At 41.4% G+C, this 72,089-nt stretch overlaps 1 non-coding gene across 1 annotated transcript; it reads left to right on the top strand.

The window, feature by feature from the left end:
* Positions 1–44,003: 44,003 nt before the first annotated feature.
* LOC145390803 (5S ribosomal RNA) lies at positions 44,004–44,122 on the top strand. The gene has a single exon (XR_013895717.1). It is a non-coding gene; the product is annotated as a 5S ribosomal RNA (ribosomal RNA).
* Positions 44,123–72,089: the final 27,967 nt, after the last annotated feature.

The raw sequence follows: 72,089 nt of genomic DNA, 5'->3' as shown, positions 1-72,089 counted from the left end.
TGACCTTCCCCTACCTGCCACCAGGCGGGGACACTCGGCGACCCCGCGCAACCCGCGCTAACCCGCCACTCATCCACTCACCTGGTAGCAACGGTCCTGCTCAGACATGGCTAAGAGAGGTCTCTCAGAGGGCGAAATTAAAGCCGCCCTGGATGCCTTTACAGGCGACAGTGATTCCCCACTGGACGACGAGGTTGTGGATAAAGATTATGTGCAGCCAGAGGTGGAAGAAACCACCAGCAGTGACGAGGAAGTTCTGTCTCCCAGGAAGCGGCAGTACGTGACTTACCGTGTTGCTAGAGAGGGGCAGCAGGGCAAGAAGCCACGTGCAACATCCTATGCCTATCCCCAACGTGATTTGGAACCAGAATTCGATGACGATGACGATGACGATGACAGAGTCGTGGGACGTGCTGCCATGTGGTATGGATGTGAGGTAATCACTCATCGTGGCCCAGAGCGCACAACACGTTGGACGAGCAGGTATGGGCCTAGCATTCTGTTTGGGGAGTTAGGAAGTGCCGTGGAGGGAGTGGGGAGTGAAAGGGAAAGTACAGGAAGGATTAGGGAAAGTGAGAGTGACGTGAGTGAGTCATTGCTCTCCCTAGGTAGTGTGAGGTGGTGTAGTGTATCACGTGGGCGGGTGTGGGTGCGTTCAGTATCACGTGGGGTTGTGAGGGAGGGGGAAGGTGGGGAGGAACCACTCCCAAGCACGTCTTATGCTCCCCAATATCCCCTAACACGTGGTCGAGCTAGGGTGCGTGAGAAAGCACGTGGTGTTGTCATGGAGGGGGAAGGTAGGGAGGAACCACTCCCCAGCACGTCTTCTGCTCCCCAATATTCCACTACTTCATCCCCACAGCCCCCTAATGTTCCTCAAGGCCGTAAGGGTAGGGGAAAGGGAAATGGTAAAGGCAGAGGGAAGAGGGGTGACAGTGGGGAAGCCCTCCGCACTCCTTCTCCCCCACCTCCCCAACCAGGATCTCCTCCCCATCCAGATGAAGGCAGTGATGGGGATGATGGGGACGAGGGATTTGTGGGGTGGAATTGGGAGGATGGGAGTGATTTTTCTCCCCTCATTCACCCCTGCACTGAGCAGGGGTGCTCTGGCTGCATTGCTCCAGGAATTCACCGTAATTCCACCAGGTTGGATTTTTTCCACCTGTTTTTTAGTGAGGCATTCGTGGAGCAGATTGTATATCAAACCAACCTGTTTGCAAGCACCCAGCGCCTTGAGAGTGAAAGATTGGGAACAAGGAGTAGGCATTCTATCATATATGATTACCCTGTCTCCCTTTCAGAAATGTTCCTATTTTTTGCCCTGGTCCTTTTGATGGGTATTATACGAAAGAACAGAATTCCTGCTTACTGGACTAGGGACCCTGTTATGTTTACCCAAATATTTAGGCAAGTGATGAGCCGTAATCGGTTTCAACAAATTCTAAGTCGCCTCCATTTCTATGATGCTCATGATCCTGCAAATGGGAATGACACTGATAAAATGAGGCGAATTAGGTTGGTCTTTGATCACCTGAGGCAAACCTTTCGTTCCTCATTCTATCCCTATAGAGACCTCGTCATAGACGAGAGTCTCGTGTTGTGGAGAGGCAATATTTCTTTTAGGCAGTATATACCCAGCAAAAGGCACCGTTTTGGGTTCAAGATCTTTGTTATGTGCGACTGTAGGACTGGATACGTGCAAGACATAGTCTTGTACACCGGTGCACAGACAGACATAATAGAAGATCGAAGTATTGGACTGTCGGGAGCAGTGGTAAAGACGATGATAGAAGACTACCTTCATCGTGGTCACGTCCTCTACCTGGACAACTGGTACACTAGCCCTCTTCTCGCTCGTTATCTTCATGAAATTGGAGTCTGTGGAACCGTGAAGGTGAACCGGCGTCACATGGCCAAGGTAGGGCGGAAACTTGCAAGGAATGAGGTTGTCTTCTTCAAAGCCAACAACATCCTTGCAACTGTGTGGAATCACAATAGAGAGGTAAGCCTATTGTCAATGGTTCACCACACCTTGATGCACCGTACTGATTCAGTTGATTACCGTAGCGAGAACAGGCGTCATATTTGGAAACCTGAGTGTGTCATGGACTATAACATAAACATGCGCCTCGTGGACCAGTCAGACTCCATGATATCGACGGTAGAGTGTGCCAGGACCACAATGAAGTGGTATAAGAAACTGTTCTTTCACTTGCTAGACATCACTGCTCTGAATTGCCACCACCTTCACGCCATGACAACAGGAGTTCAGGAAACCTTTGAAGGGTTTGTGAGGGAGCTCACAAGAGAGATGTTTGCACGGTATGCTGTAGAAAGGCCCCAACATCGCACCCGCACTGCCCCTATTGCACAAACTCCCCTGAGAATATCCGGCCGCCATTTCCCCACTCCTATCCCTCCCCAGCCAAACAGACCTAGGTCCCAACGCAGGTGTCACGTGTGTAGCAATTCCCGGGTGAGACTCACGACACAGAGAAGGACACCCGCTATGAGTGCGTGGGGTGTGACGTGGGTCTCTGTATTCACCCATGTTTCAGCGAATATCACACCTTGATGCAATTCTGATATGGTGTGAATGCGACAGGACGCTGAAACTATGAAGTAAATGAGACAGACAGACGCTCAGTGAAATTATCAGTCATGTTGATCTCCAAATATTAGTATAAAGTGCATACGGGTATAACATAAGTGCAAAAATTGTATGTAAATGTATAAATATGCTGTAAGTGGAAACATACATAGCGAGGGTTTTATGATGCGATATTCTGTCGCTCAGTGCAATAAATACGGCCCGTAATTATATAATTATTATTATTGGAAATGCTTACGGGTATAAGTTCAAATTATTGTAAGTGCTGAAATATATTCTAGGTCAAATATTCATAGCGTGTGTATAGAGATGCGATATCCTGACGCTCAGTTGAATGAATAAGGCACGTAATAGTGAAAATAGAAGTCAACAAGTGGTAAAGTGTGTAATATATGTGAAGAATTAGTATATAAGTGTGTGAGTATTATGTTGGTCGAAACATTCATTGCGAGGGTATTTTCATGCGATATTCTCACGCTCACTTGAATAAATAATGCCAGTAAGTATATACAGTGCAATATAGGGGTGTAAACGTGTGTAATGTAAGTGGGGAAATTATAATTGGAGTGAATAAATAAAGTAGAAGATGAAACACGAGTGTTTGAGATCGTGGTTGCTACGTGAATATGCGCTAGCATATCGCTAAATGCCCTCGTAATGAATGAAAATAATTGAAAACATTTACAGTGGTGGAGGAAAGGTTCTATGTAAAGGGAAAAATAATAGGAAAGTGATAAAACAATTGGGTATGTTGAAATACGAGTCATAGCGAGTGCGCTTACTAAGCTGATGTGAGCTAGACTTATGCTGCATGTCATCATAATGAATGAAAACATCTGAAAACACTTACAAACAGTTGTAATTGGTAAAATGTCATTGAAACAGAAGTATACAAGTAGAAAAAATGATATGTTGACTGATACAAGAAACTTAGCATATAGCATGTTACGACTCGGACCTAACTCGCTATGCTCGCGCGATGGTACAATGCTTATTTTTCATATATATGTGTCTGAAATCCGTTATATTGTTACTGTTATTGTTTATTAGTTCAAATTCAATAAATATAGATGTGTTGTGTGTTGTTTCTCCCAGTATTCCTTACCATAGAAAACGTGAGCGCCTGGCACGTCCATTACAGAATACGATACCTGGCTCGGGGGACCTCACCTGTTCTGACCACTTATAGACCACGGTAAGCCCTTTCTTGGTGATTTTCCTTCGTTTCTCAACCTAAGCGGAAGTTTGAGCCAAAAAAAAATTTTTCCAAAAAGGCTCGGGACTGGGGGATGTCGGAGCGGCGGAAAACCTCGGGACGTGACTGGTTAATCACGCTTATTCTAATGCTGTCCACAAGGAGAGGGCTTATAAAAGGTACAGGAGCAAACCCACCCCTGAATCACATCTTTTATATGTTTCTGCCTGGAATCGTGCTAAGTCTGTTCTTTGCTCTGCTAAAAATAATTTCATCCGTACAAAATGCTCTCAACTCTCTAACCCGAATTCTTCTCGCTCCATCTGGCACCTTGCCAAAAACCTTTCTAACAACTTTACCTCATCATCCTTCCCTCCTCTTTTGTACTCTGATGGTCGTGTAGCTATTTCTTCTACTGATAAAGCAGATCTCTTTGCTCAGACTTTCTCCTCCAATTCCACCTTAGACGATTCCGGTGCTGTTCCTCCATCACTTCCTCCCTCTGACTTCCTCATGCCTGACATTAAAATTTCTTCATGTATTTTCTGCCGTCACAGGCCTCAATACTAACAAGGCATATGGGCCTGATGGAGTCCCTCCTGTTGTTCTCAAGAACTGTGCTTCTGTACTTACACCCTGGCTAGGCAAACTCCTTCACCTTTGTCTTTCAACTTGTACCTTTCCTTCTTGCTGGAAGTTTGCTCTCATTCAGCTAGTTGCAAAGAAGGGTGACCATTCCCAACCCTCTAATTATCGCCCAATTGCTTTAACATCCTGTATCTCAAAAGTTTTCAAGTCTATTCTTAATAGAAAAATTTTAAAGCATCTTTCCTATTACAACCTTCTTTCTGATTGTCAGTATGGGTTCCGTCAGGGACACTTCACAGGCAATCTTCTCACCTACCTTTCAGCGTCCTGGTCATCCTCCTTTCGGGACTTTGGCGAAAGCTTTGCCATTGCACTTGACATCTCAAAGGCTTTTGATTGAGTCTGGCATAAATCTTTAATTTCCAAATTGCCCTCTTACGGTTTCTATCCTTCTATCTGTGCCTTCATCTCTAGCTTCCTTTCTGGTCGTTCTATAGTCGCTGTTGTAGACAGCCATCGTTCTTCTCCTAGATCTATTAACAGTGGTGTTCCACAGGGGTCTGTCCTATCACCAACTCTCTTCCTTTTATTCATCAATGACCTTCTAAGCTGTACATCTAACCCTATCCACTCATATGCTGATGACACCACCCTTCACCTTTCCATTCGATTTCCGCAACGTCCATCTCAGCAGTTACTTCAATAAACAAGGGATGAGGCTATGGCACACCTAATCTCTGACTTGGCTCGTATCTCTGACTGGGGTAAAAATAATCTGGTTGTTTTCAGTGCATCATAGTACTCAGTTTTTTGCACCTATCAACCCGACAAAATCTTGAACAGGTATACCCATTAATGTTTAATAATATTCAGCTTAATCCTGCATCATCCTTGAACATGCTTGGGGTTTCATTTACTCGGGCCTTATCTTGGAAAGATCATAATACATCTCTTGTACAATCTGCTTCCAAGAGATTGGGTGTGCTAAGCCGACTCCATTCCATCTTTACCCCTGCACAATTGTTGACTCTATACAGAGGTTTTATTCGCCCCTGTGTGGAGTACAACTCTCATGTGTGGGAAGGCTCCCCACATACAGCTCTTCTCAATAGGGTGGAGTCAAAGGTTTTTCGTCTCATTAACTCTCCTCCTCTTACTGACTCCCTTCAACCTCTGTCTCTTCGCTGCACTGTTGTATCTTTCTCTTTTTTATCGCTACTTCAATGGTCACTGCTCCTCTGAACTGTCTGCATGCATTCCTCTACCTATACAACGGGTGAGTAGCACCCATCTAGCAGCAAACTCTCATCCCTTTTCTGTCCAACTCTCTAATGCAAGAGTTAACCGTTACTCCCATCCCTTCATTTATGCAATAGGTCAACTCTGGAACTGTCTCCCTCTGTCTGTATTTCCTGCTTTCTATGATCTCCAATCTTTCAAACACAGTGTGTCCAGGCATCTCGAAATGATTGGATCTTGAATTTGGCTCTCTTGTATTTTCATTTTCTCTTGGAAGGAACAGTATGCTGGCTCGTTGCCTTTGGTTCCTTCCTCCTCACATAAAGAAAAAAAAAAGCCACGAGATCCACACCACGGGACCCCCCACCCGACAACCCTCACGGCGGAAAAACCCCAAGCAGCGGGCAGAGGAAGACCAACAGGTCTAGGACATGCTAGATGCCGGTGTTATCTCCCCCTCCACTTGCCCATGGTCTTCGCCTGTCGTGCTTGTTAAAGTGAGCATACAGGATAGAACTAGAAGTAATGTTTTCAAACTAGAAAAATTCCGTTTCGATAAGGAAATAGGCAGAAATTGGTCAGGTAATAGAGTAGTAGACGAATGGGAGAAGGTACCTAGTAAAGTAGTTGTTGCCTCTTCCATTGAGAGTTTCAAGCATAGGCTAGATAAGCATGCAACAAATTGGGGTGGGTATAGAAAAAACTATAAAATAAAATCGAATAACGAATACTAATTCATTTTTTTTTTTCCTTTTCAGGTTACACTATGATCGTCTCTTTTTCTCCCTTCACACTTTCCTATAAAATGTCCACACCAGTTTTCCTATACTGCGTGGTGTTCTTTCTGACCTTTTCCTGCCGGCTTTGGCTGGAGGGTTTGGAGGGCGAGGGACAGCCTTCTTCTTTGCTATCCTTATCTCATTCTAATAGTTCAGTTACTCTTCCAGGAGTTGCCTAGCATGGGCCAACCGGCTTGCTGCAGTGGTCCTCTCTTCTTATTTTCTTATGTTCACAGTAGGTCTGTGGCCCATGTTAGGTAGTTTGTTAAAGAGAGTGACTTAAACAACGGTAGCAAAGAAAGAAAAAATACTCCTCGCCCACCAATTCTAAGCAGACAGTCGCACAGTTCTCCCGGTTAAATATAAACCCTGATATACTGCCACAATAATTATAAGGGAGTTTGCTGCTAGTTTTGGTCATACGGAGGTTAACCGAGTTTTATGTCGTTTGGACTCGACTGTTTAATTCGGTGCTGAAAACGAGTCACACTTAAAACATAAGATCATAAGAAGAAATGATAACTGCAATAGGCCAGTTGATTCACGCTAGGCAGCTGTTTCAAGATTGTGACTAACCTACTAAAATATGACAAGGATAGGAAAAATGAAGCCTTTCCCTCGCCCAATAAACCCTACAGCCGAAATCAACGGGAAAAGTGAGAAGAACCATGAGATGCAGTTCAGAGAAACTGACGTAGAGAATTTTTAGGAAATCAAAAAATCAGAAAGGAGAATATTGTTGTGAATTCATTACATTTTTCAATGTCAAATTCTATACACCATTTGGGCAATATATAGAGGTCTCTTGAAAGATAACACGGTCGTCAGTTGAGTTAATCAGGAGCACTGTTTCCACGTCATCGGAAAATTTGTTAATATTGCTAGTGATTCCTAAGTCTAGGTCACTTATATTTATAAAAACTGAAAAGGGACCGGATACTGATTCCTGAGGTGCACCGCTAGTTACTAATTCCCAGTCCGACTTTATGCTATTTATTAAAACTCTGCTTTCGTCCTATCAGCCAGAATTCTAACCATTTTAAGAATTCGTTGTCCATACCGTGTGCTCGAACCTTCCTAACTATCCCTTCGTGTGGAACTCTATCGAAAGCTTTATTTATGTCCGGATATATTATATCAAATATTTTATCCTTATCGATCACCTCATAGACCTCCGAGAATAATGATAAGCTTGTAAAGCAGGATAGTCCTTGCATGAATCCGTGCTGACTTTCATTTGTAGGATTAAGTCTTCGCATGTGCTTGCCAAAGTTATTTGTTAAAATTTACATTAGGAGTTTTTGTACTTTGATGCTAGACTTGTCAGACGATAATTAGATGCAACTGTTTATTACTTTTTAACAAGAGGAATACTAAGTTTATTTTCTTCCACGCATTTGGAACTACTCCCGAACATCCACATTGTTAGAAAACATGAATGGCTGATATCATTTTTCGTTGCTCTCCTTTGTGCTTCTGCAAGTATATCGTCCCATCCTGAAGATTTTTGAGATTATAGCTAATTTATTTATTTATTTATTTGTAAGCATTGGCGTTGGTCTCATCCTCTGAAAAAAAAAAAAAAAAAAAAAAAAACAGTATGTGAAGGAAAAACAGCGACCCTGATGAAAATGTTGATCGATTTTGAGAACAACCAGCCACAGGTCAGTGTCAGAGGGAAGGGCCAATCTTCAAAGTCAGAAGCAGAATTAGTTCAGGCAGTTTTGATGTGATTTGAACCAATGTTGATGGAAGGGTTAAGGAATAAACAAGAATGAAGCAATCTGTCAAAGGTCAAGGTCACAGGGCAGAGTCAAATATTCGGCCCTTACCCCAGTAGGTGGGCGCTGGTGTTGCACTCTCTGTGTGCTCCATTTTGGTCTGATTTGCATTTACCACTATTCTACGCTCTCTCGAGATCACGTTGTCTTTCTGCCCCTCGGTGTCGTAGATGTTAGCCTGCTTTGTGCAACGAAGTTAAGACGTTAGATAAGACATGAGAGAGAGAGAGAGAGAGAGAGAGAGAGAGTGAGAGATAAACTGCTGATAAGTCCTTATCCTTATCATCGTCACTCAGCCTCTGATTCCCAAACACTCACGTTTACTTCTCTCTCTCTCCCTCTCGTTTTATAGTCCAGCTAACGCCAGACGACTGTACTGAGCTTTGACTGGGTCACAGAAGCCTGAGAGTTGCCAAAATGTTTCAGTTTCCATTCGAGAAGGGTAATACACTCAAAGCTTACGTGTTAGTGCGAGGAACACCGTTTCAAGCTGGGGTGGATGTTGAAGGCCTTAACCAAACTAATGTGCAGTTTTATTTCTTGGAAGACAAACTGATTATGAGGCACAAAAGCGTTCCCTCCAGTCTCAGAAAGACAGTTGACAGTCATCAGTTACATCTGCCCTCCATGTACCCAGCTGAAGTGCTAAATGTACTCAAGTCTTACAATTTCCAAGTCATCTTTGCCAACAGTTTAGGCTCAGAGCAGGTACAGTACTCCATTCATAGTAATATTGACCTACCCTTTGTATAAAGCTTTACACCTGTGCTTGCTGTGCGAGAGTACGTGTTATTTTTTTTTTTTATAAGCGTGTGTCGGTGCTCTCTCTCTCTCTCTCGGTGCTCTCTCTCTCTCTCTCTCTCTCTCTCTCTCTCTCTCTCTCTCTCTCTCTCATTCTGTGTGTGTGTGTTCTTACCTAATTGCTCTTACCTAATTGTATCTTCACAGGAATGAGTCAAGCTCGTACTGTCCCGTGTCTTAAACCATATTTATCGAACATATCCTTAAAATTGTGAATTGTTTTGGCACACACTATTTCATTCGGTAGTGCATTCCACTGATCAATTGCTCTGTTTGGGAAACTGTATTTCCTTACGTCTTTATCACCTCTCTTCTTACGCAGTTTTTTGCAGTGTCCTCTTGCTGATGCTTCTCCATATGTTAAGTAATCATTTATGTCTATTTTCTCCTTCCCTGATATGCACTTATATAGCATTATCATGTCACCTCTTTTCCTTCTCTCCTGTAGTGTTGGTAGATTCAGTTTATTTAGTCTTTCTTCGTAGCTTAGGTCCCTTAAGCTTGGTATCCATCTTGTAGCGGCCCTTTGAACTTTTTCAGTCTTGTCTATGTGCTTTTTGAGATGAGGACTCCAGACTACTGATGTATATTCCAGGGTTGGTCTAATGAATGATGTTATTATCCTTCTTAGCATGTCTTCATTTATGTATGTGAATGCTATTCTCATATTTGCAAGCAGTGTATACATGTTCCATACCTTCTCGCTGATGTGGTCAGCCGGAGATAGTCTGTTATTGATAATCACACCTAGGTCTTTCTCTCTTTCTGATGTGTATAGGGTTTTATTTCCTAACTTATAATCCCAATCAGGTCTTTTTCCACTTTTACCAAACTTGATTAGATGACACTTGTCCACATTGAATTCCATTTGCCATGTACTACTCCATTCATGAAGTCTATTTAATTCTTCTTGTAGCTCTTTACAAGAGTCTGTGTTAGTAATTCTCCTTTGAATTTTTCATCATCTCCAAACACATTCAGATAGCTCTCATTTCCAGTATTACTGTTTATATCATATATATACACTAAAAACATGATTGGTGCCAGCACTGAACCCTGTGGTATTCCACTAGTCACTTCTTTCCATGATGAGTAATTTCCTCTTAGTACTGTTCTCATTTCTCTTTTTATGAGAAAGTCTTCCATCCAACAAAACAGTTTGCCTCGAATTCCTCCTTGATGGTACAGTTTCCATTAAAGTCTTTGGTGTGGTACTGTGTCAAAAGCTTTCTTGAAATCTAAATAGATACTGTCCACCCATCCTTCCCTTTCCTGTAATGTGTTTGTTACTCTGTCATAGTAGCTCAACAGATTAGTAACACATGATTTTCCTTTTCTGAAACCAAACTGTCTTTCAGTTATCATACTGTGTTCTTCTAGATGATTTACCCAAGCTTTTCTTATAAGCTTTTCTAATACCTTGCTTACAACACTGGTCAGTGATACTGGTCGGTAGTTGAGTGGATATTGTCTATTTCCTTTCTTGAATAAGGGGACAATATTTGCTTTTTTCCAAATATCAGGTAGTTTACCTTGATTCAAGGATTTCTTGAAAATTAAAAATAATGGTTTACTTAACTCCTTTGCACATTCTCGAAATACCCAACAAGAAATTTCATCAGGACCACTTGCTTTTCCTCTGTCTAATCTACTTAACTCCTCCTGTATTACTTTTTCTGCTATTTGTATATCTGGTAGTATGTGTGGACATGCATGTTCCACATAGTCCCTCTCAAAATTTTTTTCTTCTGTAAAAACTAATTGGAAATTCTTATTTAGTGCTTCACAAATATCTTTCTCTTGTGTATAAGTGATTCCCTCGTCCGTAATGGATTGTATTATATCTTTTACTTTGGTTTTGCCTCTGATATAGCTGTAAAACAGCTTTGTTTGATCACTACTTTTATTTATTATATCCTCCTCAAACTGTTTTTGGGCTTCCCTCCTTATTCTTGTATAATCGTTTCTTGCCTGTTTGTAATTATTATACGCCCTTTCACTATTATGTCTTCTGTATCTATTCCACAACAAATCTCTTCTTTCTTTTGTTTTTTTACATTCTGTTTTGAACCATTTGTGTATTTTCTTATCTGCTTCTTTGTGCTGTGGGATGTACTTCTGGACTCCCATTTCATAAAATTCACAGAATTTTTTATATACAGCATTTAAATCTTGTCCTCTAAGCTCATTTTCCCAATCAACTTCTAAGATATACTTCTTTAGGTCTTGATAATTTCCCTTGTTATAGTTTAGGCTCTTTTTGTAACTGTCATTGCTGTTTACTATGTCATATGCTATCCTGAAGTTATAATTTAGTACTGCATGATCGCTTTTGCCGAGTGGAGGGTGATATGTTAAACTGTCAATATCATTTTCTTGCCTAGTAAATATTAGATCTAGCACCGAAGGTACATCAAATCCTCTTTTTCTGGTGGTTTCCCTCACATGTTGCGTTAGGAAAAACTCTTGCGCGAGATCCAGGAGCTTTTGGTCCCAGCAACTTTCTTGGCTAATTATATCTAGAGTATTCCAATTTATATTTGTATTGAAATCCCCAGTTAGTATAATTCTTTCCGATTTCTCTTCCATTTTATGTAGTAATGATCTTAAACTCTGAATTGTACTCTCTGCCAGGTCCTCATATTCGTCTCTTTCCCATGTGTTTGATCTGGGTGGCATGTACAAATTGGCTACAATTACTTTACCTTCAGATGTGTTGATCTCTACTGCAATCAGTTCTTCTTGTGATGGTATATCTAGTTTTATTTCATTGACTTTTAGATTTTTCTTAGTTAATATTATAATTCCTCCTCCTTTTTTTAAATTTCTGTCTCTTCTCCATATATTGTATTCCTCTAAGTTTAGTTTGTCATTGGATATCCTTGGTGTTAATTTTGTTTCAGTTAGGCATATTATTTGTGGTTCATTTTCTCTGACATAATCATTCATCTCTAGTAATTTAGATACCATTCCATCCACATTTGAGAACATCAACTTTATCATCTTGTTTATATACTTGTCATGACATGGTTCGACTACCTTCCTCCTTTTTCTCCCGTCCTGTTTGTGTACCACTTTCGTACCTGCAATCCTATTACTTTGTAAAAAAAAATTTCTTCTTCTCCTCTTCTGATCTTCCCTCATTTTTTGTATTTGCTTCCTCCCTTTTCTCTTTCAGTAATTCCAGTTCCTTTTGTGTTAGGCATCTTTTTATCCATACATTTTTGAACTCCTCTTTTTCCATAAGATTCTTTGCATTTTTTAGTATCTTCCACAGTGTTTACACTCTGGAAAGTCACCTTTAGAGGTCTTGTCTTGCTTTTCTCGTATTTCCCTAACCTTTTGTGTTCCTCTATGTCTTTACTACAGATTTCCTCTGATACTTCTTTCAGTAAGGTCATTACATTTGCCATCTCCTTTTTGTCTCTTGTGATCTTGTTTTTTACTTCTTCCTCTTCTATACCAGTGATTACTATAGATTTGTTGATATCTACTGAATCTCTGACTAACTTTGGATTGTTTTGGGTTATTCTTTTCACCTCCTTTTTAATGCTTTTTTCCTCCACCCTTGTTTCTAAGTCTTTCTTTGCTTTCACTATTTCAGCATACGTGGTTTCCACATCATTTTTGTAGCGTTGCACAGCTTCATTCACCTGTGTTATCTTCTCCTCAATATCATTACTCTGGTCTATAAGACTGCTTACTTGCCTAATTGTCTCTGTGTCATTTATGAACTCTTCCATAACACTCTCATGATTGACTACTGTACTTGCCATTTCTCTCATTTTCTTCCTAAGTGTACTCAATTCCACTGTTAGGTCACTGATGGTTGTGTCTTTCTTATTGGCGTCCCTTCCTAGTTTTTCTATTTCTTCCTTTTGCAAGTGCATCTGCTTCTTTATTTCATCAATTTCATTTTGGAAAGCCATTTCTAGTTTGTGTACATGTTCAACCAGTCTATTGTGAGTCTCCACTTCAACCAGTTCTTGGTAGAAATCATCATTTTGCTTTTTACCTTTATCCCTTTTCTTTTCCAAATTTGCTTTACTAAAGTATGTATCCATTTTGCAATACTAAAAGAACAGAGTATGTACTTACAGAGTATGTACACTTTCCCCGAGTTGGTGTAGTCTAAACAAACCTCAGCTGACTCAGCGCATTTTTTCCTCTTGGTTCTCTTTTCTGTTTGAACAAGTCTTGTTTAAACTTATTATTTTTTTCCTTTTAATAATGATAAATCATTTAGTCTAACCTGGTACAGAGCTTGACTCATACAAAGATACTAATTTAGGTAATGCCACTGGCCGTGTTGGTTCGGTACGGAGCGCCGATGTCAGACGTCTGCCTCGATTGACTCCCTGTGTGTGTGTGTGTGTGTGTGTGTGTGTGTGTGTGTAAACAAAATAACACAGTTACAACCGTTTTTTTTTTTTTTTTTACCAGATTTTAACCAAATTTGGTGGAACCGTTGAGAGACAGCCGATGATTAAACCTGTTGTTTTTTTTATCAGAGGTCAAGTTCACAGGTTTACGTCAGACGTTGAGATAGTAAAATCAACTTAAACAGTTTGTATTCGGTTTTGACCAAAATGCAGGGAACGACGATTGACGATAAGGCAAGAATGAATGAAGTCATCAAAGACCAGGGTCCCGGGACAAGGTCAAGTTCGACCCACGTGTGGGGGTGTTAACAAGATAAACTGTTTTGATACGGTTTAAAACTTGGTGAAGGTGTTAATAATCAGGCAAGAGTGATGGGATCCAACTTTGAGACGAATCAGTCAGGTGTCAAGGTTGCTGTGTAGGGTCAAAGTTTGACCAGTGTGTCTGTGTGTCAACAGAATAACCAACAGTTTTGACCTGATTTGGATGAAATTTAATGGACGAGTTGAAGATCACCCAAGAGCTTGATCTGCTATTTTTTAAAACAATTCTTCAAGATCACATGGCAAGGTCAAATTAGATCGTTTTTATTAGATGGAAGCTAAACTTTGTGAAAGAGTTCAGGTCAAAAGGATAAAGAGATTCGAGTTTGAGATTAGCCAGTCAAAGGTCAAGATCTGAAGGAAGGAACATAATAAGAGAGCATAACTGCAGTAGGTCAGTTGACCAGTGCTAGGCAGCTCCAACAAAAGTGATTAAACTACTAGAAAATGACAAAGGTAGCAAAAGAATGCTCTCCCCCACCCACCTAACCCTCCAAGCAAACCCGGCAGGAAAAGGTAAAAGGAATACTACAAAGTATAGAAAAACTAGCATGAACATTTTCATAGGAAAGTGTGAAAAAGGAAAAGAAATTATCATCGTGAAACCGTAAAAAAAAAAAAAAAAAATACTGCTGGTTATTAAGAGATTTTTTATACCCACCCGAGTCGCCGCCAGCCAGAGGGGTGACTGTACCAAACCATTGCTTTGAAATAGTGAAGGTTAAACTTAACACAGTTATAGCACCGTTTAATACTAATCAAATTTATACCGGTGCGACGATACCAAATCGGCTGCCATTTACCGAATCGGCACAGAATCAAAACTTTTAATTGGAAAATATAATAATTCTTATGACCGTATAGATTCATACACACCTAATTATCGGAAAGCCGGTCAAAATTTTGTGTTTCATTTAACTGTTGATAGAAAAATCAGGATTTAGAGCATACGCATGCAAAAGTTAGCAGAAGTGTTTCAATTTCAGCCTGCTAACTCGCCTTGACAGACTTCTATTTTGCGTAAAAATTGATTTGAAATGAAAATGAATGTATTTGCAGGCATATTTTAACACATTTATCAATATGTTGGTAATTACCCGTACTTATTATCCGGTATATATAAAATATTTAGAATTTTCGGGGAGAGGTTTGGGCTACATTTAGAGCAGTAGTGCAGTCTCTGGGTTATCCTTGTGTGTGTGTGTGTGTGTGTGTGTAAAATAATATCTGATATTAAAGTAGATGATAATCTCTGTACTATTTACAGAGTTCATATTACTAAAACTGTGCTTAGAGCAGGTAAATAGAGCACATTTAGTGAAGGCTTTTAGACTGGTAGACAAGAAACTCAAATTTTGTCCTTTGGAGTAGACTTGTCTCACGACAACTCACGTCCTCTCTTCTCTCTCTCTCTCTCTCTCTCTCTCTCTCTCTTTATATATATATATATATTTATATATATATATATATATATATATATATATATATATATATATATATATATATATATACCCATGGGTACTAACCCTTGAGTGATGAGCTCCAAAGTGAGTAATGTGCTTACTAAACCACATAAGGGTGATGCTGACCGGTAAGGAATGGGTTTCACACCGCGGGTGAGCGCGCGGATGCACACACACACACACACACACACACACACACACACACACACACACAGGTGAATGAAGCTGTGCAACTTTACAAAAATGATGTAGAAACCACGTATGCTGAAATGGTGAAAGTAAAGAAAAACTTAGAAACAAGGATGGAGGAAAAAAGCATTAAAAAGGAAGTGAAAAGAATAATCCAAAACAATCCAAAATTAGCCAGAGATTCAGTAGAGATAAACAAATCAATAGTAATCACTGGAATAGAAGAGGAAGAAGTTAAAAACAAGATCACAAGAGACAAAAAGGAGATGGCAAATGTAATGAGCTTACTGAAAGAAGTATCAGAGGAAATCTGTAGTAAAGACATAGAGGAACACAAAAGGTTAGGGAAATACGAGAAAAGCAAGACAAGACCTCTAAAGGTGACTTTCCAGAGTGTAAACACTGTGGAAGAGATACTAAAAAATGCAAAGAATCTTATGGAAAAAGAGGAGTTCAAAAATGTATGGATAAAAAGATGCCTAACACAAAAGGAACTGGAATTACTGAAAGAGAAAAGGGAGGAAGCAAAAACAAAAAATGAGGGAAGATCAGAAGAGAAGAAGAATTTTTTTTTACAAAGTAATAGGATTGCAGGTACGAAAGTGGTACACAAACAGGATGGAATAAACAGGAGGAAGGTAGTAGAACCATGTCATGACAAGTATATAAACAAGATGATAAAGTTGACGTACTCAAATGTGGATGGAATGGTATCTAAATTACTAGAGATGAATGATTATGTCAGAGAAAATGAACCACAAATAATATGCCTAACTGAAACAAAATTAACACCAAGGATTTCCAATGACATACTAAACTTAGAGTAATACAATATATGGAGAAGAGATAGAAATTTTAAAAAAGGAGGAGGAATTATAATATTAACTAAGAAAAATCTAAAAGTCAACGAAATAAAACTAGATATACCATCACAAGTAGAACTGATTGCAGTAGAGATCAACACATCTGAAGGTAAAGTAATTGTAGCCAATTTGTACATGCCACCCAGATCAAACACATGGGAAAGAGACGAATATGAGGACCTGGCAGAGAGTACAATTCAGAGTTTAAGATCATTACTACATAAAATGGAAGAGAAATCGGAAAGAATTATACTAACTGGGGATTTCAATACAAATATAAATTGGAATACTCTAGATATAATTAGCCAAGAAAGCTGCTGGGACCAAAAGCTCCTGGATCTCGTGCAAGAGTTTTTCCTAACGCAACATGTGAGGGAAACCACCAGAAAAAGAGGACTTGATGTACCTTCAGTGCTAGATCTAATATTTACTAGGCAAGAAAATGATACTGACAGTTTAACATATCACCCTCCACTTGGCAAAAGCGATCATGCAGTACTAAATTATAACTTCAGGATAGCATATGACATAGTAAACAGCAATGACAGTTACAAAAAGAGCCTAAACTATAAAAAGGGAAATTATCAAGACCTAAAGAAGTATATCTTAGAAGTTGATTGGGAAAATGAGCTTAGAGGACAAGATTTAAATGCTGTATATAGAAAATTCTGTTAATTTTATGAAATAGGTGTCCAGAAGTACATCCCACAGCACAAAGAAGCAGATAAGAAAATACACAAATGGTTCAATACAGAATGTAAAAAATCAAAAGAAACAAGAGATTTGTTGTGGAATAGATACAGAAGACACAATAGTGAAAGGGCGTATAATAATTACAAACAGGCAAGAAACGATTATACAAGAATAAAGAGGGAAACCCAAAAACAGTTTGAGGAGGATATAATAAACAAAAGTAGTGATCAACCAAAGCTGTTTTACAGCTATATCAGAGGCAAAACCAAAGCAAAAGATATAATATAATCCATTACGGACGAGGGAATCACTTATACACAAGAGAAAGATATTTGTGAAGCACTAAATAAGAATTTCCAATTAGTTTTTACAGAAGAAAAAAATTTTGAGAGAGACTATGTGGAACATGCATGTCCACACATACTACCAGATATACAAATAGCAGAAAAAGTAATACAGGAGGAGTTAAGTAGATTAGACAGAGGAAAAGCAAGTGGTCCTGATGAAATTTCATGTTGGGTATTACGAGAATGTGCAAAGGAGTTAAGTAAACCATTATTTCTAATTTTCAAGAAATCCTTGAGTCAAGGTAAACTACCTGATATTTGGAAAAAAAGCAAATATTGTCCCCTTATTCAAGAAAGGAAATAGACAAAATCCACTCAACTACCGACCAGTATCACTGACCAGTGTTGTAAGCAAGCTATTAGAAAAGCTTATAAGAAAAGCTTGGGTAAATCATCTAGAAGAACACAGTATGATAAGAGAAAGACAGTTTGGTTTTAGAAAAGGAAAATCATGTGTTACTAATCTGTTGAGCTACTATGAGAGAGTAACAAACACAATACAGGAAAGGGAAAGATGGGTGGACAGTATCTATTTAGATTTCAAGAAAGCTTTTGACACAGCACCACACCAAAGACTTTTATGGAAACTGTACCATCAAGGAGGAATTCGAGGCAAACTGTTTTGTTGGATGCAAGACTTTCTCATAGAAAGAGAAATGAGAACAGTACTAAGAGGAAACTACTCATCATGGAAAGAAGTGACTAGTGGAGTACCACAGGGTTCAGTGCTGGCACCAATCATGTTTTTAGTGTATATAAATGATATAAACAGTAACACTGGAAATGAGAGCTATCTGAATACGTTTGCAGATGATGCAAAAATACAAAGGAGAATTACTAATACAGACTCTTGTAAAGAGCTACAAGAAGAATTAAATAAACCTTATGAATGGAGTAGTACATGGCAAATGGAATTCAATGTGGACAAGTGTCATGTAATCAAGTTTGGTAAAAGTGGAGAAAGACCTGATTGGGATTATAAGTTAGGAAATAAAACCCTATACACATCAGAAAGAGAGAAGGACCTAGGTGTGATTATCAATAACAGACTATCTCTGGCTGACCACATCAGCGAGAAGGTACGGAACATGTATACACTGCTTGCAAATATGAGAATAGCATTCACATACATAAATGAAGACATGCTAAGAAGGATAATAACATCATTCATTAGACCAACCCTGGAATATGCATCAATAGTCTGGAGTCCTCATCTCAAAAAGCATATAGACAAGATTGAAAAAGTTCAAAGGGCCGCTACAAGATGGATACCAAACTTAAGGGACCTAAGCTACGAAGAAAGACTAAATAAACTGAATCTACCAACACTACCGGAGAGAAGGAAAAGAGGTGACATGATAATGCTATATAAGTGCATATCAGGAAAGGAGAAAATAGACATAAATGATTACTTAACATATGGAGAAGCATCAGCAAGAGGACACTGCAAAAAACTGCGTAAGAAGAGAGGTGATAAAGACGTAAGGAAATACAGTTTCCCAAACAGAGCAATTGATCAATGGAATACAGTACCGAATGAAATAGTGTGTGCCAAAACAATTCACAAATTTAAGGATATGTACGATAAATATGGTTAAAGACACGGGATGGTACGAGCTTGACTCATTCCTGTAAAGATACAATTAGGTAAGAACAATTAGGTAAGGTAAGAACACACAGCAATAGATAGATAGATAGAGAGAGAGAGAGAGAGAGAGAGAGAGAATGATATTGGCAATATCTTTATGACGTTTCAACTGCCTGGTATGGATACACTTATCTCCTCCAAGTGTTCGAGGGTGAACTGAAGTGTTTGCATACATCTGTCCAAATACTGCTGCAAACATATTCCTGAACATGTTGCCAGCTGTGTTCCTAACATATGTTCAAGAGCACGTGTCGATTTGCCCTAAGAGAAACAAAACACGCATAAACACACACACACACACACACACACACACACACACACACACACATACACACACACACACACACGGGGAGTCAACTGAGGCAGACGTCCGACATCGGCGCTCCGTACCGAACCAACACGGCCAGTGGCATTACCTAAATTAGTATCTTTGTATGAGTCAAACTCTGTACCAGGTTAGACTAAATGAGTTTTTATTAACCCGCCCCGTCCCGACGACGTATGGGTACGTCACCACGATTTGCATTTGCCAGTCCCGGCGACGTACCAGTACGTCGTGCAATTGCAAGGTACCTAATTTGCACAATTTTCAATTTTCGCACGTGATTTTTCGTATGTATACACGGGACACCTTCCTCTATTCCTGTACAAGATACCAAGCAGGGACAATGCCTTACACTGCATAACCTCCCCCCTCCCCCCTTCACACCATTGTCTTGGCAAAGGACCTGTTACCAGTGACCTGGCTAGTAAAGTTATTCAGGGCCAGAGTGATTCCCCAATCGATGACAATGTGGAGGACAATGTTTACATAGCATTAGAAGAAGAAACAGCCAGAAATAATGATCAGGTAGTGTGGCAAAAATAGGTCAGGTATGGTGATTAGTTAGTGAGTGAAACAATGCTTATAATGCCTTTATTACTGCTTGAAAACCAATATACTGTCATACTACATATACATTCGTACCAAGTAAATAAATAAATACCGTTTATGAGTGGATAAAATAGTTACCCTCCCATAGAACTCGTTTTCTTTGGTGCCAGCATGTTAGAAAACCCACTCAGGTAAGGAGGAACTCCTACCTGGATTGTGCACTTTAAACCTCAGGTGAGCGATTTCTCTATGAATTTTCGATGTTTCTCACCAAAAGCGAAGGTTTTAGCCAAAAAAAAAAAATTCGAAAATACCTCGGGACTGGGGGATGTCGGAGGTGCGGAAAACCTCGGGACGTGACGGGTTAAAAGGAAAAAAAATAATAAGTTTAAACAACACTTGTTCAAACAGAAAAAAGAATCAAGAGGAAAAAATGCGCTGAGTCAGCTGAGGTTTGTTTAGGCTACAGCAATACGGGGAAAGTGTACATACTCTGTAAGTACATACTCTGTTCTTTTAGTATTGCAAAATGGATACATACTTTGGTAAAGCAAATTTGGAAAAGAAAAGGGATAAAAGTAAAAAGCAGAATGATGATTTCTACCAAGAACTGGTTGAAGTGGAGACTCACAATAGACTGGTTGAACGTGTACACAAACTAGAAATGGCTTTCAAAAATGAAATTGATGAAATAAAGAAGCAAATGCACTTGCAAAAGGAAGAAATAGAAAAACTAGGAAGGGACGCCAATAAGAAAGATACAACCATCAGTGAACTAACAGTGGAATTGAGTATGCTTAGGAAGAAAGTGAGTGAAATAGCAAGTACAGTAGTCAATCACGAGAGTGTTATGGAAGAGTTCAAAAACGACACAGAGACAATTAGGCAAGCAAGCAGTCTTATGGACCAGAGCAGTGATATTGAGGAGAAGATAACACAGGTGAATGAAGCTGTGCAAAGCTACAAAAATGATGTAGAAACCACGTATGCTGAAATGGTGAAAGTAAAGAAAGACTTAGAAACAAGGGTGGAGGAAAAAAGCATTAAAAGGAAGTGAAAAGAATAATCCAAAACAATCCAAAGTTAGTCAGAGATTCAGTAGATATCAACAAATCTATAGTAATCACTGGTATAGAAGAGGAAGAAGTAAAAACAAGATCACAAGAGACAAAAAGGAGATGGCAAATGTAATGAGCTTACTGAAAGAAGTATCAGAGGAAATCTGTAGTAAAGACATAGAGGAACACAAAAGGTTAGGGAAATACGAGAAAAGCAAGACAAGACCTCTAAAGGTGACTTTCCAGAGTGTAAACACTGTGGAAGAGATACTAAAAAATGCAAAGAATCTTATGGAAAAAGAGGAGTTCAAAAATGTATGGATAAAAAGATGCCTAACACAAGAGGAACTGGAATTACTGAAAGAGAAAAGGGAGGAAGCAAAAACAAAAAATGAGGGAAGATCAGAAGAGAAGAAATTTTTTTACAAAGTAATAGGATTGCAGGTACGAAAGTGGTACACAAACAGGATGGAAGAAAAAGGAGGAAAGTAGTAGAACCATGTCATGACAAGTATATAAACAAGATGATAAAGTTGATGTTCTCAAATGTGGATGGAATGGTATCTAAATTACTAGAGATGAATGATTATGTCAGAGAAAATGAACGACAAATAATATGCCTAACTGAAACAAAATTAACACCAAGGATATCCAATGACATACTAAACTTAGAGGAATTCAATATATGGAGAAGAGATAGAAATTTTTAAAAAGGAGGAGGAATTATAATATTAACTAAGAAAAATCTAAAAGTCAATGAAATAAAACTAGATATACCATCACAAGTAGAACTGATTGCAGTAGAGATCAACACATCTGAAGGTAAAGTAATTGTAGCCAATTTGTACATGCCACCCAGATCAAACACATGGGAAAGAGACGAATATGAGGACCTGGCAGAGAGTACAATTCAGAGTATAAGATCATTACTACATAAAATGGAAGAGAAATCGGAAAGAATTGTACTAACTGGGGATTTCATTACAAATATAAATTGGAATACTCTAAATATAATTAGCCAAGAAAGCTGTTGGGACCAAAAGCTCCTGGATTTCGTGAAAGAGTTTTTCCTAACGCAACATGTGAGGGAAACCACCAGAAAAAGAGGATTTGATGTACAGTCAGTGCTAGATCTAATATTTACTAGGCAAGAAAATGATATTGACAGTTTAATATATCACCCTCCACTTGGCAAAAGCGATCATGCAGTACTAAATTATAACTTCAGGATAGCATATGACATAGTAAACAGCAATGACAGTTACAAAAAGAGCCTAAACTATAAAAAGGGAAATTATGAAGACCTAAAGAAGTATTTCTTAGAAGTTGATTGGGAAAATGAGCTTAAAGGACGAGATTTAAATGCTGTATATAAAAAATTTTGTGAATTTTATGAAATAGGAGTCCAGATGTACATCCCACAGCACAAAGAAGCAGATAAGAAAATACAGAAATGGTTCAATACAGAATGTAAAAAATCAAAAGAAAGAAGAGATTTGTTGTGGAATAGATACAGAAGACATAATAGTGAAAGGGCGTATAATAATTACAAACAGGCAAGAAACGACTATACAAGAATAGGGAGGGAAGCCCAAAAACAGTTTGAGGAGGATATAATAAATAAAAGTAGTGATCAACCAAAGCTGTTTTACAGCTATATCAGAAGCAAAACCAAAGTAAAAGATATAATACAATCCATTACGGACGAGGGAATCACTTATACACAAGAGAAAGATATTTGTGAAGCACTAAATAAGAATTTCCAATTAGTTTTTAAAGAAGAAAAAAATTTTGAGAGGGACTATGTGGAACATGCATGTCGAAACATACTACCAGATATACAAATAGCAGAAAAAGTAATACAGGAGGAGTTAAGTAGATTAGACAGAGGAAAAGCAAGTGGTCCTGATGAAATTTCATGTTGGGTATTACGAGAATGTGCAAAGGGGTTAAGTAGACCATTATTTTTAATTTTTAAGAAATCCTTGAGTCAAGGTAAACTACCTGATATTTGGAAAAAAGCAAATATTGTCCCCTTATTCAAGAAAGGAAATAGACAAAATCCACTCAACTACCGACCAGTATCATTGACTAGTGTTGTAAGCAAGGAATTAGAAAAGCTTATAAGAAAAGCTTGGGTAAATCATCTAGAAGAAAACAGTATGATAACTGAAAGACAGTTTGGTTTCAGAAAAGGAAAATCATGTGTTACTAATCTGTTGAGCTACTATGACAGAGTAACAAACATAATACAGGAAAGGGAAGGATGGGTGGACAGTATCTATTTAGATTTCAAGAAAGCTTTTGACACAGTACCACACCAAAGACTTTTATGGAAACTGTACCATCAAGGAGGAATTCGAGGCAAACTGTTTTGTTGGATGCAAGACTTTCTCATAAAAAGAGAAATGAGAACAGTACTAAGAGGAAACTACTCATCATGGAAAGAAGTGACTAGTGGAGTACCACAGGGTTCAGTGCTGGCACCAATCATGTTTTTAGTGTATATAAATGATATAAACAGTAACACTGGAAATGAGAGCTATCTGAATATGTTTGCAGATGATGCAAAAATACAAAGGAGAATTACTAACACAGACTCTTGTAAAGAGCTACAAGAAGAATTAAATAAACTTCATGAATGGAGTAATACATGGCAAATGGAATTCAATGTGGACAAGTGTCATGTAATCAAGTTTGGTAAAAGTGAAAAAAGACCTGATTGGGATTATAAGTTAGGAAATAAAACTCTATACACATCAGAAAGAGAGAAAGACCTAGGTGTGATTATCAATAACAGACTATCTCCGGCTGACCACATCAGTGAGAAGGTACGGAACATGTATACACTGCTTGCAAATATGAGAATAGCATTCACATACATAAATGAAGACATGCTAAGAAGGATAATAACATCATTCATTAGACCAACACTGGAATATGTATCAGTAGTCTGGAGTCCTCATCTCAAAAATCATATATATAGACAAGATTGAAAGAGTTCAAAGGGCCGCTACAAGATGGATACCAAGCTTAAGGGACCTAAGCTACGAAGAAAGACTAAATAAACTGAATCTACCAACACTACAGGAGAGAAGGAAAAGAGGTGACATGATAATGCTATATAAGTGCATATCAGGGAAGGAGAAAATAGACATAAATGATTACTTAATATATGGAGAAGCATCAGCAAGAGGACACAGCAAAAAACTGCATAAGAAGAGAGGTGATAAAGACTTAAGGAAATTCAGTTTCTCAAACAGAGCAATTGGTCAATGGAATGCACTACCGAATGAAATAGTGTGTGCCAAAACAATTCACAAATTTAAGGATATGTACGATAAATATGGTTTAAGACACGGGACAGTACTAGCTTGACTCATTCCTGTAAAGATACAGTTAGGTAAGAACAATTAGGTAAGAACACACGGGGACAGAGTAGTTCACAACAACTTCACCCACTAATCATCCTCAGTGGTTGTTTATCCCCAAGGAAGATTGGCCCCACGTCTTACGAATTAGTGTTTGATGGCTGACTGTATAAGCATTGAATAGTATGAACAGCATGGAATACTGAAACTAGCATAGTTATGATCTTTAATATTTTGCCAAAGTAATCGCTCATTAAAACTATTGCCAATTGGATAGCATATCATGGAATCCTAATGGAAATACATCAATAATGTAGCCGAATTAAGGGTTTATGTCGGAGATACGAGTCAATGTACTGTGTAAGCTGCTATTACAACAGTACTAGACACTTCCACATCTCATCCGTCCCCTTCACCGTCCCCAAATCCTCCCTCCCTCCTTTCCCACCCTTCCGCATGTGTGTGTGTGTGTGTGTGTATGCGTGCATATATCCGTTCTTATCTAATTCTTCTTACCAAATTGTATCTTTACATGAATGAGTCAAGCTCGTACTGTCCCGTGTATTAAACCATTTTTATCATATATATCCTTAAGTTTTTTAATAGTTTTGGCACGCATTATTTCATTGGATAGCGCATTCCACTGGTCAGTTGCCCTATTTGGGAAACTGAATTTTCTTAGGTCTTTCTCACCTCTCTTGTTATGTAGTTTTTTTTTTTTTTTTTTTTTTTTGCAGTGTCTTCTTGCTGATGCATTCCCATAGGATATATACTCATTGAAGTCTATTCTTTCTTTCCCTGAGATATATTTATAGAGTGTCATCATGTTTCCTTTTTCTTCTCTCTTGTAGTGTTGGTAGGTTCAGTTTTTCTAGTCTTTCTTCATAGCTTAGATCCTTTAAGCTTGGTGCCCATCTTGTGGCAGCCCATTGTACTTTTTCAATCGTATCTATGTGTGTTGAAATGAGGATTCCAAACCACTGATGCAAATTCGACGGTTGGTCTGATGAATGAGGTACCCGGTAATTATCTTTCTCGGCGTACCTTCATTTATATATGTGAATGCTATTCCCATATTAGCAAGCGGTGTATGCATGTTTCTTACCTTCCCATTTATGTGGTCTGCCGGAGAAAAATTTTATTATTGATTATCACTCTTAGGTCCTTCTTCTTTTCTGATATGTGTAGGGTTGAACTTCCTAGCTTATAATCCCAATCTGGTCCTTTTCCACTTTTACCAAACTTAATTACATGGCATCTGTCCACACTGACTTCCATTTGCCATCTATTGCTCCATTTATGAAACTTGTTTAATTCTTCTTGTAGCTCTCTGCAAGAGTCTGTAATTCTCCTTCGTATTTTTGTATCGTCAGCAAACATATTTAGATAGCATCCCATTCAAATGTTCCTGTCTAGCCTATATCATTAGTATATACTAAAAACATACTTGGTGCCATCACTGAGCCCTGTGGAACTCTGCTAGTCACTTTCCTCCATGATGAGTAATTACTCCTTAGTACTGTTCTCATTTCCCTTTTCTGAGAAATAAAAATATTTTATGAATGGAGGATGCCTTTAGGAACATGGACTTATTTTTTTTCCTTTGTTTTTCCTTCCTCCATTCATTATCTATAAAAAAAAAAAAAAATCCAGCAGAACAGATTACCTTAGATTCCTCCTTGATGGTACAGCACCCATAGAAATCTTTGGTGCGGCATTCTGTCAAATGCTTCCTTAATATCAAAATAGATACCGTCCACCCGTCCTTCTCTTCTCTGTAGTCTTTCTGCAACTCTACCATAGTAGCTTAACAAGTGCTCGTGGGCCCTTCGGGCACCTCTCACTTGCTCCTGCGGAGGGCTCTCGCGTTTATGTGCTGTTCTAGTGTAACGTTGTCACTTGGATTTTTTGCAGCTAACCAACTGATCGTGTTATTTGCAGCTTCGGTAATGGAACCCAGTTTATTTTAGTTCTACGTCTGGGCAAAAAAATTCTACGGAGATCCTATGCCGGGCTTCGGGAGCAGAGTTTTTGGTCATGTGATCGCTTAGTAAATATGGTAACATTTTTTCAATCGTGATGGGACCAAGTTTTTTCACATCAGCGAATTTTCTGTGATTTTTGTGCCAATTTTGGTGTGATTTCAGTGCGTAGTATCGGCTGCCCAAAACAAACACACACACACACACACACACACACACTGACACGGCTACTGCTATACAGTAGTATATTAGATAGATTTGTAACACATGTTTTTCCTTTTCTAAAACCGAACTGTCTTTCTGTTATCATATTGTATTATTGCAGTTGGTTTACCTAAATTTTTCTCAGTTTGTCTAGTACCTTGCATACAACACTAGTCAGGGATACTGGTCTATAGTTGAGTGGATCCTGTTTATTTCCTTTCTTGAATAGGGGAACAATGTGTGTGTGTGTGAGTGTGTGTGTGTGTGTTACTGAGTCTCTCTCTCTCTCTCTCTCACTCTGTATGCGCCAGTGTGTATGTGTGTGTGTGTGTGTGTGTGTGTGTGTGTGTGTGTTTTGTTTGTGTCTTACTGAGTCAGTTTCTGTGTGTGTGTGTGTGTGTGTGTGTGTGTGTGTGTGTGTGTGTGTGTGTGTGTGTCTATGCGCCAGAGAGAGAGAGAGAGAGAGAGAGAGAGAGAGAGAGAGAGAGTGTGTGTGTGTGTGTGTGTTTCTGTCTGTCTGTTTATGCGTGTTTTGTTTCTGTGTGTGTGTGTGTGTGTGTGTGTGTGTGTGTGTGTGTCTGGTTATGCGTGTTTCTCTCTCTCTCTCTCTCTCTCTCTCTCTCTCTCTCTGTATACAGTATATATGTGTGCGTGTGTGTGTTTGTCTGTCTGTCTGTTTATGCGTGTTTTCTGTGTGTGTGTGTGTGTGTGTGTGTGTGTGTGTGTGTGTCAGTTGGTTGGGTGGGTGGAGTTGCTGAGGTTGAGTTGGTGGGTGTGGTAGTTCTGTGCATCGCCAGGGTGGGTGGACAGTGATAGTAGTGGAGATGGAGGGTGGGGGGGGGACAGTTGTTGGGTGTGGTGTGTGTAGTAGTTTTGGGTGGGTTGTAGGGGTAAATGGGTTAATGAGTGGATGCGTTTGGTGGGCTGGGTGGGCAGGTGGCTGGATATGTGGGTGGTCGGGGAGGGGTCGGTAAGTTAGGTTTGGATAAGATGAGTTTGACTGATAAGTCGGGTTCAAATGGGTGAATGGGGTGGCGGAGTAAATGGGGTTGGGTAAGAAGGGTGGATGGGCGGGTGGGTCGGTGGGAGGAGTGGGTGCACAGGATGGGTGGATGGGCAGGCTGAGGTGGGTGGGGAGTGTTCAGGGAGAGGTGGGAGGGTTGTGTGGATGGATGAGATGGATGGCACTGTTGGGTGACCAGGGTGGGTGGAATTCGTGAGTGGGAAGGGTGGGTGGAATTCGTGAGTGGGAAGGGTGGGTGGAATTTGTGAGTGGTGAGGGAGGGTGGTAGGGGTCGGTGGGCAAGATAGGTTGTCAGGATGTGTGGGCAAAATGAGTCACCAGGGTGAGTGGGCACCGTTGGTCGCCAGGGTGGCTGAGACGATTGGGTGATCAGGATGGTCTAAGTGGGTGGTTGGGTTGGGTGGCTGGATGGGTTCAGGGTGGAGAAGTGAATGAGTAAATGAGTTGAGTGGCATTGTTGGGTGAACTTCGTGTGTGGCATTCGTGGGTTAGCAGGGTGGATAGCAGGGATCGATGGGCTGGGTGGGTGGCAGGGTTGAGGTCGGTGTGTTGTGTTGGATGGGTTGAGTTGGTAGGTGGATAAGTAGGTGGGTGCATATGTGGCTGTCCACATGACAAGGCAAGAGAGAGACTTATCTGGCCGTATAACTTTTAACTGTTACTTGGATTTTAGTCTATCGCTTAGAACACGTTGGATAACTATTTAGAAACCAGACTCTATACATTAAGGTCATTGTACTGAAATCTGCTAAAACTTCGATATAATCACTTCTCACGGAACTGGAGATGGATCTATGCATTTGATAATACGTCTAATTGTAAGATAAATGAAGATAACATTACGTGCGGCAAGACGTGAGAGTGAGCGAAGCTTCGTATCTCCGATCCATCCGCCTAACAAATCAGTGTTTTGGTGGGGGTAAGGAGGGGGAGTTGGGGGGGGGGTAGACGTGTGCGATTAACCTGACCTCTGGCGGCAGATTATCCTGTATCACGAATTTCTGTCCGGAGGTGTACGGGTAAGTGAGGGGATGACATTAACACTTTCCCACCCATTCCAGTGTAACTCATTGACCAGAAATGACCCAGTTCTTGTGCGACTGGTTTAAGGCGGTGTTTCTGTTTATTTTGTCCGCACCTGTGCAATTCTGGCCAAAAATATCCATCCAGTTTTCTGATAAACAATTATGAAATTCAAGCACAATATTCTGAGAGGTTTGATGGGTTCCGAGGATGACAATAATGAGCTTCGAAAGTCATTGTTCGGCGTCTCTTTGTTTATCGTAATGAAGTGAATCGATATTTTTGTCTACAAGTGTCCATGTTGCCTGGAATACAGTGCCTGAGTTGCAACCATGACAGGAGTGACAGTGACAATATTAACACACTCAGGCACCTTTACACGCCTGCTGAATAAAAATGTCTAAAGGTAGATTGAATTAAGTACTAGAGTCGTCCCGGTCAAGTGGGTCAGTAATGGAAGCATTAACTCCAAGACTCTCGTGACTCACCCTCAGCTGAATATAATTATAATCATCTGGAGTCAGCTGGAATACATGACTACATTCCATTAAGTTTTATTAAAAGGAAATTTTCACCATTTTGTTGCCATTTTCCTTAGGTCTATGGCACAATAAGAGGAGTAGACTGTAGCACCAGACGAGCAGGGCAGTACTCCCGAGGTGGATGGAAAGCTGATGACAGGGAGTGCTGGAGCTCCCGTTTCATCAGCCCTCAGGACTAGTTCCTGACCATCCCCCTTTGCTGAACTTTTTCAGTGTCTCAGTTACACAGAGAGTAGGCCAGCATGCTCTCCAGTACAAATTTCTCTAACTATCTTCACCACACTACATGCACAGTACACACTACACTTCCTATTCAAAATTAACCAAAAATGGCGTCAATTCACACAGCCTCGGAGTCCCCAGGGGGGGGGGACCATAAATGCCCCCGCCATCTGCCCCTCTCCCGGTGACGACTCGAGGTGCCTAGAACCACGGTCTGACTCTCTTCTTCTTCATTTCTGCAACATTCGCGGCCTTTCATCTAACTTTCGCTCTGTTGAGCACCACCTCTCCTCCTCTAAACCTCACCTTCTTTTTCTAACCGAGACTCAGCTGTCTGAGGCAACTGACAGCAAACCCTTTTCTGTATCCTCCTACTTTCTCTATACTCATTTCAAAGCCAAAGGTGGCTGTTGTTTATACATACGCAACGACTTATCTTGCTCTCGTGTTCCTGACCTTGATTCTTCTGAATTCTCCACACTCTGGCTTCGGCTTTCCTGTCATTCTCTGACTAAATATATCTGTGCTGTTTACTTATCCCCTAATTCTACTGACTATCAAAAATTCTTCGATTATCTTACTTCTACGATGGAACACATTCTGTCCATTTCTCCTTTCTCTGAAATCTCCATTCTTGGAGATTTCAATGTTCACCACCACCTTTGGCTCTCCTCTCCTTTCACGGATCCACCTGGTGAACAAGCCTACATCTTTTCTATCCTTAATGACCTAGAGCAGCTTGTACAGCACCCTACCCGTATCCCTGACCGCCTTGGAGAGAGCTCCAACATACTTGACCTCTTCCTCACAACTAATCCTTCTGCTTACTCTGTTAATCTTTTCTCTCCGTTGGGCTCCTCCGATCACAACCTTATTACCTTAACCTGTCCTATCACTCCGGTACGGCCTGTGGACCCTCCAGGGAAACGTCGTCTGTGGCATTTTGGAGCCACGGACTGGGAGGCCCCTCAGGCAGTACTTCTTTGATTTTCCCTGGAATGATTATTGCTTCCATGGCCGGGAGCCATCTGAGTGTGCCTTGCGCATTACGGAGGTTATTCTCTCGGGCATGGAAGCATACATTCCTTTCTCATATCCTTTGACTAACGCAAGAAAGCCTTGGTTTAATCACGCTTGTTCTAATGCTGTCCGCAACAAGGAAAAGGCCTACAAAAGGTACCGGAGCCAACCCACCCCTGAATCACATAATCTTTACGTTTCTGCCCGGAATCGTGCTAAGTCTGTTCTTCGCTCTACTAAAAATAATTTCATCCATACTAAATGCTCTCAACTCTCCAACTCGAATTCTTCCCGCTCCTTCTGGCACCTTGCCAAAAATCTTTCTAACAACTTTACCTCATCATCCTTCCCTCCTCTTTTCTACTCTGATGGTTGTGTAGCTATTTCTTCTACTGATAAAGCAGATCTCTTCGCACAGACTTTCTCCTCCAATTCCACCTTAGACGATTCCGGTGCTGTTCCTCCATCACTTCCCCCCTCTGACTTCCTTATGGCTGACATTAAAATTTCTTCAGATGATGTATTATCTGCCATCACTGGCCTCAGTACTAACAAGGCATATGGGCCTGATGGGGTTCCTCCTGTTGTTCTCAAGAACTGTGCTTCTGTGCTTACACCCTGCCTAGGCAAACTATTTCGCCTTTGTCTGTCAACTTGTACCTTTCCTTCTTGCTGGAAGTTTGCTCTCATTCAGCCAGTCCCAAAGAAGGGTGACCACTCCCAACCCTCCAACTATCGTCCAATTGCTTTAACGTCCTGTATTTCAAAAGTTTTCGAGTCAATTCTTAATAGAAAAATTTTAAGGCATCTTTCCTCTCACAACCTTCTTTCCGATCGTCAGTATGGGTTCCGTCAGGGACGCTCCACTGGCGATCTTCTCACCTACCTTTCAGACTCCTGGTCATCCTCCTTTCGGGACTTTGGCGAAAGCTTTGCCATTGCACTTGACATCTCAAAGGCTTTCGATCGAGTCTGGCATAAATCTTTAATTTCCAAACTGCCCTCCTACGGTTTCTATCCTTCTATCTGTGCCTTCATCGCTAGCTTCCTTTCTGGTCGTTCTATTGCCGCTGTTGTAGACGGCCATCGTTCTTCTCCTAGATCTATCAACAGTGGTGTTCCTCAGGGCTCTGTCCTATCACCTACTCTCTTCCTTTTATTCATCAATGATCTTCTAAGCTGTACATCTAACCCTATCCACTCATACGCTGATGACTCCACCCTTCACCTTTCCATTCGGTTCCCGCAACGCCCATCTCAACAGTTACTTCAAGAAACAAGGGATGAGGCTATGGCACACCTAATGTCTGACTTGGCTCATATCTCTGACTGGGGTAAAAATAATATGGTTGTCTTTAATGCATCTAAGACTCAGTTCTTACACCTATCAACCCGACAAAGTCTTCCACAGGTATACCCACTAATGTTTAATAATGTTCAGCTTAATCCTGCATCATCGTTGAACATGCTTGGGGTTTCGTTTACTCGGGACTTATCTTGGAAAGATCATATTGCATCTCTTGTAAAATCTGCTTCCAAGAGATTGGGTGTGCTAAGCCGACTCCGCTCTTTCTTTACCCCTGCACAATTGTTGACTCTATACAGGGGTTTTATCCGCCCCTGTGTGGAGTACAACTCTCATGTGTGGGGAGGCTCCCCACATACAGCTCTTCTCAATAGGGTGGAGTCAAAGGCTTTTCGTCTCATTAACTCTCCTCCTCTTACTGACTCCCTTCAACCTCTGTCTCTTCGCCGCACTGTTGCATCTTTATCTCTTTTCTATCGCTACTTTAATGGCCACTGCTCCTCTGAACTGTCTGCTTGCATTCCTCCACCTCTACGACGGGCGCGTAGCACCCGTCTGGCAGCAAACTCTCATCCCTTTTCTGTCCAACTCTCTAATGCAAGAGTTAACCGTTACTCCCAGTCTTTCATTTATGCAACAGGTCAGCTCTGGAACTGTCTCCCTCTGTCTGTATTTCCTGCTGCCTATGATCTCCAGTCTTTCAAACGTAGTGTGTCCAGGCATCTCAAAATGATCGGATCTTGAATTTGGCTCTCTATTGTATTTTGTTTTTCTCTTGGAGGGAACTGTTACTGCGGGCTCATGGCCTTTGGTTCCTTCTTCCTCGCATAAAAAAAAAAAAAAAAAAAAAATACTGCGGCTCAGAGTCCTTTCCATAGCACTTTTTCATGACTAGCATCTATTCTAATGTTAATCTTTTAGTACAGCTCAGCATTCAAGATGGAGAAGTGACCACTTGACGCCTAAACTGAGCAGAGTCTAGAGTTTGCCCGACCATTAAATTGTGTTCTCATTGTTGGTACACCTGAGGAAAGTTCCGCCTTATACACCTGCCTGCCAGGTTGGACGTTTTTGCGTAAGACAACCACCAGTGAAGCAGTAGCCAGATACTCAAATATCTGGTACACTGTGCAGGAGGGGAGAGGTTAAGGGAGGAGGAAGGCTGGGGGAGCTGATAGTTCCTAACCCTCCCTCTTCCATCCCCATCCTTCTCACACAGTTGCCAGATAGATGAATGTTGGCTACTGCTTCGCTACCACTTGTCTCTTATTTACTACTTCGAAGTGGTGAGCGAGTGAATAACGCAGAACTTTCCTCGGGTGTACACATAGTAGCAGTAGCAGCAGCAGCAGCAGCGGCGGCGGCGGCGGCGGCGATGGTGGCGACGGCGGCTGCGGCGGCAAAAGCAGGAGTAATAGTAATAATTGTTGTTGTTGTTGTAGTAGTAGTAGTAGTAGTAGTAGTCGGAACCCCAGGCTAAGGCTAATTTGAATTCAGTGGACTGCAGGCTGTAGCTACCCTTCTGCAGCCAACCATCCTCCTTTGGGCAACAGGGAGGGAAATAAGGGACTTTTGTATGACAAGGCAGCAGAGCCACCAGGTCATATCGGTGCCACCACGTGAAGGCGTCCCTTTCCAGCACCTCATCAGTAGGGGAGGCTTTGTAACACTTCTCCCTTGGCGACTCATTTCACATATTCCACATAAACCTCTCGTGGTGTGAACAACTCTAGTAATATATTCCTGCGACTCCATATTGTTATTCAGTTGAATTAGTATAGGAGTCTGGGAGTGTGGTTTAGCAATGAAGGTTATATAAGTGTGGAGTATGATTTCCTTCCATCCCAGCCTATGAAATTTCCATGACAACTTTTTACGCTGCATGGTAGTCCTTCTCACCATTTCCTACCGGCTTTGACTGGACAGTTTGAGGAGGAAACACGGCTTTCCTGCTCTCATCTCCTTATGTTTGACCCATTGAGGAGCTATGCTAGTTATAACTTGACTTGCAAAAAAAAAAAAAAAAAGACCTCAAAAGGACTGACAGGACTGTTGCTGTTTGCTCTCCTTTGTACTCCATTGTAGGGTAGAGTGGGGTAAAAGGCCCATGTGAGGTAAAAGGCCCCCCCCCTTGTTCCTCCTCTATTATCTACTTATTCATCCTAGTCAGCTGATCAAGGGATCAACACCATCTGGTGGCATTTCCCTACACTAACAAATCAGTAGCAGATGACCGGGGAAGGAAGCAGCACGTGTTTTTCTCCTTTGACCACATTTCATGTAAGTTTAGGGATATGTTTGTGATATCTTGTGCATATGCTTTGCATGCAATATTAACATTGTGGGTATAGATAGAGAGGTTAGGAACGTAAGATTGCTTTGCAGTGCAATTCACAATTGAATATAGTGCTGTTTAGTTGTGGTGTTTCGTTTACACCAATATGGCGTTTGGGGTAAAAGGCCTACTGTGTTGTGGGTCAAGAAGCCCACTAGGGGGCTTTTTACCCCACGTGGGGGCTTTTTAACCCTCATTAGTATTGGGTGTTTATAATTACTTGCTTTATTGGTTTTACTATACTATGTTCCGTATTACAGATTATTGTATGATAACATATGCTTGTTGTCTATTTTCTTCAGCTTAATTAAATAAACTATAGTTTTTTTTGTGTGTGTGCGTCAGGTAAGAGATGCCACGTGTATACCAAAGGAAGACAAACCGTGCTTCGTATGGGACCAGAGTTCTACAGGATGCGTTGCAAGCAATTCGGGATGGAACACCACTAAAAACTGTTTCCAAAAATTATGGCATCCCTTGCAAAACTCTTAGACGACATCGTGATGGGAAAGTCAAGAATCCTGGGGCAGCACTGCTAGGTCGTTTCAGACCAGACTTTGATGAAAATCTTGAGGCTATGTTAGTTTCTCATATCCTTGCAATGGAAAAGGCTCTGTTTGGCCTCACACCTATTGATGTACGGCGGCTTGCTTTTGATTTTGCTGAAAAAATGAAGATCGACCATCGATTTTGTAAGACTTCAAAGATGGCAGGAAAAGATTGGTTAGCAGGATTTCTCCAAAGAAATCCAACACTATCAATCAGGAAATCAGAGGCTACTAGTATGGCACGAGCGGTAGGATTTAATCGTCCTCAGCTTCACCAATTCTTCAAAGTTTATCGTGATGAATTATCGAAGGGTAACTACAGTCCAAGACAGGTGTGGAATATGGATGAGACAGGTATAAAGAATGTGCAGAATCCATGTAACATTGTGGCAACAAAAGGAGCAAAATCAATTGGACGTATAACTAGTGCTGAACGTGGACAGACAACATCCGTTCTTTGTGCAGTTAATGCAGCTGGAGCATATATTCCCCCAATGTTTGTATTTGCCCGTAAAAGGATGACACCACTTTTAATGACTGGTTGCCCACCTGGATCTATTTCAAGATGCACTGCTAATGGATGGTCTGATGATGATTGTTTCTTACAATGGCTGCAACATTTTGTTACCCATGCAAAACCAACTCAAGATGACAGGCACATTATAATTCTAGATGGGCACCACAGTCACAAAACTCTAGCTGCCATTGACTTTGCAAGAGAAAATGGCATAGGTTTGATAACTCTGCCGCCTCACTGTACTCACAAGATGCAGCCTCTTGATGTATCATATTTCAAGTCATTAAAGGCTGCCTACAACAGAGCAGCAGACAACTGGATGCTTGCAAATGCTGGCAAGCGCATTTCCCAATTTAATGTGGCAGAAATATTTGGCACTGCATACATGAAGACAGCCACTATTGACAAGGCCATTAATGGTTTTAGAGCAACAGGCATCTGGCCATTTAATGATGATGTGTTTACAGATGAGGACTTCGTAGCAGCACAGTTAACAGAAGAACCACCACCCACTGCTTCTAGCAAAGACAAGAATAACAACAATGATCCTCCAAATGAGAATCAAGATGTGGAAGACATTCCTACTAGCAGTAACATTTGTGATGTATCACTTAATGATCCCTGCGATTCCAACACACAAGAGCCTCAAGCTGGAACGTCCAAAGACGGTGAAGCCAGGAGGTTACTTACAAGTCTTTGTAGCCCCCCCAAACCAAGTGAGAAGCGAGCTAGGAAAAGGAAAACACAGAATTCTGAGGTCATAACATCATCACCTTACAAAAAACAACTGCTTGATAAGAATGCAACTTCTAAAACCTCAGCTAAAGGAAAAGCACCAAAGAAAAGGAAGAAAATTCCAAGCCCAGTTTCTTCTTCTGATGAAGAATGGCCTTGCTTAGTATGTGGAGCACCTTATGGTAGCAGCAGACCCTCTGAAAAGTGGGTGCGGTGTAATTCATGCAAGAAGTGGTCACATGAAGACTGCACACCTGGCTTTGATTGGTATGTTTGTCACAACTGTGAATCTGACGAAGACTGATAATGTTAAGTTATTATGTTGATTATGTAAAGTCCTAGCAGAGATTTAGAAATACAATTTTCCTTAATTACATGGTTTTTATAAAACGGAAACTACAATTCAGTTTGCTCATTTATTTGGTATCAGTAAGTAATTGAAAAATATTTTAAGAGAAGGCCATTTATTTGTTATTAAGTAGGCTCAGTATTTGAAAAATATTTGTAGAGAGTAAGGATCAGTTCGGATGCAACAAAGAATGTTTCTCCAAGGCTCATACAAAATCATTTTCTTTCACATAGAGAAGGTTTTTGCTTTCATACTGTTTAGAAGAAACTAAGAGCTTTAATTTTATTTCAAATTGAATGATTTTCTAATTGTTTGGGCACTAAATATTATCTTCTACGTCTCACAACAAAATAGATATAGAAATTCAGTATATAAAGTATTGTTTTATTGATACCTAATATAATTCCTAGTATAGGGTAAAAAGCCCACCCCCTGGGCCTTTTACCCCTGGCCTGGGGTAAAAGGCCCTTTTCTTTTTTCCATTGTAATACACAATTTCACCCATACAAAATAGTAATAGATGAATAAAAATCTCAGCAATGGTAGTCCATTAACTAAGGTTTCTAGCAAAACCGGTGTCAGATGAATAGCTCAAATAGCTTAAATGCAGCAGGCCTTTTGCCTTAAGGGGGGCTTTATACCCCACCCTACCCTACTATTAAGCCCTTTTGATCACAACATAATTATCTAGTACGATCTTGTAACTAACGTCAGACAACTCAGTGGCGTGCATGCAAGTTGATCAGCGTCACGATCAACACATTCATGGTCGAAACGACTCATCTAAATAATAAAGACAGGTTGTATATGTGTGTCTGTCCGTGACTCTGTGCCTTTGTTCGTTTCTTTCACGTGAACGGCAATAGATATCGACCTAATTCTTTTTTCTTTAGCTCGACATAATTCCAGGAAGAGTCTGAAAAAAGGACGATCGCACGCGACGCGACAGCGCAAAACTGTCGGAAATCATGACGCGAAAATATGCGAAAATAATTGTTCAACATTTTGGTCAGGATTGGTCACTGGTGTCAATAACGGAATGAAAACAAAGACAATGTATTTGCAAACATTTTGTGATGGAAAGGCTATTAGTTAGTCCCGCAAATTTTTGCAGGCCAGCACTAGTATTAATATATCCCATGTATACCCAGACGATATTACTAAGCTGAAGGTGGGTCATAGGAACCTCAGGGTCAGTCTGTCTTCTTCTTCTTCTTCCCCAGATTGTTTGGACCCTGGCGTTTTTCCGGCCAACTTAATGAGAAATTAATGCATGGTAAGCTACACACACAAACTCTCTCTCTCTCTCTCTCTCTCTCTCTCTCTCTCTCCTTTATTGCCCAGTAAAGAGTGTTTGGGTCCAAGACTAGCTTACTCATTCCTGACACTGAAAGCAGGGTGCCCAGTCTCCCTTCCCTGAGTGGCATTATGTGCGCATTAAAATCCAGCATTCCCTATGACTGAAGCCCTTATGGAACACGTTTTGATGAAGAGCCTCAACCCACTGGACATCCAGGTATCCATTTGTTGGCTATATGGATGTGTAGTGCGTCCTGGAATGACAGGACTGGGGTGGCTAGGATTTTAAATGAAGAGCTGAAAGAAAGGATGGGACTTGAATGCATTAGTGTTGTGATGAGGAGGGGTAGCTTGAGATGCTTTGGGGACATGGCGACGATGCAGGATGACAACTGGGTGCGGCAGGTGAGAGGTGTGAACGTTGACGGTAGACCTGGAAGAAGTAGACCAAAGAAGACTTGGGACGAGATCACAAAGTGTGGCCTCAGGCATAAGGGACTCAATAGAGAGGCTGCTAAAGATCGAACAGTGTGGAAAGAAGCCATTAGGTGAGCAAAATCGACATATGCATGCTTATTTTAGTGTTTATAAACGAAACGAAACTAAACGATTATGAGCTCAACGTAGTAAATGGTTTCGAGGCTTGCTCGAAACCATTTGGATCGCCGCTCAGTGTAGAGTCACCAGTTGGTAGGCCTGCATCTACTGACTGGATGGCGGGGGTTCCTGTATACTTTAAGCCAATTCATTCAGGTCTTACTTCATGCTGGACTGACACGTCGTGGTCTAGAGGGCTAAATGTGCTCAGGGAAAAGCAACTAGCCACTCTGACCCTAAATATGTAAACTAAATAGCTTGGCTCCGAACATCCACTTTCCAATACCCTTTCTATTCTAACCTGGCCTAAAATCGCCATCTCTGTCTTATCTGAACTGTAACAAGAGATTAACACTAACATATGAAGTGTCATGGAAGGGATACAGAGTCACAGCACTGCCTAATTCTTCCACTGAACTACATAAAATAAGCTGCAAAAGGACAAAAAATTGTCCAGGAAAGGGTATGAGGACTGCAGCAGAAAGTTATTGGATGGTGGATGGATTTAGTTAACAGCGCATAATATCAGAATAATTCTAGTCAAATGCCATTATAAAGCAGGAATGTGGCACAATAACACAATTTTTTCCATACACTAGAGCGGGGCTTCGTTTTAAATTAGACAAGTGTAATAAAACATCGTAACTTTTTCCTTACAAGGCAACCAATCCTTTTAAATTAGCCAACCATTACAAAATATCGTAACTTTACTGCATACAATACAGTCAGTCTTCTATTTCAATTTGCCATGCATCGCAAAATATAGCATTTTTTTTTTCTATATACATCTGAGTCGGTGCATATTATAAGTCAGGAATGTTACTTAATATTATAGTTTCCGATTTTCTTTTTTTTTCTTTCAGTGCAGGTATGAAGGACAAGAAGGGAAGAGTGCGTATTCTTTCGGTGTCTCTTATTCTTTCTACAAAGCCAAATTTAAGTCGTAAGAGGAGGTACAATGGATTACTAGGCCGGAATAACAGGATCTGGTAAGTTGGGATACAGAAACAAGGAGAGAGAAAGAAAATGCAGTAATAATCAACAACTTACCCAGTAAAATGGCCGACATAATTATTCAGACCCTCAGATGTCTGGCTCCATCTCACAGGCCTAACCAGAAGGATATTTTATATGCAAATTGTATACTTCACTATAAACAATATATATATTCCATCAGCGGCAAATACAAAGGGGTCAGCAGAGACTGCGGATCCATTTTTGTAATTTTTCTGCAGTATGTTATTATTGTCTTAAAATTACAGTCATGCTTGTTGTCAGTTCCTGTCTGTACGCAGACACCTAAATCCCTGAGGGGTCTTTCATACAGGGTAATTTTACTAACACACACACACACACACACACACACACACACACACACACACACACACTCTCTCACACACACACATATATATATATGCAGAGAGAGAGAGAGAGAGAGATCAGTGGGAAAAAAAAAAATCTGGACACGAGCCTCACTCCGTGACGGTATGCTGTGAAGAATATTATATACTGTGTGGCTAGTTGTTGGAATGAAGGTTGAATGCTTATTTCCCGCTTCCTGTAGCAGTAAAGGATATGATGAAGGCCATACCTACAGTAAATCCACCAGTTTGATTTTTTGTAAATGGCTTAATAAAATCGTAAGATGGTAAAAATATAACGTCGTCGACTGGAAGAGGTTTAATTAATTTTTCATTTTAATCTTGACCCCTTCACTAGGTCGCAGTACTCACGTTACTGAACCTACCGTAGGATGATTTTATTCAAAATTAAGAATGACCTAGAATTAGTGAAGGACTTAATGAATGTAATCTATCATCCTTCCAATGCCAAAAGTTATACGTGCATTGAATGTAGTCTACCATCCTTCCGAATGCGAAAAGTGTTACATACATTGAACACAGTTATCTAGAGGCGGCAAGCATGAAATAAGATTACGTCGTTAGAAGGGAGGGTTTGGCATCAAGTATTTCACTGACTTTCATACTATGTGACTCTGTGTAGTTGTTAACCCCACCATGTCATCATTTATGATTATTCCTGCTGTCTCTGGATGAATTTATTTGCATTAGGGGGACTTTTTGAGCTGCAGGGGCAATGTAAAGCCAACACGAACCACTTCACTCGGGCCGCTGTCTTAGCTTTTGTAAATCAGGGAAGTAGGAAGAAGGAGAAAACAAGGACATCATCGGGTTCAAATCTGTCAATAAAGCACATAGAAATTGATGGCATTTTTATTATCCTCTCAGGTGTACCAGAGTCTCTCTTCCAATCATCCTCTACAGCACATCCAGCAGTAGTTGGTGTACAGCTGGCACCAAAATTCATGTCGCCTCTACTGCTACCCTCTCCCTGGACTTCAGACTTGTCAAGCAGGTCCGCAGCAACCGACACTGATGAATTTATTTAGCTGTTCATCAGTGGAGTGTATTTAGCTACGCATCAATAGAATGTAATTAGTTATGCATCAATGGAATTTATTTAGCTATGGATCAATGGAATGTATTTAGCTATGCATCAATGGAATGTGTTTAGCTATGCATCAATGGCATCAATATCGCTGCAATATTACGAGCGTGGACCGGGACACACACACACAGACTAGGATCAATGCCCTGTCTCACTCAGGTTCTGATCTGCAGGAAGGGCAAGGCGGCTGTCGAATCTTGCACTCGTATCCTGTTCTAACTTCATAAATAAATCTTAGCTACGACACGAAAATTACCGCAGGTTATTAATGTTTTCTGCGGGAATATCAGGGGAAGGAAACCACAATCTTCCTTTGTCTCGTCCTTCCTGGGATAAACACATATAAAAACTTACGACGGGGAAAAGATCGTAAATATGTATGAGAATTTCATCCCTGATTTCCCGAGTCATGGCGAGAGAAGGGGAAACTAACTTTATCCAAGAGTCTGACTGGTACAGTTATCCAGTTTGGGCTCTTGTTGTATACAGCTGGCCTTGTTAACCACTGCATAGCTGGTTCATCCCTCCCCCCCGCAACACACACACACACACACACACGAGGCACCGAGAGAGAGGAGACGCACGTTGACACCGCTCTATACCTAGCCAACTTGACCAGCAGCATTACCTAAATAAGTATCTTCATATTAGTCAAGCTCTGTACAAAGTTAAACTAAATGGTGTACTAATATAAAAAAAAAGAAGTTGTTTTAAGTAAGGCTTGGTCAAACAGAAAAGTAAACAAGCAGTGCAAGAATGTGCACAATCAGCTGATCGTTGTTTAGCCTACAACTGCACCAGGGAATGTAAGTACTATATGCGCTTTTAGTACTGCAAAATGACCACATACTTTAGTAAAGCAAATTTGGAAAAGAAAAGGGATAAAGGTAGAAAGCAGGATGATGATTTCTACCAAGAACTGGTTGCAATGGAGGCTCACAATAAACTGGTTGAACGAGTACACAGGTTAGAGACGGCTTTTCAAAATGAGATTGATGAAATTAAGAAACAGATGCACTTGCAAAAGGAAGAAATAGAACAATTCGGAAAGGAAGTCAACAAGAAAGACACAACCATAAATGAGCTAACAGTTGAAGTGGGTACACTTAGGAGGAAAATTAATGAAATGGCAAGTACAGTAGTCAACCACGAGAGTATTATGGAAGAGTTCAAAAATGATACAGAGACAATTAGGCAAGTAAGCAGTCTGATAGATCAGAGCAGTGATATTGAGGAAAAGATAACACAGGTGAATGAAGCTGTGCAAAGCTACAAAAATAATGTGGAAACCACTTATGCTGAAATGGTGAAAGTAAAGAAAGACTTGGAAACAAGGGTGGAAGAAAAAAGCATTAAAAAGGAAGTGAAAAGAATAATCCAAAACAATCCTTAGTTAGTCAGAGATTCAGTAGATATCAACAAATCTATAGTAATCACTGGTATAGAAGAGGAAGGAGTAAAAAACAAGATCTCAAGAGACAAAAAGGAGATGGCAAATGTAATGAACATATTGAAAGAAGTATCATAGGAAATCTGTAGTAAAGACGTAGAGGAACACAAAAGGTTAGGGAAATACGAGAGAAACAAGTCAAGTTCCCCTAAAGGTAACCTTCCAGAGTGTAAACACTGTGGAGGAGATACTAAAAAATGCAAAGATTCTTATGGAAAAAGAGGAGTTCAAAAATGTATGGATAAAAAGATGCCTAACACAAGAGGAACTGGAATTACTGAAAGAGAATAGGGAGGAGGCAAAATAAAAAAATGAGGGAAGATCAGAGGAGGAGAAGAATACATTTTTTTTACAAAGTAATAGGATTGCAGGTACGAAAGTGGTACATAAACAGGAAGGAATAAAAAGGAGGAAGGTAGTAGAACCAAATTATGACAAGTATATAAACAAGATGATTAAGTTGATGTACTCAAATGTGGATGGAATGGTATCTAAATTATTAGAGATGAATGATTATTTCAGAGAAAATTCATTCATCATTCATTGCCAGACGCCATGTATCCCAGACGGGGTGGCCAAGGGCTTAGAGTTAATTGTTTTACAGGGAGGGGCACTAATCCTCCACCAACCCCACTTGACATAGGGATGCCAACAGCATCTGGTGTTCCCAGGCGGTCACCCATCCAAGTACTAACCAGACCCAACGTTGCTTAGAAACTGAATCACATATAATATGCCTAACTGAAACAAAATTAACACCAAGGATATCGAATGACATCCTAAACTTAGAGGAATATAATATATGGAGAAGAGATAGGAACTTAAAAAAAGGAGGAGGAATTATAATATTAACTAAGAAAAACCTAAAAGTCAAAGAAATAGAATTAGATATATCCTCACAAGTAGAACTGATTGCAGTAGAGATAAATACATCTGAAGGGAAAGTAATTGTAGCCAATTTGTACATGCCACCCAGATCAAACACATGGGAAAGAGACGAATATGAGGACCTGGTGGAGAGTACAATTCAGAGTTTAAGAGCATTACTACATAAAATGGAAGAGAAATCGAAAAGAGTTATACTAACTGGAGATTTTAATACAAATATAAATTGGAATACTCAAGATATAATAAGCCAAGAAAGCTGCTGGGACCAAAAGCTCCTGGATCTTGTGCAAGAATTTTTCCTAACACAACATGTAAGAGAAAACACCAGAAAAAGAGGACTTGATGTGCCCTCAATGCTAGATCTCATATTTACTAGGCAAGAAAATGATATTGACAATTTAATATATCACCCTCCATTCGGCAAAAGCGACCATGCAGTACTACGAAGTAAATTGGAATTTCAGGATTGCATATGACATAGATAACAGCAATGAAAGTTACAAAAAAAGCCTGAACTATAAAAAGGGAAATTATCAAGACCTAAAGAAGTACTTCTTAGAAATAGCTTGGGAAAAAAGAGCTTAGAAGACAAGATTTAAATGCTATATATAAAAATTTTTGTGAACTTTATGAAATAGGAGTCCATAAGTACATCCCACAGCACAAAGAAGCAGAAAAGAAAATAAAGAAATGGTTCAATACAGAATGTAAACAATCAAAAGAAAAAAGAGATTTGTTGTGGAATAGATACAGAAGACACAATAGTGAAAGGGCATATAATAATTACAAACAGGCAAGAAACGATTATACAAGAATAAAGAGGGAAACCCAAAAACAGTTTGAGGAGGATATAATAAATAAAAGTACCGTAGTGATCAACCAAAGCTGTTTTACAGCTATATCAGAAGCAAAACCAAAGTAAAAGATAAAATACAATCCATTACGGACGATAGAATCACCTATACACAAGAGAAGGATATTTGTGAAGCACTAAACAAGAATTTCCAATCAGTTTTTATAGAGGAAAACAAATTTGAGAGGGATTATGTGGAACATGCATGCCGACACATACTACCAGATATACAAACATCAGAAAAAGAAATACAGGAGAAGCTAAGTAAATTAGACAAAGCACTAAACAAGAATTTCCAATCAGTTTTTACAGAGGAAAACAAATTTGAGAGGGATTATGTGGAACATGCATGCTGACACATACTGCCAGATATACAAACATCAGAAAAAGAAATACAGGAGAAGCTAAGTAAATTAGACAAAGGAAAAGCAAATGCTAACGGCCATACCACGTTGAGTACACCGCTTCCCGTTCGATCAGCGAAGTTAAGCAACGTTGGGTCTGGTTAGTACTTGGATGGGTGACTGCCTGGGAATACCAGATGCTGTTGGCATCCCTATGTCAAGTGGGGTTGGTGGAGGATTAGTGCCCCTCCCTGTAAAACAATTAACTCTAAGCCCTTGGCCACCCCGTCTGGGATACATGGCGTCTGGCAATGAATGAATGAAAAAGCAAATGGTCCTGATGAAATTTCATGTTGGGTGCTATGTGAATGTGCAAAGGAGTTATGTAAACCATTATTTTTAATTTCCAAGAAATCCTTGAGTCAAGGTAAACTACCTGATATTTGAAAGAAAGAAAACATTTTTCCCTTATTCAAGAAAGGGAATAGACAAAATCCACTTAACTACCGACCAGTATCACTAACCAGTGTTGTAAGCAAGGTAATAGAAAAGATTATAAGAAAAGCTTGGGTAAATCACCTAGAAGAACACAGTATGATAACAGAAAGACAGTTTGGTTTCAGAAAAGGAAAATCATGTGTTACTAATCTGTTGAGCTACTATGACAGAGTAACAGACACATTACAGGAAAGAGAAGGATGGGTGGACAGTATCTATTTAGATTTCAAGAAAGCATTTGACACTACCACACCAAAGACTTTTATGGAAACTGTACCATCAAGGAGGAATTCGAGGCAAACTGTATTGTTGGATGCAAGATTTTCTCATGAAAAGAAAAATGAGAACAGTACCAAGGGGAAATTACTCATCATGGAAAGAAGTGACTAGTGGAGTACCACAGGGCTCAGTGCTGGCACCAATCATGTTTTTAGTGTATATAAATGATATAGACAGTAACACTGGAAATGAAAGCTATCTAAATATGTTTGCAGATGATGCAAAAATACAAAGGAGAATTACTTACACAGACTCTTGTAATGAGCTACAAGAAGAATTAAATAAACTTCATGAATGGAGTAATACATGGCAAATGGAATTCAATGTGGACAAGTGTCATGTAATCAAGTTTGGTAAAAGTGGAAAAGGACCTGATTGGGATTATAAGTTAGGAAATAAAACCCTACACACATCAGAAAGAGAGAAAGACCTAGGTGTGATTATCAATAACAGACTATCTCCGGCTGACCACATCAGCGAGAAGGTACGGAACATGTATGCACTGCTTGCCAATATGAGACTAGCGTTTACATGCATAAATGAAGACATGCTAAGAAGGATAATAACATCGTTCATCAGACCAACCCTGGAGTATGCATCAGTAGTCTGGAGTTCTCATCTCTAAAAACACATAGACAAGATTGAAAAAGTTCAAAAGGCCGCTACAAGATGGATACCAAGCTTAAGGGATCTAAGCTACGAGGAAAGACTAAATAAACTGAATCTACCAACACTACAGGAGAGAAGGAATGAGGTGACATGATTATGCTATATAAATGCATATCATGGAAGGAGAAAATAGACATAAATGATTACTTAACGTATGGGAGAGTATCAGAAAGAGGACACTGCAAAAAATTGCATGAAAAGAGAGGTGATAAAGACATAAGGAAATTTAATTTCCCAAATAGAACAATTGATCAGTGGAATGCACTACCGAACGAAGTAGTGTGTGCCAAAAAATTCACAAATTTTAGGATTTGTACGATAAATATGGTTTAAGACACGGGACAGTACGAGCTTGACTCATTCCTGTAAAGATACAATTAGGTAAGAACAATTAGGTAAGGACACACACACACACACACACACACACACACACACACACACAAAATGTCAATCTCTCTCTCTCTCTCTCTCATATTATCTAACTACAATACAAATATGTATAATTAGGTAATGTATTGTTAATTGCGTTAATGTTGAAAGATTTGGAGTGATATTTCTAAAATGGTATTTTGGTTTTCGTGGTGTTAATAATAATAATAATAATAGTAGTAATAATAATAATCCGATTGACACTATCAGATACGTTTGTATGAAGCTAAAGAACGTGGTGAATGTTTCTGGCGTATCAGATAGAGTCAGGATTCCGGGGGCTTGAATGGTGAGTGAATGGAAGCGTGGCCAATTGGACTGGGCAAATCTGGACTGTCTGGACGTTGCTACTCCTCATCCTGCCTTGGGGTGGGAAAGGAGGTCCGGATAATGATGATGATGATGATGATACTCTATCTATCTATAGCCAGACGCCATAATCCCGTAAGGGGTGGCCATTTGACTTTGAGTTATTTGTTTTACGGGGAGGGGCACTAACTCTCCACCAACCCACTTGCTGACACATAATAATAATAATAATAATAATAATAATAATAATAATAAATTAGTATTATTATTTACAATCATCATTATTACTTCCGCCAAGGAGGTTATGTTTTTGCCTGCGTTTGTTTCTTAGTTTGTTTGTCTGTGTTTGTCTGTCTGTATGTAGGATTATTCAAAAAGTTATGAACGGATTTTGATGAAATTTTGTGGAAGGGTGGTCCATGGGCTAAGGGAAAAAAAAAAATCAATAAATTCTGGGGTGGATCCGGATCCAGATCCGGTGTATCCCGCACAGTATCTTCAAAAGTTCTTAATGAATTTCAAAGATATTTTGTGGAAAAGTAGGCCATGGACCAAGGAAGATTTAATTTAAACTTGGGGCGATTCCGGATCCAGATCCGGATTCTTTTTAATGGCAATGACATTGGAGAAGGTATGTGCTCTTTGAGTGCTTTCTAGTTATTATTATTATTATTATTATTGATGGAGTGTGTGGTGAAATGCTGAAGCATGGGGGAGAGATAGTAGCAGAATGGATGTGGAAGATTTGCAGATTGGCCTGGGAGGAAGGTAGAGTCCCAGAGGATTGGAAGTCAGGTATAATTATTCCCTTGTACAAAGGGAAAGGGGAAAAAGAAGTGTGTGGTAATCATAGGGGCATTTGTCTTCTTAGAGTAATAGGAAAAGTGTATGGTAGGGTACTTATTGACAGAGTTAGGGAAATAACAGAGGAATTAGCTGGAGAAGAACAAGGAGGCTTTAGGAAGGGAAGAGATTGTGTAGATCAGATATTCATTCTTAGATCTTTAGTGGAAAAGTTTCTAGAGAAGGGAAAGAAGTTGTATGCGGTCTTCATGGATTTGGAGAAAGCATATGGCACGGTGGATAGACAAGGATTGTGGAAAGTATTAAGAATATATGGAGTAGATGGGAAGTTGTTGAATGCTGTGAAGAGTATGTATGAGGGTGCCAAAGCTGCAGTGCGTGTGGATAGTGAACTGAGTGAATTTTTCTATTTGAAGGTTGGGTTGAAACAGGGATGTGCCATGTCTCCATGGCTGTTCAATCTGTATATGGATGGGGTTATAAAAGAGATACAAGGTAGGGCAGTGGATGTTGGAGTAGCCCTAATGAGAGAGTGCAGTGTTTGGAAACTCTCTCTACTGTTGTTTGCTGGTGATACTGTGTTTTTAAGTGATGACGAAGGGGAGCTGCAAGGCTTGGTGGATGAGTTTGGGAGAGAGTGCAAGGAACGGAATTTAAATGTGAATGTAGGGAAGAGTAAAGTTATGGTCTTCGAGAAAAGTGAAATCAGTGAATGTACAGTGAGGCTGGATTATGAGGAAATGGACAAAGTGAGTATGTTCAAGTGCTTGGGTAGTGTGATGAATAAAGATGGAGGTTTGGAGGTTGAAGTGCTTGAAAGGGTACAACAAGGAAGAAAAGTTGCTGGTTCCTTTAAGGCAGTGATAAGAAACAGGGAAGTGAGCATGGAAGTGAAAAAGTTACTACATGACAGTATTGTGATACCAACTCTGAAGTATGGAAGTGAAGCTTGGACGTTGCTGGTGGGACACAAGTCAAGAGTGAGAGCAGTGGAAATGAGTTATTTAAGAGGAGCCCGAGGAGTCACATGGAGAGATAGACTGACAAATGAGGATGTGAAGGAGCGTTGTGGTGTGGATGTGATAGGAAGCATTAGGAGAAACACGCTGAGGTGTTTTGGCCATGTGGAGAGGATGGAGAGTGAGAGACTGACCAGGAGAGTGTATGTGAGTGAGGTGGAGGGGGAGAGAGGGAGGGAAAGGCCAAGGATGAGTTGGAGGGATGGAGTGGAGAGGTATGTGAGAGAGGGGTGTGTGAATTGGGAGGAGGGCAGTGAAATGGCGGGGAACAGGATGTCGTGGAGGAGATTTGTTTGTGGCCACCCCGTATAAGGGATTAAGGCGTCTGTCAATAGATAGATAGATAGATTATTATTATTATAGATCCTGTGAAGCATGGTGGTATGATTGTCAGCAATGAACCCTGTAACGTTGCAATAGATTCAGCCTGTGTGTGTGTGTGTGTGTGTGTGTGTGTGTGTGTGTGTGCACGCTTTAACTCTTCCTATGCTGGTATTTGACGGATAAGAAGTAAACTTTCCAGATGAGTTCGTCGGTCTACTGGGAAGGTTTTCACTATATACAGTTTTCCAACCATTATTTTTAGGGGGGTCAGCCCCACGGGAATTTGTAAAAAATCAGAAATAGTGAAAGAAGGGAAGATGTGGCTTTGATATCTTGGTACATGTTGTACAATGGAGTCTCATCCATAATGAGATATTTGGGATGTGAGCCCCCAGTGATGAGGGGTCAGGCCCCCCCCCCAAAAAAAAAAAAAAATCAGAAATGGGAGAAAGATTTGAATGAAACATCCCAGGTGGGTGCGTCTGGTTATTCCGAAAGTATAGCCTACAATTTTCTGACTATAATTTTTAGGGGGCTCGGCCCCCTCAACTAATTAAAATTTATCAAAATTAGTAGTGAAAGGAGGAGAGATATGGTTATGATACCTTAGTACATATTGTCCAATGACCTCTCATCTGTAATGCGATATTTTGGAAGCGTGACCCCCTCAATGATTCTTGGTTGGGTCAGTCCCCCCCCCCTCACAGAAATAGGGACGATCAGAAATAAGACAAAGCGGCATACATATCACAGGTATGTAGGCTAGTGTCCATGTTATCTTTCAATGCACAGGAAGAAAGTGCACATCTAATGATAATAATAATAATAATAATAATAATTATTATAATTATTATTATTATTATGGCACACTTCACTCTCATCTTAAATGTCAGGACCAACTTGCCTAGCCACAGGTTCCTGTGCCCCTCATGGGGCGACATAGGATTGGATGATGGATGGATGGATTATTATTATTATTATTATTATTATTATTATTATTATTATCCATCCATCCATCATCCAATCCTACGTTGCCCCATGAAGAGCGTAGGAGCCCGGGGCTAGGCGTTGGTCCTGGCATTTAAGATGAGGGTGACCAGTCTCACTCATCCCTGAGTGGCATTACGTGAGTAATAAACTCCAACCATCCCTTGGATATAAACCTTCACCGGCTCAATCCGATTGGAGCACAATAATTACCCACTAAACCACCAGGCGCCAAAATTTGGTTATATGGTTACCACCCAGCGTAGTAAATGGTTTCCTGGTGTACAGGAAACCATTTGGCTTGTCACTCAGTGTAGAGCATTATTATTATTGTTATTACGTTCCTAGGGCCGGCAGTGCTATGAGTGATAGTGTAATGTCAGAGATTTCGTGCACTAACCCACCATGGGTCCAATCCAACAGGTGGCAGGAGACTGTCCATCACGTAAACGCTGCCAGGCACGTACGATGGTCTCCGTAGGCTTAAATAATCAGTACCATGATCGCCTAGCCCCGGACCCCTACACCTCCATGGGGATAATCAAGGTCTCTCTCTCTCTCTCTCTCTCTCTCCCCTCTCTTCTCTCACATTGGTGATGTTGTGTTTAGCCCCTGTTCTACTTCTGCAGAATCAACAAATGCGTCTGGTGTTAAGTAGAATGTCTGTGTGAAGCGATGTAGTTTTTCAAGATACTTTTGAAACCTTTGGCTACAAAGATTTTTCACTTTTGAATGAAATATTGCAGAGGTTAATTTGAATGAAATACCCAACACTAAACGCTGAGAACGGGCAAGTGAATGGGAAATAAATCCATAATCATGGATGGCATTCTTTATTGCTTACAGTTAAAGGGATAACAAGAACTAATGTCCTGTACTAACAAGCGTTTAATCCTTGAACTGCTACCAGACCTACAGGCTTAACAAGACAAAAGGAGTTATCTAGACAAGTAATATAAAGGACGTGTATTGACAAATTTCGATATTATCTGTGTATACACTATATTTTTCAGCTAAAACCAAGGAAATATCCAGGACAGTACTACTGTGACAGCTTCATCATTTTTCCGAGATAATATATTCACTTCATGCCACCTTCCATGTACAACACTCCTCTCTGACACAGTGAATAATATATTCACTTCATGCCACCTTCTGTAATTATACAACACGCCTCTCTGAGACAGTGAATAATATATTCACTAAATATATATATATATATATATATATATATATATATATATATATATATATATATATATTGTAATGCTAGGTGAAAAAGGTCCGACTTCTCGGTCCTAGAACACCTAACGTGGAGCGGGGTCCTCTTTCGAGACCGGGGCTTAGTGCAATAAAGAGAGGTAGGACACAAAAACTCCAGGCAATAACCTTTACACGTATATTACCACAGTCTGACACAGGACAAAAACAGCAGATATTACAACACAGTATGTGACAGAAAATAAAACCTTAACTAGGATATTAGTATCTCGCAGGATACTGGCTTAACAGTCACTGATGCCAACACAGTAATTCTAGTGCACAGGTGTACAGGGAACACAGGTGCGCGTGGGAGCGCAGGGAGTGAGTCTTACACGGGGGGGCGAGAGCAGTGACTCGCGGCGGGTCAGAACAGAGTTATAGTAGTATTGGGAGGGAGTAAAGGCCGGTTCACACGAGCTGAATCGCGGCCTTTTTTTTCTCCGATTTGCGGGGAAAAAATGCCGATTTTCGGCATTTCTCCCGGAAAGGTGTTCACACGTACGGGGACTGCAGAGGCAGGAACGCGACAACAGTGTTTACAAAGATGGACCACCGTACTCGTTGTAGGTGTGCAGCTCTTGCACTTTTCCAGCTTCAAAATGAGCCCTCACGGCCGCGATTTAGCTCCCGTGAATAGGCCTTCACTGCCACTCAGCTTTCCGTGGGCTTCAGGGGCCGTATGCATAAATTTTCTTAAGCATAAATCATGTACAAGATTCCTTTACCTTTAACTCATATTTAAATAATCATACTTTTATACTCATGCTCATATCAAATACACCCACACTAGAATGAACGCTAAAGTGAGATTAGTTGTGGTAGTAGTGTAAACGAGATGTCGTATTCGTCTTCGTTCCCAGAGCTTTGCCTTGTTCGGTGCTTCCATTTAAATCGGCCCGGCTTCTTTCTCCCGATTCCGGCAAAAAAAGACCGACATGTCGGTCTCTCCATACCGGCGAAAAAAGCGGCCGGAATTTCTACCGGGAAGCAAATTCCGGCAAAAAACGACCGCGATTTTGCTCGTGTGAACCGGCCTTAAGTATTATTAATTCAAACTTAGTGTTATCTGGTAGCAAAGGATTTTGACATTTGATTCTATTCCTCGTTTACGTTCACACTATGGTGGTACCAATCTTAAGTGGCGGTTTGGGTGGGGCACGAACCTCTGTACAGTGTTGCCACGTGTTCCATACCCGCTATGTGAACGGCTCTGATATATGTAATAGGCATCACAGTAAGATAAACACATAAGAATATAATGGTAAGGTGTGTATTATAATATATGAAAGAACAGTTAACTGATTATGCGTAAAATATTTATACGGCAATACAGAAACGTGGCATAATTATTTTACAGTGTTGCTTAAAAAAAAGTAGTCACTTTTATTGGCTGTTACCGTATTTCTGGGGTTGGTAATAATGTCACAATTATGATTATAAGATAATATGCAGGAATATAAGCAAAAATATGCCAGTTTCTTAGTAAAAAAAATATATACATTAAATCCTCGTGAGCGGCAACAAACACACACCCAGTCCGACCTGGTCATCTGTGAGCGATAGAGGAATAGGCCTATTTGGGGACACCTCTTAAAAAAAACGCGCCAAGACATTAACCTCCTGGGTGGTGTGGAAATAGTCAAATTTACAATATGTACATTATAACGTAAAAGAAAATAACCAAAATGTATCCCAAAATACCACAGACGAGAGAGAGAGAGAGAGAGAGAGAGAGAGAGAGAGAGAGAGAGAGAGAGAGAGAGAGGGGGGGGGAGGCAGACCAGGGTCAGTGTTGAGTGCAGCTTAGTGAGAGATGAAGGAAGGGAGGGAAGGAAGGAGGGAGAGGGTGATTGAATGAAAACAAATCATGTCGCCACAATAGTGAGGTCGTCTGGCGCCATATGTAAAACAATAATATTTTTAAACATAATTAGATATAATAAAAACAAAATAAAGAAATGAAAGCACAAGTTTATAAGTCACTCATAAAAGAAACAAAATTCCCAAGGGTGAAGAACATCTCCCCAAGGAGAGAGAGAGAGAGAAGGCACACAAGGGGCAGTGTTGAGTGCATTGTCAAGCTGAGGGAAAGATGAAGGGAGGGGAGGAAGGAGGGCGAGAATGATTGAATGAAAAGGCGCCGTAACACCAAGGTCATCTGGCGTCATATGTAAAACAATAATATAATAAAAAACAAAATAAAGAAATGAAAGCACAAGTTTATAAGACATAAAAGAAACAAAATTCCCTAGGATGATGCATATCCCCCCAGGAGAGAGAGAGAGAGAGAGAGAAAGAGAGAGAGAGAGAGAGATCGCGAGTATGGAAAACGTGGCACCACTGTACAGAGGTTCGTGCCCCACCCAAACCGCCACTTTAGAATGGTACGACCATAGCGGCCGGAAGGAGATTCTTAAAGAGAGGGTGGAGGACACTGGGAATTCACTGTGTTTACGGTAATACAAGCGGGAGAATATTATTAACACTTTACTGTTTCCTGTAACAAAGGACATTGGTGTATTTTACTATAGGCGATTTCTCGGTATAGTAGTCTTACTGGTTTTCTGCAAGGGCGTCACTCGTGTGTCTGATTCAACAGAACTTAGTTTCTGCACTCGTCCTTACTCATCCACCCGTGATTTCACTTGCCCCGATATTCAATATTAAGTCACTGTATCACTGTTACACTAATTCTGAGGCAACACCACACTTAGCATAAGTCACTTAACTAATTCTGGGGCAACACCACACTTAACATAATTCACTCATATAGTGGGGGCGGCGGGGAGACACGCCAGCGACAACTCTGCCGGAATAGGGGCACCGCCAAGGGAGGGCGTGCTGAGAGGGCACGGGATGACTCGCAGGGGCGTCCTCTCTCGTCCAGGGCTGCAGGTGGCGAAGGGGCCAGTAGTCTCTGGGTTAGGTTCAGGAGTGTGGCCCTCGGGACTGGGGCCAAACAGGTCCAGGAATCTCTGGCTCAGGTCTCGGCTGGAGGTCTTACGCCGTCTTGGGGGCGTGGAGAGATCACGCCCGGGCGTCCTGGGGAGGGTCTGTAGTGACTGAGGGCTGCGGTCCCCAGAGTCGAGGGGCGCTGTCAGGGAGGGGCTGCGGCACCGACCTGAACTAGGGTCCGTCAGGTGGGTCTTCTCCAGGGCCAGGCGTAGGGAGCAGAGGCCAGGGGAAGCTGTAGGGCCCCGCTGGAGTTCTCCAATGCTGGAGATCTGGGCTCTCGCCTCACGCTCGGGCGATGACACTGTTGACACCTCTCTCTGGCCGTTTGGCCCTGCTATCGGCCGTGGCTGCCCAAGGGCGCAACTATGAGGCGCCAAGGCCCGGCTACTGGCCGTGGCCTGAGTGGGGGAATCAGCGCGCCTCGGGACACCTTCGGAGCAGCTACCGGCCGTCTGACGAAGGTGGGAGCGGCCACAGGCCGTCTGCTTCTGTCGGAGGGAGGAGCTGCTACAGGCCGACTCAGGGGCAGCACCTTTGGAGCGGCAACCGGCCATCTGACGAAGGCAGGAGCGGCCACAGGCCGTCCCTGGAAGGACACCTTCTGATGAAGGCAGGAGCGGCAACCGGCCGTCTCCTGATTACCCTCAGGTCGGTGAGACACCGATTCCCTTACGAGGGGCGGGTGGCAACCGGCCGTCCCAAAGAGGAAGACACCTTCAGAGAGGCTACAGGCACACTCCTGTTGAAGGCAGGAGCGGCAACAGGCACACTCCTGAGGGGCGCTGTTTGGACCTGGATAGGCAGCTCCACCTCGATCTGATGTGGTGGTCCCACTCCCCGAAGGTAGTGTCATCTTCCTGCTGGGGCGACTGTGCGACGGCTGGGTGCTATAAGGGCGCACGGCCCGGGCTGACTTATGCCGTTGTCGCACGGCATCCCGTGATTCGGCTGCGGCTACTCCGTGGGGTCCAGGTGGGGGTGTCGGTGAGTTTCCGGGGGCACTATGCTGTACATCACGCATTTCGTATATATATATATATATATATATATATATATATATATATAAAGAGAGAGAGAGAGAGAGAGAGAGAGAGAGAGAGAGAGAGAGACCATCAGATTGGAGGGGCTGAATTTACTCTTAAATTTTTCAGTCTAGTGGGGTCATTTCTAGGTTTGTTCTTGCTACCTGTCTGCAGATGATTTTATTCACCTTGAGAGCACCGTGGCTCTAAGAGGGTTAATTAAGACTACAAGTATACCTAACTCCAACAGTTCAAAAAAATCCTCAAGGTGAATAAAATCGTCTGGAGGTCTCTAGAATATAGTGAAAAAAAATATTACTCTACTGAGGGGGTTAACAAACACACAAATACACTACAAACTGTTACAAATTATACGTTGTTATTTCATTTTCTTCAAGATGGCGCTGGAGAGGGACCCCTTCACACGGTGGCACTGATGTGGTCGGGGGAGCGGGGGGTAGAGCTGCCCGGTTATACAGACGTCCCTAAGCCTCTCTACTGTAGGCTGTTCTCCAAAAGAAGCATGGTGGACGCAACAGGACAACTTTGGACTTTAGTCTCATGGCTTCGCGTCCAAACGAGCCTGGGGTTCCTACTACTACTACTACTACTACTACTACTGCTGCTGCTGCTGCTGCTGCAGCTGCTGCTGCTATTGCTGCTGCTGCTTTGTCAATATATTTATACAGTTATTGGTATAGCGCCGTGAAATGTGGTAATACATTTTTTGGATACCCTATAATTGTCTTGTTATATATCCCTTTCTCTTTCCTTTTCCTCGTGTCATTCTTGCTTCCATTGTTATTCTGATTTGCTAATTCTTCTGTTTATGTTTTTCTTGTTCTTGCTGTCATTGCTCTTCTATCTTTTTTTTTTTTTTTTGCATCCCTTGTCCTTGTCTCTTTTACCGTAGCTTTTGCTTTTCTTCTTTCTTGTTTTGGCGTCCTCGATCTTCTGATTTTCCTGTTGGCCTTGCTCCTTCTGATGGCCTCGCTTCTCCTCTGTTTCCTCTGGTCTTCTCCTGCCTGTATCACCTGATGGCCTCGCTCATACTGTTAGTCTTGGTCATCCTGTTTCTTCTGTTGGTCTTGTTCATCCTGTTTCCTCTGTTGGTCTTGTTCATCCTGTTTCTTGCGTTGGTCTTGTTCATCCTGTTTCTTGCGTTGGTCTTGTTCATCCTGTTTCTTCTGTTGGTCTTGTTCATCCTGTTTCTTCTGTTGGTCTTGTTCATCCTGCTTCTTCTGTTGGTCTTGTTCATCCTGTTTCTTCTGTTGGTCTTGTTCATCCTGTTTCTTCTGTTCGTCCTGTTCATCCTGTTTCATCTGTTGGCCTTGTTCATCCTGTTTCCTCTGTTGGTCTTGTTCATCCTGTTTCTTGCGTTGGTCTTGTTCATCCTGTTTCTTCTGTTGGTCTTGTTCATCCTGTTTCCTCTGTTGGTCCTGTTCATCCTGTTTCCTCTGTTGGTCCTGTTCATCCTGTTTCTTCTGTTGGTCTTGTTCATCCTGTTTCTTCTGTTGGTCTTGTTCATCCTGTTTCTTCTGTTCGTCCTGTTCATCCTGTTTCATCTGTTGGCCTTGTTCATCCTGTTTCATCTGTTGGCCTTGTTCATCCTGTTTCTTATGTTGGCCTGTTTCATCCTGCTCATTCGGTTGGTCTTCCTTCCTCTGTTGACCTAAAGTCTCTTACTTCTTTTGTTGCTCTTTTATTTCCTGCATCTGTTGGTCTTGTTTCTCCTGTTGCCCTTCTGCTTCTTCCATCTCCTGTTGACCTGCATCTTGCTTCTGTTGACCTGCTTCTTGCTTCTCCTGCTGACCTTCTTCTTGCTTCTTCTGTTGATCTACTCTTTGCATCTCCTGTTGACCTACTTCTTGCTTCTCCTGTTGACCTACTTCTTGCTTCTGTTGACCTACTTTTTGCTCCTCCTCCTGATCTTCTTGCTTCTTCGTTGATATACTTCTTGCTTCTCCTGTTGATCTATTTCTTGCCTCTCCTGTTGACCTGCTTCTTATTTCTCCTGTTGACCTACTTCTTGCTTCTGTTGATCTACTTCTTGCTTCTGTTGACCTACTTCTTGCTCCTCCTGCTGATCTTCTTGCTTCCTCGGTTGATCTACTTCTTGCTTCTCCTGTTGAGCTACTTCTTGCTTCTTCTTTTGACCTGCTTCTTGCTTCTGTTGATCTGCTTCTTTCTTCTCCTGTTGACCCGCTTCTTACTTCTCCTGTTGACCTATTTCTTGCGTCTCCTGTTGACCCGCTTCTTGCTTCTTCTGTTGACCTGTTTCTTGCCTCACTTGTTGATCTGCTTCTTGTTTCTCCTGTTCGTCTTGTACCTTTTGCATCTCCTGTTGGCCTTTATCGAACTGCTTCTCCTGTTGGTTTTGTTGGGTTTCTTTTTCCAGTTGACCTTGTTTCTCCTTGTGATTCTGTTCCACTGGTTTCTCTTGTTGATATTCCACTTCTTGTTTTTTCTGTTTCTGCTCCTTCTGGTCTTGAATTTCCTGTTGGTTATGTTGGTCTTGTTCCTCCTGTTGGTCTTGACCGTGTTTTGTGTCCTGTTGGTCTTGTTTCTTCCGTTGGTCTCCTTCTGTTTGGTTTTCCTGTTGGCCTTCTGTCTCTTGCTTCTCCTGCTGTTTCTCCGTTTTACTTTGCTTCTCCTGTTGGCCTTCTGTTTCTTGTTTCTCCTGTTGCTTCTCCCGCTGGCCTTGCTTTTCCTGTTGGCCTTGTACTTCTTGCACCTCCTGTTGGCTTTTCTCTTCCTGTTGGTCTTGTACTTCTTGCACCTCCTGTTGGCTTTTCTCTTCCTGTTGGCCTTGTACTTCTTGCACCTCCTGTTGGCTTTTCTCTTCCTGTTGGCCTTGTACTTCTTGCTTCTCCTGTTGGTCTTGTTTCACCTGTTGGCATTGCATCTTTTCTTTATCCTGTTGGTCATTTTTCCCATGTTGCTCTTGTATCTCCTGTTGCTCTTGTTCCTCTTCCTTTTCTTGTCGGTCGTGCATCTCCTGTTGGTCTTCTACTTCTTGCTTCTCTTCCTGGTCCTGTTTCTCTTTTTCCTGTTGATTTTGCTTCTCCTGTTGACTCTCTGCCTCTTGCATTTCCTGTTGATTTTGATTCTGTTCTTTTTCCTGTTGGTCGTCTTTAAGCAGCTGGCTTTCCTTCTCCTGTTGGCCGTGCTTTCCTTCTTTTCCCTGTTGGCCTTGTTTATCTTCGTTTTTCTGTTGGATTTGCGTCTCCTGTTGACCTTGCTTCTTGTACTGATCTCGTTTCTCCCGTTGGTTTTGCTTCTCCTGTTGATCTTTTATCGCTTGCTTTTCCTGTTGGCCTAATGCCCTTTGCTTCTCATGCTGTTCCTGTTTCTCCTTTTGGTCTTCTCCTGGTTTCTCTTGTTGATGTTGTTTCAGCTCCTGTTCTTCCCGTTGTCGTTGATGCTCCTGTTGGACTTCTTTCTCCTTATTATCTGGCTCCTTTATCTTCCCCTGTTTATTTTGCTTCCGTTGTTGACCTAGATTAACGGGCCTGTCTTGTTGGCCGTCTATTCCTGGCTTCTCCTGTTGCCTTTCTGCCTCTTGCTTCTGTTGCTTTAATGCATCTTGCCTCTCCAGTTGCTCATGCTTTTCTCTTTCATCCTGTTGGTCTTGTTTCTCTTGTTGGACTTGCGTCTCCTGTTGGCCTTGATTCTCCTGTTGTTTTTGCTTCTCCTGTTGGCCCTGCATCTCCTGTTGTTTTTGCCTCACTTCCTTTTCCTGTTGGTCTTGCTTCTGTTGGCCTTGATTCTTCTGTCGTTCTTGCTTTTCTTGACGGTCTGGCGCGTCCTGTTGGTCTTGCCTTTCCTGTTGGTCTAAATTCATTTTCTTTCCCGGTCGGTCTTGCTTTTCCGGTTGGCATTGCTTGTCCTGTTGGTCTAGTACTTTTTCCTGTTGGTCTAGCACTTTTCCCTGTTGGCCTAGTACTTTTTCCTGTTGGTCTAGCACTTTTCCCTGTTGGCCTAGTACTTCTTCCTGTTGGTCTAGTACTTTTTCCTGTTGGTCTAGTACTTTTTCCTGTTGGTCTAGTACTTTTCCCTGTTGGTCTAGTACTTTTCCCTGTTGGTCTAGTACTTTTCCCTGTTGGTCTAGTACTTTTCCCTGTTGGTCTAGTACTTTTCCCTGTTGGTTTTGTACTTTTCCCTGTTGGTCTAGTACTTTCCCCTGTTGGTCTAATATTTTTCCCTGTTGGTCTAGTACTTTTCCATGCTGGCCTTCCTTCTCCTGTTGGTCTTGCTTCTCCTGTTGGCCCTGTTTTTCCTGTTGATCTAGCTCCTCTTCTTTTTCCTCTTTATTTTGCTTCTCTTGTTGGTCTTGCTTCTCTTCTTTTTCCTGTTGATCTTGCTTCTCCTGTTGAACGTGCAACGTCTGTTCCTTTTCCTGTTGATCTCGTTTCTCCTTTCGAGCGTGTTTCGCTGTTTGTTTCTCGTGTTGGTGCTTTTTCTGTTGTTTTTCCTGTTGCTCTGCTTCCCTCTGCTTCTCCTGTTGTTCTGGTTCTTTCGGTTTTTCCTGTTGGTCTCGTTCATCTTCATTTTCCTGTTGGTCTGGCTCCTTTTCTTTCTCCTGTTGGTCTGGTTCGTTTGGTTTTTCCTGTTGCTCTGGCTCCTTTAAAATCTCCTGTTGGTCTGATTCCTTCATTTTTTCGTGTTGGTTTGGTTCTGTTGATTTTTCCTGTTGGTCTGGCTCATTTAATTTCTCCTGTTGGTCTGGTACCTTTTGTTCCTCCAACTGTTCTTGTTCTTCTTGGTCCTGTTGTTGTTTCCTTTCTTTATTATACTGTTGGGCTTGTTTTTCGTGTTTGCTCTCTTTCATTTGTTTTTCCTGTTGGATTTGTTCTTTTTGTTTCTGCTGTTGTTCGTGTTCCTCTATTTTCTCCTGTTGTTGCTGAGTATTGTTTTGGTTGTCAGCAGCATTGGTGAGCCATTCTTTCAGTTCAGTGTGTCCACCAGCCTGAGCGTAGTGTACCGGGGTGCGACCATTTGGGTTTCCCACATCAGGGCTGAGACCGGCTCCCACCAGCCACTTCACAGCCTCCAGACTGCCGCTACGTGCCGCTACGTGCAGTGCCGTGCTGCCCCACTTGGTGGTAGCGTGCAGGTCGTACCCGCCCGTCCTCAGCTGCTGAAGGACGTTGACGTGGTTCCCCTGACTGGCGAAGTGCACTGCCGTCCACCCATCTTCGTCCACGGTGCTGGTGGCTGTCTTAGGCAACAGCTCAGCAACACAGGCACTGTGGCCCTGCCAGGCTGCATGATGTAGAGGCACACAGCCTGCAACAAAACCCAGACAACTAAATTTACTTTCAGCACGAATTTCAGCATGATTTACATTATTCTAAAGGTGCACAATGAAACTGAAACCAAGAATGGCAACATTACATCTGCTGCTGCTGATAATAATAATAATGATAATAATAATAATAATAATAATAATATTGATAACGAGAGACGATGCAGTACTACAGCAGCAAACCCAGGCCAAGCATGTAGCTACAAACTTGTTCTTTACAACAAGGAATGATATATATATTAGAAATCTCTCTCAGATCATAAAACAAAATATGAAGATCCTTAGACATAATAAGAACAAGTGTACTATATGAATTATTGTTCAATTGGTGTAAGTGTTGATTCAACAGGAATCCCTGGGGTGGGAAAGAATGTGTTTGCTGTGCGTGACATGCTCTAGTTTGTCAGTCCGTACTTACATGAGAGACAGCTTACATGGGCGGCACTTAAAATACAAGTTTGCGCTAGCCGACTGGATTTTGCGTTGCTAGAACGAAGTTATAAGTATGTAAGCACTAAGCATGCGATTATGTAGTTTTACAATTAGCATCTAATTAGAGTGGGTATCATCTCGTACGCTAACTACAATATTATGTTAATCCCCTTTACCTGAACTGGATAAGTACAGGTGACTTTTCTTCTACTGTAAACAGAGTTACAGAGAAAATGTTACGAGTTCTAGCCATCTCAGTTTCATCGTCAGTATGCTGTCCAGTGCTTAAGACCAATGGGCCTACTGTCTTGTTCTTGATGTAGCTTAAATGTTCCTTTGGCTATTTTTTACCATGATAATTTCTGTGAATAATTCCCACGTATCATTGATATCGACTGTTTGAACAATGTGATTCCATTCACTGGTACGTACAATTCTTTAATTTTTGAAAATCAACCCTCATGTGGTTGGACATTTTCTCCTACACGCCTTCAGTGCTGATATCACTGAATGTAGCAAAGGATAATGTGACCATACAATGGCCACTGTTAATTATGTTCATACTAAAGGCCTAACTTTATAGGCAAAATTTAGGATTTGGCAAATGCAAGATATCAGATGTTCCTCCGCATGCTGGATGGTCTATGATCTACTATAATGCAATGTATTTTCCTGTCAGTCAGTGTTCAGGTCTAACCCTATATATAAGGACAGAGCTTCTCGTTTGTGAACTAAAAAAGTGAAATAATCAAAGACTGCAGAATTATGAGTACAGCAGATATCAGCAGTGTGATTGTAGATTTTCCTCTTCGTCCTGCATGACCATGCAGATAGATTATGCTTTAACTCTAGTGCCATTTTACAACGGGATTCATTTATAAGGTGTAGGTAGACGTTCTTGCTATTGTAGTTGCAGCAGTAGTAGTTGTTCCCTAGGCAGTCTGGTCGAATAGCTCAGAAACCCTAAGGATGGCCACGGCCGAGACCGGGCTTTCCCACAGAGCTCTCAAGGAGTGTATGTTGTGTTGTTGGTGCAGGTGATTGTGTGCAATGCAATCTTCCATAATCTTAATAGTATGGGGTGCTGTGTCACATTCTGGACAGGCATCAGAGAACGGACTCATCCAGCCTCTTCTTATAGCTCAAGAAGGCTGGATGATGCTCACATCTCAGCCTGGCCAGGTGGACCCTGCTCACACGAGGGAGATAGGATTCAGAAAGGTGGATATCAAGAGGTCGTGCATACAGTAGTGTGTTGTCTTTAAGTGACTGCATGGAGCGGCGAGTGATCTGAGTATGGATGTGTTTCTGGAAGCTGGTTTGAGGCAGGCCAGGGTGGAGAGATGGCAGTATTTGTGCATGATATCGTGTGCTGGCTGTTGTTTTGATGTTCCTTGGTGTGTGTGGATGTGCTGCCATGTAGTGTAGTGGATGGTGTGGGTTTGTGGAGGCTGAGGCAAGAATTAGTGTGCCTCACATGTCTAGATGATCTTTGACCTTGAGGACTTTGGTTTCTTGATGTAGGTGGTCTGTGGGTGTATAGCTGTGCAGCCTGTGATTATTTTTAGGGCCTTGTTCTGTATGGTCTGTAGAATGTTGTAGTGTGTTTTAGTGAGGTTAGAAGCCTAAGTAGGTGCATTATTCATCATTGAACGTATATATTGTTTGTATACTGTGGTGGTGGTCTCTTTGTTGTGTTCAAATGTTGTATGGGCAAGTAACCTTAAGGCGTTGAATCTTGGTGTTAATTTATCTTTAATGTTTGTGATGTGTTTAAATGACATTGATGTAATGTATGTTACATCAAGGATTGTGTGTGTGTGTGTGTGTGTGTGTGTGTGTGTGTGTGTGTGTGTGTGGTAGGGGCGTGTTGTTTATGGCGAGGTGTGGAATGTGACTGTGTTCTGCTGTCCAGTTTGTGAGAGGGGTCACTGTAGATTTGGCTGGGGCTATTCTGAGCCTGTTTGTGGTGCACCATTAGTGTAGTGTGTTGAGGTAAGGTTGAAGGATGTATGCAGGTGTGTTTGCGTTTTGGTGTGTACATGTTAGTGCTATGTTGTCCGCATAGGAAGCTATGTGTATCTAGGGCTATTGTTATAGCCCCAGACTCATCTGAAGCTAAGCTTGGTGAACTGCTGGCTGAAGCTGCCCTTCTCATGCAGTCCAAGTGGAGGTAAGTGCTGTCAGTATCGTCAGTTGATATGTGTGTGATATCTTGAGACAGCCTATGCACCTACCTCTGTCATCCTTGGCGTGAGGATCGGTCCCGGCAGCCAGCAGGGCGGCCACCATACTGTCGTGACCCTCCCTGGCGGCCGCCACAAGCGGGGTAATGGAGACCCCTGCTGAGCCCTCCACGCTGAGGCCGGCCCCCTCCCCTTGCAGGATGGGTAGCAGGTGAGTGTGGCCGCGAGAGGCTGCCAGAGTCATAAGGCACCAGTGAGTGTGTCGGGCAGTGGTCACTGTCATCTTGGCGTCACCACCATGGCTTAGCCCCTCCACCACAAGCCGCACATCCCCGTGCCACACACCATCCAGCACTTTCTGTGGAGGTGGTGGTGTTAGGTCACATGGGATCAGTGCAGTGTCAGGAGGGTGGTATAGATAAAAGGAGGGTGAGGTGAGTCAAGGGCGTGGTATGGTGGAAGAGTAGTGTCAAACCTAAATAATGAGTTTTGTTAATGAGTTAGGATGGCAATGACTGAGAATACAATAATAAGTTTAGCTGTATGTAGCATACAGGCGTTCTCATGACAACTGCTAAGTCGCTGATACAAGATTAGTCAGCATCTCTCTCTCTCTCTCTCTTTCTCTCTCTCTCTCTCTCTCTCTAAAAACTATATATATATATATATATATATATATATATATATATATATATATATATATATATATATATATATATATATATATATATATAATATATATATATATATATATATATATATATATATATATATATATATATATATATATATATATATACACACACACACACTGTATTATTCGTGTCGTTTATAAAGACCCTAACATCCTTGCATGTGTTGGCCTTGGTCACCTAATGCTCTCCACGTTGCTCGATCTCTGGCACCCTTTCTATTCATTATCTTATCGTTAGGGTCACGCTGTATGATCTTGTACCAGGTCTTCTGCTCTCTCTCTCTCTCTCTCTCTCTCTCTCTCTCTCTCTCTCTCTCTCTCGCAGCCCTGATTCCGACGTTCACACTTCTCATCCTCCACACCCATCCTCCATCCTCTCGCTATACCCAAACAATCTCAATCTACCTCTTCTCATCACAGCACCAATACATTCCAGTCCCATCCTTCCTCTCAATTCATCAGTCATAAGCCTAGTCCCCCCAGTCCTCGCATTTATGGACTCGCTACACATTCAGCTAATCATTGTAATATCATCTACTCCCAGCTAATATCATCTTTTACTCCCCAAGCCTCACTACCATAGCATATTACACTCCCAACACATCCCGCAAATAAAGATTTCTTAACACGGGTGGAGAGTCCTCTCAGTGTCATGAGAGGTAACAGCTCCCTTAACGTCCTCCAACCACTCCTTACCCTAGCCACATAACATGTCCCCCAACTCCAGCACATAACATGTCCCTCAAAAAAAAAAAAAAAAAAAAAAAAAAAAAAAAATCTCCAAGCACATGACGGATTCTCCAGCAAGATCAATCCTTTCACTCTTGTCAATCTCTTCATGCTCTCCCTGACACACCGCACACACGAAATCAGCATTATTTAGCAGTTACCACTAATATAACTGCATCTCATATGCACCCACCTCTGACAAACACTGCATATCAGTAAGATGGAGGTTACATCCTAAACCCTTCTGGCAAACCGCACACGTCCACACTTCCTTTGCTTTGATAGTACCGCCACCAGCTCTAGATATCATCACTTTTGTTTTGTCTGCATTGACTCGAAAACCCTTGTGCTCAGTTCTATCTCTCCACTTCCTCAATCTTTCCTCTGCCTCCATTTCATTCTCTACTGTCAATTCCAAGTCACCAGCATGCAGTATCTCCTATATTTCTGAAGTCACGTGAGAGAGCTTCAAGTACCATGACAAAGAGTAAGGGCTCAAGACCGACCCCCTGATGCACGCCAACATTCACAGAAAACTCACCACTCAAATTTCCATTCACTCCCACCTGGGTGTAAGCGCACATATGCATACCCATAACCAGTCTAACCAGCCACTCTTCCATCCCAAGCTTCCCCATTGCCCACTTCACCACCTCCCTAAGGGCCCTGTTAAAGGCGTGCTAAAAAAAAAAAAAAAAAAAAAAATCCTTTTCTTTCCTATTTATTTTTCTGGAGCTGTTGGACAATGAATATGGCAACAGTGGTCCCTTTGCCTGGCTTAAACCCAAACTTCATTTCATCATTATTCACTTTTTCCTTTATCATCCCATTCTGAACTCTCCATTACCTTCATTATCTGGTCCAAATGTTTTATATATCTATAATTTCCTCTTTTCAGGGCATCATCCCTTTCCTTGTATTGAACACATTAACAGTCACACTCTTTAGCCAGTCATGTGGGACAATACACTCATTTACAATCGTATTTATTGAATCTGTAGCTAAACACATTCCTGTATTTCCTGAGGCCTTCAGTATTAGAGCAGCCAACCCAGACACACCCGCCACCTTCCCCAGCTGCATCCTGCCTATTGTCCTGCTCAATGCAGCGGCATCAATCAAGGGTCAAGGACCAAACATTGGATCCACTGACTCCAAACCTTCCCTCCTTGTTCCTGTCAAACTCCTCATTCAGCTGCTAATTATAACGCCCTCTCCGAACGCTTTTACTATCCTCACTGTCCACCACTACCCTTCCTTCATCATTCTTCACCCACTGCTCACCTGTGATATCCCTGTTTTCCCTCTTCATCTGATTTCCTACCTGAAATACCATGTTCTTCATTGCAGGGCAATTTAGGTTATCCAGAAGGTCACTGAGACTCAGATTTTGTAATGTATCTCTTTTTTTCTAACCCTGCACTTGGCAGCCAAGTATTCCTCTCTGCTGCCATTCCTTCTCCATTCCCGGAAGTCTTCATTTCTCCTTAACTGTGGCTTCTACACCCTAATGCCACCATCATGTTACCTTATGTCTTGAAGGATCCCTTGTCCATCCAAACACTGAATCAGTAACTCAAGAGATTGTTCTTGAGAACTATGGACTGTTTATTAACACTTCTTTCTTTATGCAAGGAAGAAGGAGCCAAAAGCCAGGAGCCTGCACATCGCTCCCTCAAAAAAAAAAAAAAAAAAAAAAACAACAACAACAACAACAACAACAACAACAACAACAACAACAACAACAACTACAAGATGACAGAATGAAATTCAAGATCCATTTATTTCGAGATGACCGGACACACTGAGTTTGAAAGACTGGAGATGATAGGCAGTAGGAAAAACAGAGGGAGACAGTTCCAGAGTTACCTGTTGCACACATGCAGGGCTGGGAGTAATTGTTATCTCTTGCATTAGAGAGATGGACAGAAAAGGGATGAGAGTTTGTTGCAAGACGGGTGCTATGTGCCCACCGTAATGATGGAGGGATGCAAGTGAACAGTTCAGAGGAGCAGTGACCATTGAAGTAACGATAGAAAAGAGATAAAGATCCAACAGTGTGGCGAAGAGACAGAGGTTGAAGGAAGCCAGTAAGAGGAGGAGAGGTAATGAGACGAAAACGCTTTGACTCCACCTGGTTGAGAAAAGCTGCATGTGGGGAACCTCCCCACACAAGAGAGGTGTTCTCTACACTGGGGCAAATAAAACCCATGTATAAAATCAACAACTGTGCAGGGTTAAAGAAGGCAAGGAGTCGGCTTAGCACACCTAATCTCTTGGAAGCAGATTTTACAAGAGAAGTAATATGATTTTTCAAAGATAAATCCCGAGAGAATGAAACTCCGAATATGTTTAAAGATAATGCAAGATTGAGTTAGATTTTGTTAAAGATGTAAGAACTGAGTTTTCGATGCATTAAAAACAATAAGATTACTTTTACCCCAATCAGAGATATGAGCCAAGTCAGACATTAAGTGTGCTATAGCCTCATCCCATGTTTATTGAAGTAACTGCTGAGATGGATGCTGCGGGAAGCAAATGGAAAGGTGAAGGGTAGATTCATTAGCAAATGAGTGGACAGCATATGATGAACAGCTTAGGAAAGTCATTGACGAATAGAAGAAAGAGAGTTGGTGATAGGACAGAACCCTGAGGAACACCATAATTGATAGCTCTAAGAGAAGAACGATGGCTGTCTACAATAGCAACTATAGAACGATCAAAAATGGAACTAGAGATGAAGGCTAGCAACTGTAAGAGGGCAGTTTGGAAATCAAAGTTTTATGCCAGACTCGATCCAAAGAAGGATGACCAGGAGTCTGAAAGGTAAATGAGAAGATCGCCAGTGGAGCGTCCCTGATGGAACCCATACTGACGATCAGAAAGAAGGTTGTGATAGGAAAGATGTTTTAAAATGTTTTTGTTATGAATGGACTCAAAAACTTTTGAAATACAGGATGTTAATTTAAAGCAATTGGGCGATGGTTAGACCGCTGGGAATGGTCACCCATCTTTGGGACAGGCTGAATGAGAGCAAACTTCCAGCAAGAAGGAATGGTACAAGTTGCAGACAAAGGCAAAAGAGTTTACCTTGGCAGGGCATAAGCATAGAAGCACAGTTCCTGAGGACAATAGGAGGGTCCCCATCAGGCCCATATGCCTTGTTAATACCGAGGCCTGTGATGACAGAAAATACATCAATTGAAGAAATTTTAATGCCAGCCATGAGGAAGTCAGAGAGGGGAAGTGATGGAGGAACAGCACCGGAATTATCTAAGGTGAAATTGGAGGAGAAAGCCTTAGCGATGAGAGCTGCTTTATCAGTAGAAGGAATAGCTACAGAGCCATCAGAGTGCAAAAGAGGAGGGAAGGATGATGAGGTAAAGTTGTTAAAATGTTTTTTGGCAAGGTGCCAGAAGCAGAGGGAAGAATTTGAGTAGAGGAGTTCATCAGCTCCCTGTTCAACCACCACTCTACTCATCTCACTGTGGATGGCATCCCTTATTGCTTGTTTTTTTTCTTTTTTCTCGAGTGCATAGGCCCTTTCTTTACCACCCACTTCTTAAGCACCATGTCACGTATCAGTAATTTGCACTGCTGCACAAATTCTTCCCTCCCTATAACATTAACATCCCTCACTAACCAATCAACCCTCCTGACCAGGAAACAGTCTATCTGGCTACTATTTAAATAGTCTATCTGGGTACTATATCCCCAGACTCTTATGTAGCCAACCTACTCTCACTATTCTTAAATTGTGTGTTGCACACAATCACATTCATTGCCTCTCGAAATTCGAGTATCCTTTCCCCTTCCACATTCCTCGTACCAAATGTGCGTTCCCCATGTACCCCTTCAAAAATTTGAACTGTTTCACCCACACGACCATTTACGTCCCCTCCCTAAACTACAATCTCATCACCCCCCATACCATCAACAGCACGTATCAAGTCATCCCAGAATCTATCTTTTTCTACATCATCCAAGCCAGCCTGTGGAGCATTCGCCGTTATAAGTGAAATCGTGAGTTTACTGAACAATATTTTCACTGCTAAAATCCTTTCACTCATTCTTTTTACATTCATGACACATTTCACCCATTTCCTCTCAGCCAGCACACCCACAACAACATATCCATCTACACTACCCTGCCAAAATAGCTTATATCTGTAATCCCTAGCAGTAACACATGCTCTCTCTCTCTCTCTCTCTCTCTCTCTCTCTCTCATAACCATCCTTTGTTCAAGAAGCACTGTGTCTTTTTCCATTTGCATAATCTTTTGCAGTCCAGGTTTATATGATTTCTGCATGATCTACTTCCTGCCCACTGTCAAGCAGTAACGTAAGCCACGTGGTGATAGTGAACTATGAGAATCTAATAGGCTCGTAGGGAGGACACCACCTCGAGGTTGTATTCCTGACCTCCTACCAGTGCATAAGGTCTTGAAACAATGCGGGATGCTGGGACACAGAGTCTGGTGACAGGACTCCCAAACCTCACGTCCACTGGAGCGTCATATGAGGATGAGGGGGGTGGAGGAGGCCACAGAACATCTCAAATCTTAAACCCGTAGGGATCATTTGACTTAATGACCCATCTGCAGCCAAAAGACAATTTTTAAGTACTGAACTTTTTCTTATCCTTAATATGTGCTTTATAGTATGTCGAGTGGTGGATCAACAAAAATGAAAGGAAGTTGCTGTAAGCATAACTGAACTTCACAAGCCTCATACTGCATGTACTGTCCTGAAGGACAAATATTACCTCTAAGACAGAAAGCATGCGTATTATAACGTCCTGACGGGACTGTAGGTTATTTCTTCAAGGGCAGAACTACATAGACTGCCTGTAAAACAACATTGCAGTATATTAATCCCAAGGGTTGAGGTAGCTACGTAGAGCAGCCTAAAGAGCGGAATCACGCAGCATAACCTGAAGTGTTATATGACAGGCTTCTTGAAGAACGATTGGTGTGCATGAGAATAACCTAGTCAAAGGGAAATCAGCAGCATTTTCCAGCATCACCCAATGAAAAGAACTCAGTCAGAATTGAGGCAGCAAATACCAAAGAACAAGAAAAACTGAAGAGCAGGACAGAGTGCTTTGACTTCCCAGCCAAATTCCATTGGTCTATGGTTAAAACGTCGTAGCCAATCATGAGTCTTGTTTATGAAGTTGCCAGTTTCCAAACGTTCATTCATATCTGAGAAGGATGAGTATACATAAAATATAACTCTGTGCTTAAGAATATAAACTGGAATGACAAATACTGAACATAAAATAAAAAGATGGGACTACAAAATATCATTAAATAGGAGTGCTTGTTGGCAGCACTAATGACATTGCAGGTGCTCCCTTATCTTTTTCTTTGGCCTCACTGGGATGCTTTCTTTGTCCGTTGATGATGAATGCATGCGTATCAAATGACTGCAGCCAAATGTATAGCCTGGATACAAAGACCAAAGCAGATGCACTAGCCTAATAGTTCAGATATTACTAAGCATCAGAGAAAATCACTAGCATCTAACAGTGCCGTTGGCATCTTTTTTCGCTCGGTTTCCCCCGCACCCTCAAAGAGCATCAGCACCCAATGGGAGTAAGATGAAATGTGCTGTGTCTTGGTAACACGACGCGAGATGAAAGGAAAGTTAATGGCAAGGTCCATAACGATGGCAGGGGATCGGTTGTTAGGACTGAGAGGTAATAGCAACAAGTACTGTACAGCACTTCCATTCCCACCAGGCATGTATGGAAGTCTGAGTTGCCAGTAGCATGTTAACCCCCTCATGATCGGGACAGTTGCAATATTATGTTTGAGCAAATGCCTGATGTTTTTATTCAGCTGAGTGAGTCATAGGAATCTGAGAGTTAATAATATCACATTTACCCTCTCGTAGTCAGGACAGCTTTAGTTTTCTGTTCCGGCTAACCTTTGACGAGTACATTCACTTGTGAGTGAGTCACACAAGCCTGAAAGTTAAGAACCACATTAATTAAGGAAAAAATGAAGAAACAGGGAGAGTCGAAATACCAGAGATCTTACACCACAAGGCTCCATTACAATATGTGAATTCAGACTGTTAGGCAAAAATGAAAGTTGAACAATTACCTTGATATTACTCTACTAAACTTATTGTAAAGCCAGGTGATCTAAAATGTAATCTAGTAATTAACTTCCTTCACACGTTTACTTCGTTTTGGCAAATACTATAGTCGTACAGAAATTTACGAATACCAATGAAAAATCTAAAGGAGAATTATGGTACATCAGACCGCACAATATTTCATATTTTGATTTATTATTCTCCATTTACCTCAATCTCGGCATGAAATTAAGTATCTATAGTAACTGAATTCGGCCACACCGTAGTGTACGCATGACGAACCTGAGCTTACCCTGGGGACAACAGTTTTTCTCAGTTATAGCTACGTCTGACAGTAAAGATTTTTTTTATTTTTTTTACGACCACTTGTCAATCTTAAAATCTACTGACGTGTCACTCTTAAAATCTACTGAGACCAATTGAGACCTTTGATTCCTCTGACCGTTAAAAAGTGCAGCCCTACTTGTCCGGTAAGCCTCAGGAATGCCTTCTCTCTTTCCAGCAACACCCAAAGTTTGCCTTCAAGATGCAGTCAGCACTTCCGCATCAGCATGTGCTATACACCCTTGACTATTGGCTAGGGGTTGTATTAATAAAAGACCCTAACAAATTTAGAGGATAAATAGGTCTCCGTAACAGTTATCCATTACCGTTATGTTTTGGCATTTTGTTACTTTAATAATCACTCTTAAATACCTCCGTTAACGAAGATGGAGGAGGTTATTTATTCACCCATGTTTGTCTCTTTGTCTGTCCACGCGAAATCTCCAAATTTCTCAGGGAATTTCAATGAAATTTTGTGAAAAGGTGGGTCACGGATCTGGATCCTACCGCACAATATCTCCAAAAGTTTCCGATGAATTTCAATGCAATTTTGTGGAAGGGTGGGCTGTGGGTCAAAGAACAATTGATTAAGTTTGGGGGCGGATCCGGATCCTATGTATTTCACACAATATATCCACGGATCGGATCCGCATCCTTTTCAATGGCAATGGCATTGGCGGAGGTATGCGCTCTCTGAGTGATTTGTAGTTTGAAGATAAAGTATCTGGTAATTGTATGAATGAAGGGAAACGAATATAAAAACAGTCTTATGCTCAACTTTAGAAGAGCTGATAAGTTCTGTCTCAGATTTGGGCAGCAATGAGGGAGTGCTGAAGCCAGGTGAGGCCGAGGAACTGCTGGTGAATGTGGCTGAGGAGGATACGATAATGGAGGAGGAGGACGACATTGATAATGATGAGCAGGATGACGACAATAACAACGGTGAAGAGGAGAACAAGGATAACGGAGCGGTGGGGCCGACGTGCTGCAGTAGGGACTGAGGAGTTTATGGGAGGTCATCTGGGACTTGAGGGATTTTGTGATACCTCTAGATCACGTAAAGTAGTAGGAAGTGCCATAAAATATTCTGCCAATGGATTTTTAAAAATCCACTTCTTGCATCTCAGAGTTGAACAAAGAGTTCAAAGTCGAGACAGAATATGTAGCATATTTCAGTTACATTATCAGATATATGTACCATTTTATCGTGACGTAATACTCACTTTGTTGGCAAAACAAACCCCAAAAATAGAAAAACAAATGTATTTTCAAAAGAATCTTGTCAAAGAAAACTCCATCCAACCATTACTATCCCTTCGTGCCCCATCAGGGGACCAGGAGCCTATGGTTAGGCTACTCTGTCCCGATATTCTAGGCGAGGGTGAATCAAAGAAACAAGTATGACAATGAACTAATAAAACGACGAACGAGGATGATATTCACAGTGTCACTCTGCCAAATGAAGCTGATCTTCTCATTACACTCTCCTGGCGTATCGGATAGAGCCAGGATCCAGGGGGCTTGAATGATGAGTGAATAGAAGCGTGACCCATTGGACTGGGCAAACTTAAGCTGTCTGGACGTTGCTACTCCTCATCCTGCCCTAGGGTGGGAAAGGAGGTCCGGATGATGATGATGAATGATGATCACGAGGAACGAGGATGATATTCACAGTGTCATTCTTCCAAATGAAACTAATCTTCCCATTACACTCTCACAACACACTTGGAGGGAAAACACCAAATGAAGAGAAAGGACCCAGGATTTATGCAACGTTTCGCTAGTGACAGCTTCTTCAGGAATGACAAGAGGTGGATACAGCTGTGCTCCATAAATAATT

The sequence above is a fragment of the Coenobita brevimanus genome, chromosome 15 (assembly GCF_032717465.1).
Source record: "Coenobita brevimanus isolate Jiangsu-jjx chromosome 15, ASM3271746v2, whole genome shotgun sequence".
Taxonomy (NCBI): domain Eukaryota; kingdom Metazoa; phylum Arthropoda; class Malacostraca; order Decapoda; family Coenobitidae; genus Coenobita; species Coenobita brevimanus.
The sequence above is the reverse complement of the archived record's forward strand: the minus strand, read 5'-3'. Positions and strand labels throughout refer to the sequence as shown.